General features: G+C 38.3%; 1 protein-coding gene, 1 long non-coding RNA gene and 1 pseudogene across 4 annotated transcripts; 2 read left to right on the top strand and 1 right to left on the bottom strand.

Moving 5' to 3' along the window:
• Window positions 1-1,980: 1,980 nt before the first annotated feature.
• Window positions 1,981-44,912, bottom strand: LOC309631324 (cyclin-Y-like protein 1). Its single transcript, XM_082397633.1, has 10 exons — window positions 44,473-44,912; window positions 35,304-35,378; window positions 33,383-33,417; window positions 27,231-27,331; window positions 23,643-23,678; window positions 21,387-21,438; window positions 20,295-20,414; window positions 16,304-16,470; window positions 12,866-13,028; window positions 1,981-11,311 (listed from the first exon to the last, which is right to left on the bottom strand). The coding sequence occupies exons 1-10, from the start codon at window positions 44,696-44,698 to the stop codon at window positions 11,195-11,197; spliced, it is 1,092 nt and encodes a 363-aa protein (XP_082253759.1). The 5' UTR covers window positions 44,699-44,912; the 3' UTR covers window positions 1,981-11,194.
• On the top strand, window positions 14,112-21,379 carry LOC309631326. Of its 2 annotated transcripts, XR_014246193.1 has the most exons (4): window positions 14,112-15,696; window positions 16,580-17,064; window positions 17,218-17,363; window positions 20,204-21,379. It is a non-coding gene; the product is annotated as an uncharacterized lncRNA (long non-coding RNA). The 2 variants fall into 2 exon arrangements; XR_014246194.1 differs by lacking the exon at window positions 14,112-15,696 and having other exon boundaries at window positions 16,506-17,064.
• Window positions 30,120-32,708, top strand: LOC309631320 (10 kDa heat shock protein, mitochondrial pseudogene; annotated as a pseudogene). Its single transcript has one exon. The product of its transcript is annotated as a 10 kDa heat shock protein, mitochondrial pseudogene (transcript).
• Window positions 44,913-60,948: the final 16,036 nt, after the last annotated feature.

The raw sequence follows: 60,948 nt of genomic DNA, 5'->3' as shown, positions 1-60,948 counted from the left end.
TTTTAAAACATGGATCAGTGTAGCAAAAGGAAGGCTGTTCCCCACCCCCCCCACCTCAATATATTTTTCTCTTCCTCCTCTTCTGAGAAAGCCTATATAGTGATGAGCACACACTTTACTGTTAGAGAATTCTGTTTGCTTTTCTAATCTGTTGAACCATTCCCTCATTTATATATGAAAGCCTATGTATTGATGAATACACACGTACACACACCACGCATACATACTTTACTGTTAAAAATTCCGTTTGCTTTCCTAATCTATTTAACCATTCATTCAAGAAGAGTGTGAGGCCATTACTGGGGAAGGGGGTGACAGTGCATTGGCCAGCAGAATACCAGTGACCAGGACTGAGTGGGGACTAAATTTAAGAAGCTAAAATGGCAAAAACAATTAAAATTTGAGGATGTCTCCCTAGAAAAACAGCAAGTGTAGGGATTTGCGCTTCATTTATACCAAAGTTGGAAAAGTCAGATTTAAGCCCAGGTCAGTTTTTACATTATGGATATTAAGTAAACAAGTGTATAGTTTCCATAGTGTATTTAAGCACTTTGCTGGTGGAAAGAAGCCTGGTGTTATAGTTTTCATGGACTTTCAGAAGCTATTCACGTTTATAAAAATGCACTGCTCTTACACACTCATCCTCTGAATCAAAATTTCAGTATATTCGACAAAACCTTGTACACAGAGCTACAGAACTTTTTGCACATCTAATTCCTCTACTTGTTCAGAAGCTTCTTAGAACCTTGAAATAGATCCCCTGCCTGAGGGCCAGTTCCTCTCTTGTTTTTCAAATGAGGAACTTTTCTGATCACCTTGACCTCTTCCCTCAGTTAACATGTCTTCCCAGAAAGTACATAGATTATTCTGCTGCCTTAGGTCATTGTGCCTAATTTGGGTTTTTCCTCTTCCTTTTTTTTTTTTTTTGTGGAGGAGTGTAAAGATGATGCAGAATGTATCTAAAAGTCGTGGGATGATGTGGTTGAAGTGATTTAATTCTTCGTGTTAAAACAACTATTTTTCATTTTGGCAACATACCAAACCTAAAAAGAACAACCAATTTACTTTAAAAAAAAAAAAAAAGACAGTTAAGACAAAGGATACTAAGCCAAGGAGAGGCAATACAGGTAATGCATTTGGAGGTCTAGGTCCAGGCCAACTCTCAGAGCTGCCTCTGTTTTCAGCCTCTGTTCTCACCGCTGCTCTCCCCCTCCCTTCCCTCAAAGATGAAGCCCACCTGCTTCCCTCAAGTCTTACCTCAGCCACCCCTCCCGCTACCCAGGGCAGAGAAGCCCATCTATTTATGGTCGCCCCCTATTTCCATCTCATATGCTGTTTTCTTCTGATTTTTATTTTTATTAGGCAAACAATCCACACTCATGAAAACAATTATAAAATGGAAGGTTGTGGGGTGGTTTAGCAGCTTCTTCACAGCCAGCTCTGTGATTTTAGTGAGGATTTAAGGCCCAGTTTAGTTTCACATGTACAGCTTTTGGGCTGTCCCTTTCATGGTTCAATTGTAAGCAACGTCTCCCATCACAGATTAGGGGGTAAAGATTTAGAAGGAACTAATATGTGACCTCTCAGTAAATCAGTTGATAAGACTTAGGAAGTCATTTTAATTTCTATTATTAACCTCACACTTTGAAGTTGTCTAAATTGGCTGAAAATAAGTATTCTTGGTGCCTTATTGGTTTATCCTTGCAAACCTTTGTCTTGTTTTCTCGTAGTCATTTCCAGTGATAAGCCTGTGTGTGTGTTGTGTGTAATTGTGAGCAATGTACAAGCTTAAGTAACGTGCTGACAGACACCACTGTTTCCAAGTTGGTATTCATTAGGCCGTTTCCTCCTGGGCTAGGGCTGCACTAATCCTGACACCGGCTGCCAGGAGAAAACCTCATGGATCCCACACCGCACCTTAATAACAGCATCCGTGACCTGCAGTCTCAAGTACAGAATGGGAACCCCAGAGCTAGGAAATGTAGTTGTATATTTTAATGAACTGCTACCCCTGCTAAAGAGGCTTCTTTCACTTTTGTGCTCTACAGAAAGACCAAGGGGGGTAGGAGGGACAAAGCTTTGAATAACTGCTTTCTAACACCGAATGTGGCCAACAGGACAGAGAACATCACAAATCTAGGCAGGTGTGAGGTACAGTGGCTGAGGATTTCCTGCTCCCCCTGCATGCCCTTTCTTGCCTCCAAAGTCCGATCAAGTGATCCTGGGAAAGAAATACGCCTGGGTTGAGGAGGGTGGTTTTGAAAGAAAAAGCTACCAAGACATTAAAGCAGGGTGAATGAAGGGTAGGCAGGATGAAAGTAACTAAGTAACCTGGCTCAGAACTCTCAAAAGCTTCTAGCAGCTTGATGACAATTACAGGATTTATTTCAGTCTGTGGTACATCATTTGAAGACAATATTACTTCATGTTGTTACAAACTGTATGTATAGTGTGTATGTGTTGTGGGTGTGTATATAAATAATATCTATTATCTATACGAGAGATTTAGTGACTTTTGATACGGGTTTGGTGCAGGTGAATTTATTACTGAGCCAAGTGAGGCACATCCTGAGTCAGTAGTGCGAGTCCAGGGCATTCAGTACTTTTTCTGATTTCCATGTGTGTATAGTGCCTGTCCCATGCGGTATTGTCAGTGTCATGTCAAATCCAGAACTCACAAAGCAGAGCCAGCGATATTTTCTTTGTAGACAATCAACTAGAATCTATAAAATTATTACTGGCAGATGATTATAATTCCAGATCCCTAACACTAGCAAAAGGAAACCCAGAGCACCTTGATAAGAAGTTTTCTGTTTTTGTTTTGTTCCTGGAAGTCAGTAGAATAGCAGTTATATGTGGTTATATTAGTGTCAAGATACTTAATTTGCTGACCTTATTATTTCAGAAAAAAAAAATTGTATGTATTATATTTGTGGGAAGTTAAAATAATGCTTTGAGATTTTTATCAAATATGGAGAGTAGTTATTTATGAAAAACAAAGAAATGTCTATTTTTGTTTCTTTGTTCCCAATTACTGTAGATAAATTTTAAAGTGCATTAAAGCAATGGTAAAGCAAATAAGATGCTGTACAAGTATTTTTCTCATGCTTTCATGGAGAGACACTGTTTTCTAAGAGTATCTGAAGGAGGTATGTGCATTCTAACTTCATGATCAGATTTCTCGGATGTACTTTGAATATAAGTGGCAACGTTTTTATTGATAATAAAATCAAAGAAATTCCAATCACCAGAAGGAGAACTAATGAAAACATGTTTTACCTGAATATACTTCCTAGGTTTCTCCTGCTGATCCTGTGATTGTTTCATGATTCACTTGAAGAAATGAAGGAAAATACACATAAGAACAGAGACATTACCTGAGATTGTGTTCTATTTTATCAACCCTCCATCTATACTCTGTACTGAAGCAATTTGGCTAGAAGTGCTGCTGTTGTTGTGTGTGTCTGGTTTGCAGTCAGAAACTCCCAAAACTTCATCATTCAGCAGTTAGATCCACAGCTTTGTATTAAGGTCTAAATACAAGTCAGGGAACCCAGATAAGATAAGAGGATATATGGTTCTCCCTCTGTATTTGTGGGTAATTGGTTCCAGTCGTCTCCCTTCCCCCCGTGCCACCCCATACCAAAATCCATGGATGCTCAAGTCCCTTATATAAAACGGTGCAGTATTTACATATAACCTACGCACAATCCTCCCATCTTCCCCCGCACCCTCCTTTATACTTTAAGTCATGTCTAGATTACTTATAACACCAAGTACAAATCCTAAGTAAGTAGTTGTAAATATAATGCAAATGGTTGGTGGTGTGCAGCAAATTCAAGTTTTGCTTTCTGTAACTTTCTGAAATTTTTTTCCCTAAATATTTTCAGTCCATGGTTGGTTGAATCCACTGATGCAGAACCTGTGGATACGGAGGGCCAACTGTAAATTGATTTAGAGTTGGCACTTCCCTGACAATCTGGACAGATGCTTAGTAAACCTGAGATAATTAATTTAGCATCAAAGTGAGTACTATGAGCATTATTAGATTGGTACATGTTAGGGCATTTGGGAGAACAGAAAATACAGCAGTTGAGCTGGATCCTGGTGCAAGAGCCACTGTGCCTTACCCGTACAGGTCTCTAGTTGGCACATCTTCCCAATGCTTTCTCATTGTTCATTCCCCCCAGTGGAAAAGGGGGGCACTGTTGGACTTAGGAAGTTGGAGAAATAGGTAATAATGCTTCTTTTAGTGATTTAGTTACAGAGCTCTTACGTGCAACAGAATGAGAGGAAGTAGAATGGTTCTGTGCATAGATTTGGGAGCTAGACTGATTAGGGATTCAACTCCCAGCTCCATCATTCATGGGCTGTTGATCCTGAACAAATTACTTAAGCTCTTAGTACTTCACTTGTGTACTGCATCTTAGTACTTCCTCATCTGTGAAAGGGGGATAATGATAGTACTTATATTTTAGGGTTGAGAGGATCTAAAAGATTCAATCAGGTTAAGGTAAGTAAAACAAGGAGGAAGCAGCCATTCAGGCATGGAATGGAAAGGGAATTGAAAGACTAGTTTTCAAATTTGTGTCTGCATAAGAATCATTTGGGGTTCCTATTAGAAATGTAGATTCCCAGGCTTCAGCTCCAGGAATTGAGATTAATTTGGGATCCAAGAATTAGGTCTTTTTGTTCTGTTTTAGTAAACTTTTAGAATTATTTTAGGTTTACAGAAAAGTTGCAAAGATATATCCATTTTGCCCTAATATTAACATATTATCATAGCACATTTGTTAAACTAAGAAGTCAACATTAACGCACTACTGTTAACTCCAGACTTCATTTGGATTTCACCAGATTTTCCACTGATGTTCTTTATCTGTTCTAGGATTCCACATTGCATTTAGAGAAGCTTCATTTCTTACAGGGACTTTCAGCCCATGAGAGGCAGGTGGTCTGGAGACCACATCTTGAGAAACACTAGGACATGTCAAGGGCTGAGGAAGGTCAAATTGCCCCATCCTCACCACCATCCTGGTGGTGGGGGTGTTGGATATAGAAATTTGATTTGAAGAGTTGGGATGGAATCCTCTCCCTTAGATGAGAGGGGTTACCTTAAGAAGTGAGGCATCTATTCCTAATGCCAGATGAAATGAGTTTTGGAGTTTGGAAGGTGGGGTTGCTGCCTAGCCTGAGGAGATACATCTAGGGTTGTGGGCAGATCAGGGGAGTGAGTGCAGCAAATTGGGAACAACTACTTTGTGGGAACACAGGAGGGCTCAAGTAGTTGATTAAAGGGGATTACAAGGGGCCAGTTAGCCCGTGAGCCATATAAATCCTGTATTTCCTGGAACCTGGTGATAGTGTTTTAGAAATGGCTCATAGTAGTAACCAACATCAAGCACTGCCACATTGGACACGAGCAGAGAGTCAAAGGGTGAAGCTGAGATGACCTTGTTGAGAGAGGGCAGTGGGAGGTGGACAAAACACTGATGCCCTGCGTTTGGAAGAGTCGGTTCCCACAGTGAGGAGATAAAGGGCCACCATCTGGGGAGCTAGAAGTAAAGGTCAGTAGAATTGAGAACGGTAAGATGAAGGAATAGATGTTGTAAGAAAAAGCTAGCAGAGTAATTTGAGGTCTTGAAGTAGAGATCGACATATTCTTGAGGACCTTAGGTCCTGAGGCTGTCACTGACTTTCTCTAATCACATTCAAATTATTTAGCTGCCCTCACAGCAGTTAAGTAATCACCTAACCTGTTCCTTTTTTTTTTTTTTTTTAAAGAACATTAACCTCTTCATTTGACTCTGGATTTCTCTTAATTTCTATACTACTTCACTTTCCTGGTTCTTTCTGCATGTTAGAGATCCTAAACCATAAACTGGTATTCATAACATTTCTTTCACATGAAGTACATGTTATCTCATCTGCCAAACCCATTTAAAATGGACTAGTGGAAATTGCCTCAGAAGCCAAACAGATTGCACCTGTGTACAAGGGACCAGGTGTCTCTGAAGGGCTCCTAGATCTTTTGTATTCTTGCTGGCACGGTGTCAGGCTGGCCAGGCTGGTGAGTGGCTAACAGTTAAGATTTTAGGTGATCTAATCCTTAACTTGATAGATGCTGGGTGTAATCTACAGATTCTGCATAGAAATTAGCACTTACCCCTGGGAGAGCCCCTACCAGCTGTCAAGTGCTTTACCAAATAGCTCTATACTCAAGAATGCGGCTTCTGGGTGAGGGAACAGTCGTAGTCATTTTACATGTGGTTAGAGAGAAGTCTTGGGTGATGAAAGATTTTAGCTAACCTACATGCTATAGGTAAACATTTCCAAAAACATTGCATAACCTGAATACAGAGTGAATTGTTTTCCAGTAAATACTGGCTTCAGCATTTTTCAAAAATCAAGGAATGGTATATTTTATAGAATGGGAAAACTAAGAAATGAAATTTGACCTGTTGTAAAACTAGGATTTAGTGCTGTTGAATTTCAATAATGGGCATACAGGGTACATTAGGAGTAAATGTGAAAGAATAGGGTCATGATGGAATCTGATACAGGGTGGAAAAAATTTCTCTTAACCAGAAACACTGGGCCCTAAGAAGTTGTCTTAGGGTCAACCACATGAATTTAACATACAAAAATGGCAATTTAATTTGGTTCAAACATACATTTCAAACTTTTGTCTTTTCCTTGTAAAGAATAAAGTTCAGTTCACGGTATACCAGAGTTAAAATTGCACAGATGTCAGTATTCCAATAGAGAAAAATAATTTTTTTTAAAAAGCGAAAAAGTAAAATTTGAGTTCAGGTAGTCAGATATTCTTTTATAGTCTTACTACTTTAGGGAACAAACCCTTCCTCGGTATAAAAATCTGGAAAAAAATGCCATAGTTGCCACCCTCTTAATAACTAGTTTCCATGCCCCATATTTGTTGGAGAACCTACTTTGTGATGTTTAAATTTTTACCTTAAGTTGCCTCAATTTCCCATTTATTAAAATGGCTGTATTGCCTCTAGAATTAAAGCTGAAGGGGAAAAGCAATTTTTAGCAATTCCCCTTATTCTACCAACTTGTTCTTGAAGCTACAGTCATGCCCGATGTTCCTACCCCCAATTTTTTTTTTTTAAACCTTCGACCACTCGAGATATGTCAGCATTTCTGCTTAGTAACTGGCATATTACTACGCGGTGCAAACTATTGATATAAACAGTGACTTGTGATAGATTTTTTTTCCCTTCTGTACTAAATCAGATCATTTCTCCTCATCAGCAACTTAACAAGAACAAAGTTAAAGATGTGACCTCAGGAAGGTAACTAAGGTGGATGAAATACTACGGCAATACTATCAGGACTGATGGAATATTGCTCAAGTGCAGTGGCTAGGGTCTAAAAGAAACTTTAGAGATCTGGTATATTTCCAACTGAATGTTAAGTGAAATAGCATGTTAAAGTCAAATTACGTGGCTTGTTTAAAAGTCACCCTCTTAACAGCAACCACAATTCTACTGCTTCCTGTTCTTCCATTTTCTTTCCTGTTCAATTGCTTGAAACCCTCAAACAACAAGTTCTGATTCTACAGTATTCCTGTAATTCCTTTCTCTGTGTATTTACCTACTTTTATCTTTCAATGTGCATTTCCATCTTGGCACCATAACAAACAATTCAAAAATGCCATCTAATGCATTATGCCACTGAGCACTGTAGCCAGTGATTTTAAGTGTACTAGATTATCTTCAGGTTGAAAAGAGCGTAAGCTGAAGAAATAAATGTCTACATCTTAACTAAAGGCAGGGGTCAAAACAACTTATGAATGGTTAGTTTGAAAATGCTTTAAGGCCCGACTATCAGAGCTGACTGAAAACATTTGAGTTAGGCAGAGTTGTAATGTTATGTGAATAGTGAGAAGTGTTACAAACACAGTAGCCATATATTTTAATTAAAACAGAGTTTATTAGCTTTTCTTTTAATATAAACATGAGGAAGAAAAACCACATAAGTTGTAGCATTCTTTTCAAAATAAAACTGCAATCAGTACTTGAATTTCCAAGCTCCAAACTCCATAAACAATATTTTTTGAGGTGGTAGATTGTAGTATTTTATATACCATAATTTATCATTTATGTCTCTGTCCCTTAAAAATGATGGAACCTGCAGCACTCAGTATAACGTGAAGCCTTGCTATAAAGAGAGAAAGTACTTCTGGCCCAGAAATGCTTTGTTTGCAGGCAAAATTCCTAGGATTACATTTGAGAAGGTAGGAGGAGAAAGATTTCACATAGTTGAGAACACTTTTTTTTTTTTTTTTTTTTAATATTTCAAGTTTAGGTGACATCGTTACCAATCTCCAAAAAGACTGATTACTGGACCTCCCTGCCTTTTAAAGCCTGAGGTAAGGGTTCCTAAGGTTTATATGTTTCCTCTTAAATAGAACTTGAAGTGAGACACCTACAGCCAGGTTAACACACAGGATAGAAAAGCTGTTTCGTATCACTTACTCTCCTGTCCCTACTATTAGGGTCCAGTTCCTTTCAATTTATTACATGTGAATTAACACTGTTGTTCATAATTCCTTTACCAAATCTAGAAAAAAGAAACTTAGGTGATCAAGCAGGTAAGCAGCCCAGCCTTGCAAAGGACTATTTTAAAAAGAGGAGGGGAGGTATCCCCTCAAGTCTTAGTGCAATTTTAAGCTTTGATACTTGTAGAAGTATAAATGCCACAAACTTACAAAACATCATTTGAAAGTTTAATCGAATTTCTTCTAAACTCATTTAGTTTTGTAAATTTTAAACGTTAAGCGTTTATTGTTTTATTTTTTATTTTTTAAAATTTATGTATTTATTTATTTATGGCTGTGTTGGGTCTTCGTTTCTGTGCGAGGGCTTTCTCTAGTTGTGGCAAGTGGGGGCCACTCTTCATCGCGGTGTGCGGGCCTCTCATTATCGCGGCCTCTCTTGTTGCGGAGCACAGGCTCCAGACGCGCAGGCTCAGTAATTGTGGCTCACGGGCCTTCCCAAGCCAGGGCTCGAACCTGTGTCCCCAACAAGAGAGCCTGCGACAGTGAGAGGCCCGCGCACCGCGATGAAGAGTGGCCCCCGCTTGCCACAACTAGAGAAAGCCCTCACACAGAAACGACCCAACACGCCATTAAATAAATTAATTAATTTAAAAAAATAAAAAATAAAAAAATAAAAGCTTAATGTTTAAAATGTACAAAAGTAAATGAGTTTAGAAGAAATTCGATTAAAGTTTCAAGTGATGTTTTGCCAGTCTAGCATTTATACTTCTGCGACAGTGTTCTGGAGTATCTAAGCACACTATATTAAAGCTTAAAATTGTTGTAAGACTTTTCGGACACCTTCTATTTCATCACCGGCTTGTTAATTACTGGACCACCATGTTGGCTGGAATTATGAAAATATCCTTTAATACAAGTATATAACAAAGAGGAAAATCATCACAAAATCAGAAGCACCATTATAGTTAACAAGAAATGCAGCACGGACCCAACAGAAGGAAATAACCTACTTTCTCTGTTTTTGATCGCAAACATGCTAATATGCTAATAAGTACTGCCTGCAAAGAATTTGGATGACATGTGTTATTCAGCAGCTTTTTGGTTTAAATTGATTGCCAATAATGACTAGCAGCTTCAATGATATAGTAGGGAGGAAGAACCCTGCAAAACCTAACGATGCTACGACAGTCTGTTCCGAAGTTTGGCTTTATGAGTTGTTAGGAGTCCCATGTTTTTTTTTTTGTTTTTTGTTTTTTTTTTCTTTCTCTGTTTATAATCGCAAACATGCTAATATGCTAATAAGTACTGCCTGCAAAGAATTTGGATGACATGTGCTATTCAGCAGCTTTTTGGTTTAAATTGATTGCCAATAATGACTAGCAGCTTCAATGATATAGTAGGGAGGAAGAACCCTGCAAAACCTAACGATGCTACGACAGTCTGTTCCGAAGTTTGGCTTTATGAGTTGTTAGGAGTCCCATGTTTTTTTTTTGTTTTTTTTTTTCTTTCTCTGTTTATGATCGCAAACATGTTAATATGCTAATAAGTACTGCCTGCAAAGAATTTGGATGACATGTGCTATTCAGCAGCTTTTTGGTTTAAATTGATTGCCAATAATGACTAGCAGCTTCAATGATATAGTAGGGAGGAAGAACCCTGCAAAACCTAACGATGCTACAACAGTCTGTTCCGAAGTTTGGCTTTATGAGTTGTTAGGAGTCCCATGTTTTTTTTTGTTTTTTTTTTCTTTCTCTGTTTATGATCGCAAACATGCTAATATGCTAATAAGTACTGCCTGCAAAGAATTTGGATGACATGTGTTATTCAGCAGCTTTTTGGTTTAAATTGATTGCCAATAATGACTAGCAGCTTCAATGATATAGTAGGGAGGAAGAACCCTGCAAAACCTAACGATGCTACGACAGTCTGTTCCGAAGTTTGGCTTTATGAGTTGTTAGGAGTCCCATGGTTTTTTTTTCTTTTTTTTTTGTTTTTTTTTCTTTTTTTTTTTTTTGTTTTTTTTTTGTTTTTTTGTTTTTTTTGTTTTTTTTTGTTTTTTTTGCTTTTTTTGTTTTTTTGTTTTTTTTGTTTTTTTGTTTTTTTTGTTTTTTTTTGTTTTTTTTGTTTTTTTTTGTTTTTTTTGTTTTTTTTTGTTTTTTTTTTGTTTTTTTTTGTTTTTTTTTTTTGTTTTTTTTTCTTTTTTTCTTTTTTTTTTTTGGAGTCCCATTTTTTGATGGTAATACTGCACTGATTCTAAAGGAATATGCAGCATTATGGGACAGTGAGGCAAGAAAAACTTAGAAGTTATATAGTTACTGTCTTTAAAGTCTAAAAATTTAAGCTATTAATTAAAAAACCTCACATAGTTCACAGCTATAAGATATCTGTGCGTGGATTGGGAGCAGATATCTGTGCATGGATTGGGAGCTTTTAGCTTTGGAGTGGTTTTTGTAACTCTGTTTACAATAAAAAGGACAGAAGAGCGTGTTACATTGACGAGGTCCCGTTCTTTCCTATGAGCATAATCTTCGCTTGTCCATGAGTCTCTTGAATTCAATGTCTTTCTTTAAGGTGAAAATACTAACTTTGCTGGTTTCTGAGCAGGAGAGGTGGTATTTCTCCAGTCCTTGTTTCGAGGGGTTTATGATGTTACAACCCCTCACTTCTCCCTTAAGAGAGGATGGCATTGGAGCGCCGAATACCAATGAAATGATCAGCGCTGAAAGACCTTCTCATAGCAGCTCTACACACGTCTTTGTATTCGTCGTCACACAATCTGGAAATGGCCTAGGAAAGTCAATCAGGTAGAACATAGGTATAATTAGGGGGAAAAAAAAAATGTTCGGACCTTAAAAAAACAAAAAAAGCATCATTGATAAGCCACACATCTACATTCGTTTAGATAGTTCATAGTTACTGCTACTTTGGATAGCTGATATCTACACTAACTGACAATTCCCTAAGGTAATAACCTTTAAGGGCTATGATTAGATTGCTGGGGCAAGGGGTAACTTGCCCTAATAACTTAGAGTTACTTAAAAATTGGGTTCCTAATGATAGGCTCCTAATAGCAATATCATCTGTTACCTACACACGTGATCCTTAAACGTAATGGACATACACTTGGGCAAAATCAGTGTTTACTCAGCTATTCAACTTCTATTCAGTTTTCATTAGTTATTACATACTCTAAGAAAATTTTAATCAGGTAGGTATGTGCTGAAGGTAGGAGAGGTCTAATGACAAGCGCTGAAAGGTGCTATTTCACTTGCACATAAATTATGGTAGAAAAACATCTTATTCTAAAGTACCACCAAGGTACCACAGAAAGTATCAATTTTAAATGTGTTCATTTCAGTTGTGAATTTTGCTGTATACCCACCAAAAATCATAAGCCATAAGTATTACTTTGTTCCATGTACGTTACCATTTATATTAAAAACTCATGTACTTTCTACAGCCAGTATCTGAATCCACATTATACCTTCCAAGTATAGGTCTCTCAGGTTAGCCACGGATGCTTTGTCTAATAAACTCATGGGACTGAACTGTGATACACATACACACACACACACACACACACACATACACACACACACACGAACTGCAAGCTGAGTAAAAAACAGTTAAGAGGGAATTCCCTGGTGGCGCAGTGGTTAAGAATCCGCCTGCCAATGCAGGGGACACGGGTTTGAGCCCTGGTCCGGGAAGATCCCACATGCCGAGGAGCAACTAAGCCCGTGCGCCACAACTACTGACCCTGCGCTCTAGAGCCCGTGCTCTGCAACAAGGGCAGCCACTGCAATGAGAAGCCTGCGCACCGCAATGAAGAGCAGCCCCCGCCCGCCGCAGCTAGAGAAAGCCCGCGTGCAGCAGCGAAGACCCAATGCAGCCATAAATAAATAAATACATTTATTTATTTATTAAAAATATCAAGACAGTAGAAATAGTCCAAAACATCAATTATTAAAAAAAAAAAAGACAGTTAAGAGTGGTAAGTAGATTATGTAGGTACATATGATTAGGGATACAATTTTAAGAAATTATTCATGTATGGTTATATGTAAGTGTAGAGGTTCAAATGGAAAACCATTAAGAACAGATTAAATATGATTTAAAGTATTCTGAATTATGGTTACAGAAGAGACAATTTTTTTTTTTATAATGTGGGATCCCTGTATAAACCATAAAAGACACAGGAAATATGATGCCAACGGGTCAATAAGCTCTTCAAACTGTTAACAGCTTTCCATTTTCCTAATCACTGCTTAATATAATTTAGCTACAGATGTGGCTTCGGTGGCTGACAGAAAACCCCAGTTAGTGATTTCACAGCCTTACCTGTAAGTTCTGTGCTCTTTCTTTGCTAAGAGGAGTGAATAGAACATTCAGGTTGTTGTCATCTGCTAAGGAGCGAAGGTCAAAGTAGTATTTGGCATACACACTGAAAGGAACATTAATATTAAACTGAAGTAGCTCCAGGAAGTGCCTTGCCATCTTATTCCTGGGGGAGGAGGAGAAGACAAAACCAACACAGGACAATTTTAGTCAATTGGGCTATCTTCAAAAATACCATTCTGAGCTACTAGGATGGCTCTAAATACTGTTTTGAAACAAATAATGGCTACCCAGCTGGATTATACCCTAATGTTCAAACAAGGTACAGCTATTTGTGGTCCTTTCTGCGTCCCAGCACTTTGAGTCTGGGACAAGGGGGAAGAGGTTATGGCCCTCTTATGCACTCATGCTGCTGACTCAGGGGCTCATTCTTCAGAGTTCCATTAGTGCAGCTGTACGATTCATGCTCCACACTCACTCACAAGGCCCCGCTATAGTGATCAGATGAAAGGAATGATGTATGCTGTTTATTAGCTCTGAAGAACTTGCAGACATTTTCACCGGGCTGATGACAGGAAGGGGCTTACTGAAGTAGAGCCGAGCCAACAAAAGGAGTGGGCACATCACCACGGCAACAAAATGGATCCATCGAGAGCCACTGCTATTATCTCTGAGGGGGGAAAACTCTTGAGGCAACAAGGATTCATCTCAAGTAAATAAATAAATAAGCTACATTCGATGGGAAAGGGAATCCCCCCACCCCCACCCCGTGCATGGGGCTGTGTCAAAGGGCATAATGCAAGTTTTTGTTCACCTTAAAACCTTACTAGGGTGAGTTGTCGTCACCATGACAGGACAGGATGCACTTTTTAAGCTTAGGAAGGCAGTAAGATTATGTCTCAGCTAGACTAAACCCACTTTACGATACAACCTCTGATAGAGCAGTTGTTTCCCCCGGTGTTAGGAGAGCAGCCCAGAATGTTCAGACCTACCGCCCCTTGCCAGGACAGACTGCACACGCCCACAGAGGGCGAATTCAATGAAGTGGGAAAGTAGAGTGCTGGGAGCAGGCTTCTGCTATACGACCACATCCAGCCATTTGCTTGCCAAATGTTTAAGTAAATAAATATAAAATTAGAGTAAATCTTACCACTTTCCACAGCAATCACTTTAGAGAGTTGATTATATAATAATGATAAATACCCAAACAAACATGCAAGTGGCTTATTTTACAATACATTTGGTTTCCTGGTTTTAAAGTGTTAACATTTTATCCATTGGATAAATCAACAAATGCTCCATGTTCTCCTGTATGGAGAGCAGAGTATGAGCAGAAATGAGGTTTCTCATTTGTTGAACTTTAAACCTAACTGAACCTACTTCCAAAATTCATTTCCTGTTCATACGGCCAGAAGTCTATAGAAATGTAAACCAGATAATGTTTTGATAATCAGCTAATCAGGACTTAATTTACTACAGGAATAAATGCACTTCACTATCCCTTTTATATTTTCTCCACTAATACATTTTAATTGTGTGGAAATACAGTACTTCATAGGATTAACATGTCTATTAATAGAGCTTTAATCACTGAAGAAAAGCATTATGCCTACAGAATATGCATCTTCTGTGTTTTTTGCTGTTTTTAAATGGCTAGGTGGCTGAAGAGCCTACCACTTACAGGCGCAGCAAACTGTCTGAACAGCAGCTGCTCAGTTTAACTTACTCTTTTGAAGGGAAATATATATTTAACAAGACACAGAGATGTTAGAAAGTTTTAAGGAAAAGCTGATAGACAGCAATTTTTCAATTCAGACTCAAAATGAGACCATTACAAATAGTAGTCAACAGCAGAGGGATGAAACAAATGTGTATTAAACACTTTGTTGTAATGCTTTCCAACTCCCAAAGATCCTAAACAAAAGCAGCCTATTATAAACATAACTCCTGGTGATTCTCCGTTCTACACAGAAAAGCGTTGTTTAGAATTAGTTTCTTCATAGCTGGACAGTGCCGCCGATGCTCCTGGGCTCAATGTCTATGAACACCCACACGTTTCCCTGCATGTTCTCGGATGTTGTACCTGGAACCAGAGCCCCAGTCAGCTCAGTTGCAGATTCTGAGAAAATTTCAGCTGCCATCATGGCAGGGATGGTGTTCACGATTACAAATTTTCCTTCCTTCAAGGGACCAGTTTAAAGACTGATGATAGTGTTGGTCAACGTCACTTTAGTTTCTGCAACTTCCAAAAGTACTTCTATTCATTTCAAATTCCTTATCTGCTGTTACACTGTTTGCTAAGATTGCTACCAGCAATATCACCATGACCACCTGGTTTACATGATCACCAAAGTGGGCATTTTCACCAAAAGCCACTTTGACAGCTACTGACAGTCACTGGTCCCTTCTCTTAGTCACAACTTTCCTCGCTTCAGCTGTAAATATGCACTTTGGTAGTTGTGAATTATCTAGAGTAAGGGGCAAAGGTAACAAAAACAAACTCTTGCCCCTGCCTGCCATCTTGATCGGCCTCTGCTGTCCAATATAATCAAGAGGTGTCCTTTCCCATTTTCCTGAATGCCACCCACAAAGACAGGTTCACTGTCAAGCGGGCACTTCGAGAGTCTGCTGGAATTACCTCTCTGGCTCATCCTGCTTCCCACCCTTGGGGCCCTTCACCAGAGCCAGACTGGAAGCCTGGCGTTTCATGCCAATGTGAGCGTGCCATCTGTGAGGAGAACCTGCCTAGTTAACTCAAGGCCCCACAAAGTGCCGCTGTGTTTGCTGAGTGCCCTGGGGGAGGCCCCAGGGATGCTTCCCGGACTACCTGAGAGGTAGGTGTTTCCTAACTCAGCAGACTTTAGGGGAGGAGACAGGAACACAGGGATCTGAAACCTTTATATGTGGCTACCTGTACATCATAGTTTCTGTAACAACAGAACCTCAGATAAAAAGGAGAAAAAGACCAGCAAAAGCAAATACACAATGTGTGACTCAGGTTGAAATTATAACCTGTCAGTAGTCTAGAGGCCCTAAGACCTTAACAGTGGCCACTTGCTTCAAAGACCAGGCATGTGCCCCTTAAAAATGGACTGGACCTGGTAGACAGCTTTAAGAAAGCTGTCAAGTTACTGACTGTACCATGTTGTTCTGGTAGTGAGCTTGTAAAATGTTTGGCAAAAACCACCAGAAAAATAATTTCAATTTATCAAGCAGAATATTACAACAATAACACATCAAGACCTACCAATTAATGAGGGGAAATACAAATTGTTATACTACAGCTAGATAGAAAGAAGTCTGTCATTTTATGTCTATTTCAGCTCTCTGCACAAGGTAACCTTTCTTAAAATGTAACATTTCTTAAAAATGTAAACTTTATGAGAGCAAATGAGGTATTGGAAAATGGTTAGAAAGTTCACGGTAACCTTACAAACTCACATGTCCTCAACTGTAACGTCCTTGAGGATCTGGCTGTAGTCCACATTCTGTACAGCGTCATCGCCCCAAAGCTCGGAGGCAAGAAGAATGGCTCCCAAAACAATTCTTTTCCAGTTAGTGGGGCAAATGTCGATCTCAGCATAAGTTAAAAGCTTTTCTAAGTAAACCTGCAAAAGTAGAGCACTGATCTTTGATTTTAGTTCAGTTTAAGTGCTGGGATAAGAATTGTTAGGAATGACAGATTTCATCTCTTTTTGACACCCCTTTTATTCCTAGGTTCTACAAAGACTTTGCTCAGCCAAGCCAAGGCCAGAGGCCAGGTCACAGTTGTAAGTCAGATATTTCTGTTAGTCTGATATTTCTACTCTGCCCGTGTGAATTTCCAACCCAATTTTGGTCACAGGAATGAAAGGACCTCTCAGCAAAGGGCATTCTAAAGACACGCATTGTATTATTACCTTCCCACTTGTCAAGGGCAGCACATACAGCCCAGTGTCGACTTCAACTGTTCAGTAAATGCTTGAGTGCCTATCACGTGCAATGTTAACTACAAGACTGGTGGTGGTTGCATGGCGATTTTACATAACGCTTGAGTGTGTAAAATTCTGGTAAGACTGAGCACATCTTTACCTTCTCTTCAGAGTCACCAGTCCTTTTGTGGCATGAACTTGAAGATAAAAACTGGTGGTCAAGAGAGCCTCCCAGTGGCTGCTGCGTGGCACAGCAGGACAGGCAGTACAAAGGGGCTTTACAGCTGTCAAGTATTCCCATATTTGAGTGCCTTTTTCAGGAACACACATGCATACAAAGGGTAGTCCTTTTCATATCCCCAATTTTTCACATCTCCATTATCATTTCATTATTCATTTCTGTCTTACATAATCTGCAGCTTAGTCAATTCTTTTGGTTTTAAGGTGGGAAGACCTGCCTGTGTCTGTATCCCTGGGGCTCCTCTAAACCTGCCGGTTTGTGAGATGATTTCATGGTTTCTTTTACATGTATCAAATGTCTACCCTACAAAGAACTGGATGGAGTTAACAGCTGAGCAAAGATTTGAGAGGTAAGCTGTGATTTGTTGTTACCTCTGTAGAAGAGTGTATATGCCATTTGACAAAAAGAAAAATGTCCAGTTTTAAAGAGTCTGTTTACTCTCTGAAGGGTTATCAGATTGACAGCTCAGATTCGCCCATGCCCTCCAAACTCTACTGTGTTTTCAAACACGGGTATTGAGATTATATGTTCTTAGTGAAATTCGGCTCCCATTCCCCAAAGAACTCAGCACTCTCTAGTACCCTAAGAACGACTCTCCCCGCAAGGTTCAACTCTCTACTTTATGGGACTAATCAGAGGCACTGAAACGACACTGGCAATCTCTCAACTTCCTCTCACCTTTGTACTGGCAAACTTGGTACACGTGCCGCTATTCATTTACCCCACTTGCCCTCCTGTCTCGGAGGAAGCGAGATCTCTTTCTTTTCACTGAAGCTCACTCTCCTGTGAATGAAGTTGATCCCACCTCACTTCTGCAGAGCACTGTGCCCACAGTTAGTCTCTTTTGGAACAACTTCTCCCTCTCTGTCAGAGGCTTCCTCCAGTGTGAATGCTTCCATGTCCCCAGCCTGTCCCCCACTGCCCCTCGACGGCGTCCTCAGGGCTGAGGCCAGCTCCTCATCTCCCATCCTCTCCTTAACCCACTTCAGTCAGCCTCCTGCTGCTACCACTCTACAGAGACTACTCTTGCCGTGGTCACCGGTGCCTTCACACAAACCACCCAGAGCTCTTCGTCCCAGAGCTCCACTCCCCAGGCCTTCCCTCATAAATGAAAGAGCACTGCCACACGCCCAGTCGCTGAGACCAAACACCTGCACTTGAGTGTATCCTGCTCCAATCTGTTAGAACTTCTTGTTATCTCTACCTTCACTGGTACCCTGACCGCTTTTCTGTCTGTCACTTCTGACTTGTATCGCTGCCACTGCCTAACTTCTCTGCCTCCCAACAGACTACAGTCTGTTCTCCCCAAAGCAGCCAGGAGAGCCTCTTAAATTAACAGTACTTTATGCGCCTGCTCCAGATCTGCCAGAGGTTTCCCGTCAAACAAATACCTTCTTCCCGTGGCCTGCAAGTTACGAGGCCCTGTGCGGTACGGCCTTGTCCTTCCGTGACCTCATCACCTATGCTCTTTCCCTCATTCCCCGCTCGGATCACAATGGCCACCTTGCTTTCCCTTGAACACACAGAACAAGTTCCTGTCTCAGAGCCTTGCACTTGTCCCCTCTGCCCGTAATGCCAGCGTACCTGATCTTCCTCAGTTCAGCCAGGTCCTGGGTTCAAACATTACCTCTTTAAAGAGGCTCTTCCTGAGCTTTCTAGTAAGCCCCTCTAATCACTTTATCCCTTTACCTTGCTTTCTCTTCATGGTTTTTACCACTACTTGAAATAGTCATCTTTTAAAAAACACTCATTAAAAAAAAACACTTATACTTTGCTATACACCTGAAACTAACACAACACTGTAAATCAACTGTACTCCGATAAAAAAAAAAAAAAAAAAAAAAAAATTTACGTCTTCCACACTTGCTCCATAAAGGCAAGAACTTTATTTATCCAACTTGTTCTCTCCTCCACCCCCCACATGTAGAAAAGTGACACAGAGTAGGTATTCAGTGACATGGTATTTATGACATGAGCAACTTCTTGGTAGCATTTAGCGTTTGGACCATACTCTCCTTCTTGAACCTCTCCTGGTGTCTCTTAGGGTTCTCTGCTGGGTTTCCTACCACTGTAGCCACTCCTCTGGGGGTCTGTCCCTTAAGTGCTGACAGTCCCTACAGATCTATCTTCTACCCACTTTTTATTTTACATACTTTCTCTGCATTTGAACAGCTACACTTAATTCCCTCCCTCTAGCTCAGATTCATGCTCCAATCCCATATATTCAAATGATTACTAGACACTGCCATTCTGCTGTCTCGCAGGTACATCAAGCTTAACTTGTCTACAAAGAAATGCCCCTCTTCCAACCCAAATACTCTCCTTCCTGCAGTTCCTAGCTCTCCGTATGCAAGCACCATTCCTGCCTCTCTCAAGCATGTGCTAAGCACTCCAAGTGGCCTGTAGCTCCAAGAAAAGGCCTGTGTCTGATCCAGTACCCACTGAGGGGTCTCTTTTCAAAAGGACAAGCCTCCTGTCCTCAATTCTGCCTTGACAGGCGCCGGCAGTGAGGGGCCTAAGTATTCCTTCCCTGCAGACCACGCAGCTGACTTTCCCCCCTACAGGTTTGCTATAGGGAGGAGTAAAACAATCCCAACTACCTCTCACTTGAATATGATTTATTATTATTCAAATGATAAAATCTTACCATAGGAATTAGGAATGGATGACAAAAAGGTCCTCACACAGCTGTAGCTTAGCAGGCTAACTAGAGGAAAGCCTTCTGAAGTCCTACTGGCACCCTAGTCCTGGGCAACTTCACATGCAGGCAATAAGAGGACAGCAGGGATGGTTAACACCATTATCCATTATCCAAGGAACAGAGAACTGAGGGCAGTAGTTCTCAATCAGGACACACATCAGAACTGCCTAGGCAGTACAGTCTGGGACTCAGCTTCAAACTACCCGGCACCTGTTTCTGCCTGTGGACCAGAGCGTTCAGTTATGGCCCCGCCCTACCACCACAACATGCGTCGTCTGTGTGTGCGTGTGTGCACTGTGCGTGCATGTGTCCCCTCAGGTGTGGAAGGAGAAACCAGAAATCTCTCCTGCTGCCTTTAATAGCAATTGTTTTGTGATGAGAAAAGCAATGGCAACATTTTAAATCATAATGATTATTAAAGCTCAAATGTGTATACTTTACTTTCTTTTGATAGGTTTCTCTTAATAAAGTTCTAATGATCATTTCAGGAACCTACTTTCATTTGGGAAAAACAGGACCATACCATGTGTACAAGACAGAAATTTCTACAGATGCTTTACGAAAGAAAAAATATCTTACCCAAGTTATTACTGCACTTTCAGCAGTTAGCTGTGCGGCACTACAAAGAGTATGAACAAATCTGTAAATGACTTTGTGTTCAGGATCATGCTCGAAGTATTCCTCTGGAAGCTTTTCTCGCTGAAAGGAGAAAAAATGCAATTTATGTATCCATGGAAGAAAAATACTTAAAAGTACCCTTAAGATAGCAGTCTTCACACTTGGGCCCACGTGCCCCTTAAAATAATTTTGGTTGGGTGACATGTCTTGTAGTCTTTTAAATATAAACAATGGGATCCTAAAATACCACAGTGATCCAGTACTCACCACCATTCATTAAAGAAAAATACAGGCACAACCGCAGAAAATTTATGTATTTCCACGTTCCTCCCCACAGAATTCTAACCAAATGTAAACTATTGGGTTGGCCAAAAAGTTCATTTGGTTTTAAGTAAAAATAAACGACACAGTTTTCATTTTCACCAAGCATTTTATTGAACAATATATTCACTAACCAAACAAACTTTTTGGCCAACCCAATATTTTTAGGCTCAAAAGTCTTGCTGATCACCATATGTCATACTTTTCTGTAATCAACTTTGAAAACACATTTCCAGTGTCCTGTAACCATAAGGCTCTAAGAATGTGCTGTCCTGTACAGCAGTCGCCAGCCACGTGTGGCTACAGAGCACCCGAAGAAGTGAATTTTAAAACTTTGTCATTTTAGTTCGTTTAAAATTTAAACAGTTTTCTAATTTTCTTCTTAGAGGCCTTATCATATTAGGTTTATTTACAAATATTTATATTGTTTGATGCTATGGAAAATCATCCTTTAAAAAGATACATTTTCTGTTACTTGGGTATGTTTACTTACCTGCTCACTATTCATACAAAGTGCAACTCGGTTCACATCCATCAACCCCTTATACAACACGCCTTCGGGAAAATGACTAGACACAACATGGCGTGGGGAAGAAGACTTAAAGGAAGATGAATTTGACTTCGAGCTGGAGGAAGTAATTTTCTTCTAGTAATTAATTTCAAAGCAAATCAGCATGAAATAAACACAACTGTATAAGAGAAAAATACCACTTCAATAAAACTGACACTCACTGTGAGTGGATGTAATCTCTCATCAAAAATATCCAAGGATCTATCTGCATCTCTATAAAATAAGAATGTGCATTTAAAAAATTAATTCAGGAGTTACTATCTTAGTAAAATATCTGCTAGGAGTAGAGAGAGGGGTAGAGGAAGCTTAACCTTCAACAAAGCAAACAGTTTTATAAATTCTTCTCCTGGATTCCACCCTTAGAAAGGTTTCCTGACCTCTTTTTACTCAGCACATCAAGTTCCGTGAAATCTTTTCTACAACAACCAGCCAGAGTTGCCTCTATAAGCACTGACCCTCCCTAACAGGCAATGCTAGTAAACCAATATATTTTCACTCCTCTAACCTCACACTGGAATATGCAAGAACATTTTATAAAGCAGTGGTGGTGGGCAATAAATTCTTCTAACTTCAATCAATGTGAATATGAGATTCATGGTTTTTTCCCGTTTTTTTCTCTTTAGTTCTTTATATTCTTATTGTGTATTTCTTCTTGTCTCTTTTAAATAGTTTGAGTTAAAAATGTAATTGTCTTTTTATTTTAAAAGAAACCAGGCTTTTTAATTTAAAATTTCACCACACTAATACACTGCGCTCATTTGAACAGCGGTTCTCTAAATGTGGTCTGCAGGCCTCTGGGATTCTCCCCTATCCCCTCCCCTTCAGGAGGCCCAAGAGGTCAAAACTGCTTTTATAAGAATACTAAGACACTACCTGCCCTTCACATTGTGTGACATTTGCTATGGATGTATAAAAGCAAAAGTGGGTAAAACTGCTGGTTTCTGAGCATGAATCAAGGCAGTGGTACCAAACTGAATTAGAAGTCATTCAATTACTCACTGCCACTTGCAGTTAAAAATCTGCTTTAAGAACATCCTTGATAAAAGAGTAAAAATTAATAGTGTTCTTAAACCTTGGTCCTTCTTTTTAATATTCTGAATAAGTGGAAAGTATGCATTAAGCACTTTTACATACTGAAATATGGCTGTGTTAAGGAAAAGCACTTGTGACTTGGCGGTAAGTCATTTTTTTCATAGAACACCATCTTTATTTGAAACACTTTTTTCATCGAACACCATCGTTATTTGAATGTACAACTGACACAGTCATTCTTTCACAAATGAACAAAGTGAGCCTGTCACTTCAAGGAAAATAACTCTAAAGTTATTTGTTGCCAATGACAAAATTCAAGCCATCAAGCTAAAAATATCAGGATTTTTGGAAAACTTCTACCTTCTATTGTGAACTTGACAACTTCTCAACACTTAAAAGACTTTTCTGGTAAGACTGGTGGTGATACTAACAAAAGTGAGTTTTTGACACTGTCTAAAGAAATGTGAACCAATACTTTCCAAATGACCAATGTATAATATTATAAAGTCAGGTACAGGTAAAAACATCTACTCAGTATGCATGACAGATCAATGGGTATTAATTTAACATAGTATTTATTACAAGTTCATTGATATGACTTAGAATTCCATTTTAACTAATTTAAGAAACTAGCACATGCAGACTTTTGGTAGAGTATCAAAGAATATACCAAATTATCTGAAGGCTTTAAAAATACATCTTTTTCCAACTATATATCTGCAAGCAGCTGGATCTTCTTCATATTGTTTCTTCAAAACAAATGACTGAAGACAGAATAGATATGAGAATCAGCTGTCTTCTATTAAGGAGATACTTTTCTCTCAATATTTTTTGTTGTGGAAAATAGTTATTTTTCATTAAAAAAAAAATGACTTATGTTAAACACTGGGGTTCCCAATCAGGGGTGATTTCGTCCCCCAGGGGACTTCTGGCCATGGCTGGAGACAGTTTTGGTTGTCGTAATGTGGAGGGAAGAAGGTGCTACTGGCATCTAGTGAGTAGAGGCCAAGGGTGCTGCTATATATCCTATAACACACAGGACGACACCCCACAACAAAGCATTATCTAGCTCAAAATTTCAATAGTGCTAAGGCAAACCCTGTTTGAACATACAATGGATTTAATTTTTTAAATTCTCAATTTCAATTTCTAATACAGTAAATTATCAATATAACCCATATAAACAAATACTCTTTGGGATGCTCAGTAACCTAAGAATTAAGGGTCCTAAGATAAAAATAAATGATTCACTTCTATATTGTAATAAAAGCACTCGAATAATAAAAGCTTATGCCAGTAACACCTATAGTTATTACCTAACACTAAACTTGATACCTTGTAAATTAATTAGCTGGAATAACAAGATAGGTTTTACAAGAGCTCACCTGTTCTTTATGTGGTAATATATTGCTAAGGTCATACTGTGGAGGAAAAAAAAATACATTGTAATAACTGATTTTTATCATATCAGGCCTGAAGACATTTTTAAAAAGGGGTTAGCAAGGAGGGAAGACCTTCCAGAGGCCCAGTGGCCCCGAAATCCTCGAATTCAGAACAGTACCACATGGGTGCTTTCCCCCTTGTTTTAGGTTCTTCAGCTTTTAGCAAAATTAGGAGACCCAAAATGCTAGATATGCTGTTAGAAGGCATGTTTTGGTTGATTATTATAATATATAAATTATTACATATTTCCCCTGTCATTTGTCCTTCTACCCACAAAACCTTCTGTCCTGTACAAGTTCTATCTATCTATACACATGCTTAAATTTAAGCCATATAGTAGTTTGTGTGTGTGGGTGTGTGTGTGTGTGTGGTTTTTCTGTTAGTCCCTGAATTTCAGTTGATTTAGTTCGCTATCCACCTACCCATCCGTTTTCCATTATTTCCCTAAAAGTAAATAATAAAAGTGCTCTATACCAAAATGATTTAAAATCACTTTTACATAATTATTAGAAAATTTAATAGCAAAATTTTATAGCCACAAAACTGATGATAGGTCTAGCTATCCTGAAATAAGCAGTGCTAATAATACACCATAATACTACACAGTATACTATTAATGACAGGTATTTCCAAATTATTTCAAATAAAGTATTAACGAACAGATAGATACAAGTCCTTAGGTAGTCTTTTTTAAGTTACTATATTCCTAAGTTATTCACAGCTGTTGTATATTAGGCAACAAAGGGGTTCTCTGGTTAAGCTATATGCTCCCCTTTGTTCTCAGTGTCTAAAATGAAACTCAAAATAATTGAGGGAAGGCAAATCTGAATTTTATAATAGGTCTATAGAATCTTAGCACTTGTATAAAGGCCTGTAACACCGTTAGCATCAAAGATGGACACTTCTATAGTGCTTCAAAGTTTCATCTTCAAATTGATTTTAAAATCACAGCATTAGAAGTTTTATGATGGAAAGGACCACTGAACCGTAGATGACATTTAATTAAACAACCCATTTTACAGATAAGGGAACCAAGGCTTAAAACTGACTTACCTAAGGTCCCACTAATTATCAGAAGCAGTTCTCTTTCTCCTGCCCTCTAACCAAATAGTGGCTCCCAAGCTCAGCTGCACACTGGGATCATCTGAGAAGCTTTAAAAACTGCCTGGCTTCTGCTTCAAGATGTTCTGATTTAACCGGCACTGGGTATGACTTGGGCATCAGGACTGTTTTTAAAGATCCCCAGATGACTGCAGCGCGCAGCAAAGTTTAGGGATGAATGAGTTAGGGTTAAGATCGGAGAATCACTCGGGATGCTTTTGTCCATATAATCATGCTTCACATCATTCCCCATCTTGTCAAAAGGTGTGTGTGCGTGGGTGAGAGAGAGACAGACAGACAGACACACAGACACTGTGTCTTGGAGGCGGGGGCAGGCGGGTGGACTTTGTGCATCCAGAAACATATATCTTGAAAAGTTGCATAAGAGATTCTAATAAGGCTCACCTACCCCACTGAGAACAACTACCCCACTGAAAACTAACCCCATGATAAACATTTTCAAAATCATTCCTAAAAGCCAATTGGCCCTATTAATTTTCTCAGTAAACCTTTATTTCACCAATAATGAATGTGATGAATGATCATTTTTAAAACTTCATGAGAGCAAATTAAAATTTACTGTACTTCCAAAAATTAGACTAGGTCGGGAAAAAAAAAGGATGACACCTACTTGTCTGAGCAAGGTTAATCTTTTTTTTTTTTTTTTAATTTTATTTAATTTTACTTATTTTTGGCTGCATGGGGTCTTTGTTACTGCGCGCGGGCTTTCTCTAGTTGCCAAGAGCGGGGGCTGCTCTTTGTCGTGGTGCGCGGCCTTCTCACTGTGGTGGCTTCTCTTGTTGCACAGCACGGGCTCTAGGTGCGTGGGCTTCAGTAGTTGTGGCACACGGGCTCAGGAGCTGTGGCTCGCGGGCTCTACGGCACAGGCTCAGTAGTTGTGGCGCACGGGTTTAATTGCTCTGCGGCATGTGGGATCTTCCCAGACCAGGGCTCGAACCTGTGTCCCCTGCGTTGGCAGGCAGATTCTTAACCACTACACCACCAGGGAAGTCCCTGAGCAAGGTTAACCTTCAAAGGTACTTTTGAATTATATACTGGACATCAGACTCTTTTGAATTCAAAAGAAGCTGCGACTCTAGCCAAAGTAGAGTGGTTTTTGTACCCACAGATTCAGTGTCTTGGCTGAATAAAAACATTCAGTGATGATGTGATAAGTGCCCAAACTCAGGACTTTAGAGATGGGGCTCAGTTTTTGCTGAAACATGATTTGACTGCAACTATTATTGTAAGCAAGAGAGGAAAGTTACATTATTATGACTGTGAACTTGCTGTCTTTAATTAAAGTAGAAGTTACTGATAATTTAAAGAGCTAAAAAAAAAGCTGGCACATTAAAAACCAATTAAAAATATAATTAGCTTATAAAATTAAGACAACAAATAAAATTAAGGATAAGGACATTAATATTTTCAAATAGCATTTCCCAAACTGTGTTCTGGAAAATCAACATTCATATCCTAAGGAGATGTTAATGTTTCGTGGACAACCGCGAGGGAGGAGGCAAGAAGCTCTGCATCCCGTTTGGTTTTTCTCTCTTAAATAAGCTTGAAAGGTTCATCATTAGGGTGTTTTGAAAGTGCATCTCCAATTGTGGACTATGAGGTGCTCCCAGAAATTAAAGAATAGTTTCCATCATCATGACACTGTTCGTGTCTCCTTAAGTATAAGCCTGACCACAGCCATGTTTCCGAAACCTCACCTCTTTTATTGTTCTCTGCTGTGATTGATACAGTGTGTTGGAGATATATTTATATATATAAACAAAAATTAAATGTGTCTATTAAGTTAAAACCTCAGTTGAACAAATTTCGTCTACAAAGAAATTAAGCTTGAGTGTGTATTTCTTAAGACTGGTTTGATATATTCTCCCCCTCTTTGGGGGACAGGAAGGAGAAGTAAAATTTCATACAGAAATAGTGCAGGAAAAAAAAAAATGCACAGTGGGATAAATCTGACAAAATCCAATTAAATTTAAATGCAGATTCGCTTTGGTGCCAGTAGGGGACAAGCTGTTCCTTCTTCTAAGAGTAGCTTCCAAAGTAGTATACATTGTTTGAGGACTACAACTCATAAAGAAATAATTTTTTCTAGAAATAGCCAATAAAAAGTACCTCTCTTTCTCATTATGTTCAACAATGGCTTAACAACAGAAATGCGTCAAATAAAGATTTATACTTTTTCTGGGATTTCTTATTTGCTAACTGGCTTTCCCTTCTATCATGCGCTCTAAGATTAAAATGGAAACTGAAAATTCATATTTAGGTCCTTGAAATCAATGTATAGTTGACACCAGTTTTTTAACCTGATCACTGAAAAGGACAATTCAAATGAATGAAATTATGTATGGCTAGGATGCTTTTAGCGATAAGGGGGTCTGTCACTCAGCCCTTGGCAACCTACTTGTACTCACCATTTTACTGTGGTTCTAAGATTAGGACGGCTGACTGTGCTGTCATCTAGAAATATCGTTGAGCATGAGCTATACTTTTTAGTAAGCTGCCCTGGAGATACCTGAAGGGGAAGGGAAATAGAAGAAAATGTCACAGTAAGTTAAACCTATAAAGTGTGTTTTTTTCCTTGGTTAAAATGTCAAACGATAAAGCATTAAGATTTTTCTTACACTCCATGAACTGCCTGAGTGTGATATCATGTGCAGCTCTATGGGAAACCTCTATACTCTGACTTCCACAGACGAGCTTTGAGAAATGGGTTATAAAATGCTGCCTTGATATAGTACCTATAATCAAACCTGGCAAGCGCCTATTATAAATTACCTTTATAATAATGTAAAAAGTTTAGAATAAGATTTCAGGGTTTTTTCCTTAAGCAATGAAATGCAGCTGAGATTTCCTATTTCTATTCATTTACTACAATAACAGGTAATGCTTTCTGTAATACCGATGTCGGAGCATTTCACTGCAGTCAATGCACACCAATAACAAATGTACTCGTTCAGGAGACAGTGAGACGAGACAAACGTTTTCGAATCAGAGGCTGGGCATGCCAGGGCTGCTCTATCACTAACAAGCTGGGGGCCATAAGTCTCTCTGGGCCTCAACTTCCTTATCTGGAGGACAAAAAGGTACTGCTTAAAGATTCTCTCGCATCCAAAAAAAACGGATAAAACAACTCTGAGAATTTAACTTCTCACTTCATGTTTAAGTAAGACTGCCATTACATTACTCAAGTGAGAACCTCAGAGAATACTTGCCATTCACTTCAAAATTGTACTACTTCTGTTCTACGTGTTATTTGACACTCCTGCCTCACCCATGCTGCTCTCTGCCTGCAGTGCCTTTTTCTTCCTCCTGTCCCAGCAAGCTTGACCCCATCTTCCTCTAGGATCCCTTTGCCAGCAGGCACACCACAAAACTTCTCACTTTCTGCACACTCACACATCTAATTTACCAACTGTTCCATGGTCTCAGCTGCTTGCATAGTACCACCCTCTTAAGTAAACAAGCTTCTCCAGGTTAGGAAGATTCTTCTCCTACCTCCAGCTACTGAGCACAGAATCTGGGACAAATTAGGATTCAACAAGTGTTTGAGAAATTATTTAAGATCAGTTACAACTGGAGGTAAATCTTACTAAAGATACAAATTCGTGAGAATTTATCTACAGTGGTGTTGGATAGGTGACAAAGAACTTTTTGAGACCCTCTAGAGAATGAACTATCTTTAAAACACTTTAGAAGTATCCATTTATTTGTGAAGAGCCCATGAACATGGCAATAGTCAAATACTAAAATGGCCTAAACTATGTTAGGACAACTCTCTTCCTTAAAGTAAGGCCAATAACCAAATCCCAATCACTGAAAGCCACTGGAAGGAAGAGTAGCATTCTTTAATACCACAGAATACAAACAATTTTAAAGCTGGGTTTTGTTTTTGGTTTTTGTTTGCTTACTAATTCAGATGAGCCTTCCTTCCTCCTATTAATATAAAATAGTTTTCACCATGCTGTCACACTCTCCCATCAATGTCCTCCACAAATACATGAAAGGTGAGGCAGGGAGAAAATCTAGTTGATGCTTTTTAAAATACAGAGCATTTAAATAAAAATTGCCAGTATCCAATAATCAGAAATATCCAAATGGCATATATAAAACACCATTTTGCTTGTTTCAGATGCTTTATGCAAAGCCACTTATTCCTTATTAACAAAAAGTTCTAGATGTAACATATTTGAAAAGTATCACTGTTTGGAAGACTAATTTCTCCTTCGAGCTAGAAATGTTTTAAACTAAAACTCTGATATGGTCCTTAAGCTATTTGGTTAATGTGTAATTTTAGAATCTCAAAAAACAGATACAGCATGAAAAATGAAAATTCACTCATTCAAATACTTTGATTCTAAACGAAGCAGGTTATCTTTTAAGGTCACTACTATTAGGGTATAATATGACATACACTACACGTAATAAAAGTCAATTCTGACCAAAAATCTATATATATGAGGGGAATAAAAATAGTAAGGAAATGTACCAAAATAGAGACTAGTTGGTAGAGCTTTGGGTGCTATTTATCCTGTTTTCCTCTATTAAAAACTTTTTTTTCTATTATGAATGTATATTGATTTGTCTTTGGAAATATTACTGCTAAAACATTTAAAATTTTTAATTAGATGTGGTCTATAGTCCTATGGGGGCTCATTTAATGTATCAGCAACTTACAGTCTACTGGCTCGATCCTACAAAAGAAACACTTCCACAGGCCTACTCCTGAAACTATTCAAACTTTCCAGCATCTAGGGTTCACTAAAGGATGGCAGAATTGAAGCCTCTGAGCAAAGCCTAGATATGTTAGCTGCCAGCAGATTACTTTCCTCTCATCTTGCTCGAAAATTTAAGATAACTGTCCTTTATGATTAAAGCCTTACCATTGCTGGCTCACAACCTCAATAAACTGCACTGACACACATAAGGGTATAAAATGCAAATACAAAAAAAAAAAAAACAAGTAGCAAAAAACACTACTGACAGTTTAATGTTCATAGGTATTATTTCAATTGGTCACTGAAGAAGAGTATTTATCTTCATTCAGCACTAAGGACAAAATACATGGACTTTTACAATCTTTATAAGGGGAAAGGTTGCTTAGTAGACTTCAGGTTTAATGGTGAAGACTAGAAAATAATCATACCTAGGAGGCTAGTAAGTAACAATCCTCAAAGCTTATCATTAAAGGTCAAGTACCTGTTGAAATCCTGCCCCCACCCAATGACTCTTCCCATTGTGCCTACTGCCTCTGATTTTAACCCATTAAAAGAATAAAGCTGGGGAGAGCGAGAGTACGAAGGGCGGCAACCCGAGTCATGGCAGGACAGGCATTTAGAAAGTTTCTTCCCCTCTTTGACCGAGTATTAGTTGAAAGAAGTGCACCCAAAGTTGTAACCAAAGGAGGCATTATGCTTCCAGAAAAATCGCAAGGAAAAGTATTGCAAGCAATGGTAGTAGCTGTTGGATCAGGCTCTAAAGGAAAGGGTGGAGAGATTCAACCAGTTAGTGTGAAAGTTGGAGATAAAGTTCTTCTCCCAGAATATGGAGGCACCAAAGTAGTTCTAGATGACAAGGATTATTTCTTATTTAGAGATGGTGACATTCTTGGAAAATATGTCGACTAAAATAAGTCACTATTGAAATGGCATCACGTGAAGCTGCCCGTTCCCCCAATGGCATCACGTGAAGCTGCCACTGAAGTTCTGAAATCTTTCATCCTGTAAATAATTTCCATGTTTCTTTTATAATAAAGTAATGATATCCAAACTAATGATATTCAGTGTCTCTGAAATTTAGTTTTCTCTGTATTGATTTAAACATTCCCAAATAAAAGTATATAAATGAAAAAAAAAAAAAAAGAGAATAAAGCTGAAGTTCACTTTTTTCTTCCCCCTTTTCACAAGTTTTGGATACGTTTATTAAGAATCAATGACTTTAACTGAAAAGTCTGTAATACTCCATCTATGTTGCACATTAATGGACAATATGGTAGGGTGAGTGGTTTGAATAGAATTCATACTCCAGGCCTTAGTAGAAAAGTATAATATTCTAATTATAGGTATAATCAAAAATATTGTCTGAATTAATATCGTTAAATATATTGAATTAAACTTCAAACTCAGAACCTATATTCAAAGAATAAATCTAAGTTTGAGTAGACTGACCACAAACCTATTTCCTCTCCCCCTTCTTTCAGATATCATCTCATTAGAATTAAAGGCATTTTTTAAAAAAGCTATACATAAGACAGGATAAACAGCAGATGATTTTTAATGTTTGAAAGGTGAAAAGACTAGATAAAGGAGTGGTAACTGACATGGCAGAACAGAGGAAGCACAACCTTGGTACCTACAGAGAGTGACTAGGACAGGAACAAGAAAACCAGTTTGTCTTACAGAACCCAAGGCAGGCTCAGAGTTCAGAGGCGTGGTCCCCAAATCCTTGCAGTGAGGCCCATCAGTTAACGAGTTGTCCAAGTGATGCTTCCAATTAGATCTTAACAGACAGCCAAGGACCATCACACGTTTGAGGGAAGCCCCCAACAAGTAAGAGATCAAAACAGGAAGAAGGAATGGGACTTCCCTGGTGGCGCAGTGGTTAAGAATCCGCCTGCCAATGCAGGGGACACGGGTTCGAGCCCTGGCCCAGAAAGATCCCACATACCACAGAGCAACTGAGCCCATGCGCCACAACTACTGAGCCTGCGCTCTAGAGCCCATGAGCCACAACTACTGAAGCCCACACGCCCTAGAGCCTGTGCTCCGCAACAAGAGAAGCCACTGCAATGAGAAGCCCACGCACCCAACAAAGAGTAGGCCCAGCTCACCGCAACCAGAGAAAGCCCACGTGCAGAAACCAAGACCCAATGCAGCCAAAGAATAAATAAATAAAATAAAATATAAGGATGCTTTAAAAAAAAACAAAACCAAACAGGAAGAAGGAATTGATGGGAGTGATAAAAACTCAGGAGCAAATGAAAACTTGAAATTGCATCAGTGAAAAAAAGAATGACAGGATATAAGAGAACTCTATAAATTGAAAATAAGGTAGACAAAACAATATATTCAATAGAAGGATTAGAGCACAGTCAAGGAAACCTCCAGGAAGCAGGACAAAACGACAAAATGCAAAGCAGGAGGGGAAAAAAGTTAGCCATCTGGTAAGTCTAAGACTTCCAACATCCGAATAATAGGAACCTGGAAGAAAAAAACAGAATATCAAAGAAACACACAAAAAAGGTCTATACCAAACCAAATTATGAAATTTCAAAATCCCAGGGAGAGGGAAGGTACTAAAAGGTTCCCGAGAAGGAAGGGGTGGGGGGAAATGACTAAAATCGGTAATGTACAATGTACCATACAATGTCAACAGGTTTAAGAGCAACAGTGTAAATGAGAAGATGAGAGGGAAGTGTCTTTAGAACGGCAAAAATTAGTTTCAACTGAGAATTCTATACTTTATCAAATAGAAGGAGTTTCAGAGAGGCTAGATCTCTATAAACTTTCTGCCCATGTGCCCTTTTCCCAGGAAAATGTGCTCCAGTAAAACAAGGAAGTATAACAAGACAAGAGGGAAACAGAATCTAGGACATAGGGGATCCAACATAAGAGAGCAGAGTTATGTGAGATCCCAGATGACTTCACACAGATATCCCAGGAAAAGAGGCATAGAGCAGGCCTAGGGGAACACTAGTCTATATGGGAGTAGGAAGACAAAAGATTGGGGAAAAGTGTCTCCAAGAAAAAAATGGAACAGATGTGGCTTAGTAGACGGAAAATATTTTTGATAGGCATGTGACAAATGTTAAAACATTTGGGGAAAAAAATAGCTGTTAGAAAACAGGCAAGTGAATATAGTCAGGAAATTAATTCCACAGAAAAAATGAAGAATGTGAAAGCAGGGAGACCGGGCAGGGAGCTACTTATTTACTGCATTTGGCTGTGTGAGATCACGTTGGCTAGGAAAAGGGGGGTTGGGTTATCCTAGAGAAGTGCAGAAGTGCTCCAATTTCATTAATATTTAAGAAAAAGAATGAAGGGTGTACAAGGAGGAGGCACAGTCAGAGAACTATATGGCTCAGCAATGCACAATATTTGCAGAGTCGTAGTAATGTAAACATTGATTCTGATTTAATAAAAACTGATACATGTTGAGGGAACACAGGGAGGGAAATAACGTCATGGTGGACCGAAGAAGCTAAGCTGTCACCTGCTATGACAAGAAGTCAATGGACAGTGCTAAAAATTAACTTACCTGTTATACTTTTATTACTTTGGTTAAAAAATAAGATCAAAAAAATAAGGCAAAAGAATTTAAGGCAGATCTTTATACTACAACCATATTAGTGAAATTTAACTTAAATGTCAAAACCCTTAAAAAATGGGCACTACTAAGTCAAAGACTTTCCTGAATACATTTGATAATTAGGAAAACAGAGATTTAGAAAATCTACCAAAAAGAGGTCCATGCTAACAGTATTGGATCCATCATATTTTTAGGAATCATGGCAGACATATTTTTAATTCAAACTATTAATTTCTTAACTTTTCAACTGTTTACTTACATGGTTTAAATGGTTGCTCTTCCTCTCTTCCCGCACTAAGAATAAAAAAAATTAACTGATGAATTCTGATACAAATGCCATAGAAAAATAAAAGTAGTCACTAATTATTTGATGGATTACCAATAACACAATGAGATAAAATTCCATTCTATTTTTTAAAATAATTTCCAACAAAATATATAATTTAAATCACCCAGCAAGATGAGTCCTAGAAATAAAATCTAAAAACTTAGTTTCACTTTTTTGACCTAATAGATATTCTGGATTAGGTACAAATGAAAGACTCCCCATTTACAAAAGAAAAGGACAAAGCAAATTAGGCCAGGTGAGAAACTTAGCTAATAAAAAAATTTACCTGCTGCATAGCTGAACTACTAGCCAGGAGTATTTTCTAATTCTTCATTTACACACAGCTTACTTTAATTACCACAATCTACAGATGACAACTCTAAGAACCAGTTTCTGGCCAGGCACTCATCTCCGAACGCACCAGTATCTCTGGAAGCATCCTGAACCACTTAATGGTAACCTACTCAAATACCTTACTGAAAAAATACACAACTGGAAAGTAACCTACGTTAAACGTAAATTTTAAAATGAGTGTGCTGACCTAAATGAACATATCTACAGCACACAAAACTGTTTTGCTCCAACAAAGGCCAGAAGAATAAAAGCCTGAAGAGGGTCTTAGGCCACACTCTTGCTCACATTGCCTCCTTTAACTCCAGACAGGCATCACAGGCACGGATTCCTTAAGGCTGAAGAGAGAGACAGGCATGGGACAGCTTTTCTTTTACTGTCTCCAGAGCCCCTCTACATGTGAGCAGCTCATGGCTCTGGAAGAAACTGAGAAATAGAGCAATCCTAACCAGAAATGAGTGGCTCAAGTACACACACTAGAAAAATGCAAGTTAGAAACCCCAGGAGCTTCCAGGTTGGTGAACACGTAGTACCCTTGCAGAGGGCATCAAAGCTCTGTGCCCTGTCCCCATGCCTGGCCCTATGCATCTCTTCCATCTGGCTGTTCCTGAGTTATATCCTTTTATAAAAACCAGTGATCTAACGGAAAAAAACAAAAAGCAAAACAACAACAACAAAAAACCAAACCTCCGTTTTTTATTGTGCTGCTTCACTTTAAATATTATGGAATGTTCACTTCTTGTATTCCTGCTCTCGTAATCAACTGAAAAACTTGGTCACGTATGGCTTTTTAGCAAATAAACTAGGATTTAACATAACATTAAGGAAGACAAGCAGGCAAGCAGGAGTGCAAAAAATTCTACGGTTCTGATTCTCCTCTTAAAACAAGGAGGACACAGGAAATTTATATGAGTTTCACATGCTGAGGATAATCTTCTGGAAAACCCCATATGGCATGTTGCTCTTATTACCCTGGCACAGCACTACATTAGGATGAGAAAGTTTTGAATAGCTTAAAAGTTCTGAGTAGCATAAATCTGGATGTGAGATAGGCTCGTCTGGTTGAACACTGTGTAAAACAGGGCCAAAATCACAAGGCTCAATTCCCATATATAACAACTGATTTTTCTGATTTGATCAAATGAAAACCTAACTGTGACCTAAACCCTATCATTTGTCTTTAACATATGTGCTCTTCGGAGCAAGGGGAAAAGGACAAAGTAGCATGGAGAAATAGACCACATCTAAATCATGTGGCCAGTTGACTATGTTGATAAAGAGGTGGCAAAATGTATAAACAGATAGTCTAAGTGTTCTCCTCCCTAAAACACTGACAACTAAAGGAAACTGTATCATCAACATATTAAAATAAGACAAGTGAATACATAAAAAAAGTGAAACATTTAAACCACTGTAAGAGTTTTTCTAAATACCTCCTATAATACACAAAACAAAAACAGTTTTCACTCTTTTTCTCAGGGAAAAAAAAGCATTGCCTTACCATCTGTTTGAGGTTTGCTCAGAAAAACTGTGCTTGCCCTTGGGTGGTCAGAAGGGTTTGGTTCCAAAGCTAAGTCTGTATAGGAAGAAGAGAAAAAGGTGTGGTGATTTAGTTGAGTAGAAAAATACATGATTTTAAAGATAGCTACACATTGATTGAAACCACTTTTAATAGTCTTGAGAAGAGCTTTTAGTAATGACAAAAAGGCAATTTTAGTAAAGGCACAATATAAAAATTCTATTGGGAAACAGCAAAATTGTAGAAACTCTCCATACATGTGGAATAAAACCATGGCTATGTCTTAGACTTCTTTAACTTGCACCTAAATAATCTATGCCATTTTTAGATGAATCATATATGTGACTCCCCTCCTATTTACCAATTAAAAATTCAGTCACCCTCTTTTAAAGCTGATATTACTAGCACATTCCAGGAACAGTCTCAAGAAGCAAGTTATGCTGTGGCCAACTACTGTCAGATACCAGCTCAATATATCAAATATGCCAAAACGAAGTGAGTTGCTTTTGGCAAATGTTCTTCAGACAATCAAATGGCTAATTCTAACTCCATTCAACAAATGAACTCATTTAATTGGCTGTGGTTTATCTGGGGGCTATTCATCATGGCAGATTTAAGAGGACTACATAAAAGTTCAATGTTCTAATCTAGAGGAACACTTCCATGATAGTGATTTTTAACTTTGCCCTCTATTTCCAAAGCTAAACTCACTTCTTCTTCATTCCACGCTGCATGATTAATTTGGGGCTTCAATAAGAGTACTTTCTGGAGCAGATCATAGGGCTACTAGAAAAAAATTTTGGCCATACCTACACGAAAAGGTGGGTCTGCCTGTAGCCCACCTTGCACCAAGGTGGGATAGCGTCTTCTATTTAGGCAGAAATACAAAACAAGCACAAGCTACCACACAGGATACTAAGGTTGTTGTTTAAAACAAACAAACAAACATAAAAGCCCTATGACACTTCCTCAGCAAAGTCCATCTCAAACCATTTAACCAATCTTTTAAGAAACTGGACCAAGATTCAGATAAAGAGTAATGGTTAAGGCAATTATTTCCCAAACCACATAATAACTGATCTGTTTTTGAAAGATGGCTTTGATGGTCAAAGTGAAATACAAATATATCCCTGCCTCTTAGAGAATCCAAAGAATACACACATTGATATATTAAAAACGAATTAGTCTAGTAGTGAATTCTGTCTAACCCAGCATTCCACAAATGTTTCTACCTAGAATCCCCTTTTCCCACCCAGAAAGAATTTTGCACGAACAGTAATTTGGGACTTCCCGTTTTAACAGGAATCTGAGCCATCCATTTTAATGTCATTGCCAGCACTAGTAATTTACAGAGCTAAACCAACTGCTTTGTTCTTCATGAAAATTCCTTCACTGAATTTGAAGTTTATCAAGCTGCTTTTGGAGAAAATATTCTATTCAACATTTTTATGTAAAAGACCCATATAATTATTTTAAAGTTTTTTTCTCCTACATATTTGAAAAACTAAGACAATGGGAAAATAAATTATTTCAGCTGTACACAAAATGGCAGGCAGAGACTTTCACAGCTTCCTCTAACCTATAGCTTCCGAAAGAATTCATGACTACTTACCTATACCAAAAAGAAAGTAAATAGACTACATTTGAATCTAAAAAATAAGCAGAAATGTTTGCAAAGTAGCTGTATTATTTATCAGTGTCTATGGCATGGTAAAACTTAACAATTTTCAATGGAAGTCCAGGAAAATTAAGTGCCAGAATCAAAGAGAAGCAAGCTTTAACACACACACACACACACACACACCCGCCAAACCAAGATGTGCTACTACAGATCTAAATACAAAAATCAAGAAGGCTGGGATTAAAGAAATGACAACATGCAAAAAAAAAAAAAGTAAACTTAGCCCAAGTGACCAGAAAAAAGCTGGCACTCTCCCTACTCTATCCTAGGGGGTTCAAAGGTAGGCACAGGACCCAGGACCGGCCAATCAATCACAGCTGTCCTGGGACTTCCCAAGAAAAGAGAAAGGCAGAACTGTACTCTAGGATCCTTAGCTAGTCTTGAGCTGCTGGACACTCCCCTTGCTATCATGAGGGGAAAGGCTTTTCAGGAGACATCAACAGAGGAGAGCAGAACTGAGGAGATCATTTAACTCCTGGGTCAAGTAGTGCTTAACTCTGTGATGTTCTTTTAACTTGCAACTGAAGGAGACCTGGTTAATCAGCAGTACTGATGATCACACTAAAGGTGGGGAAAGGTAAAAGTCACTTGCTCATTCCTTTAACAAATATCATGAACAAAAATCTGCATGAGACAAAACGATGCTCTGTTTAAAAATTACACACAACCATTCACAATCATTAACACACAATGATTCACAACCGTTACTTTTAGTTGCTTTTCTTATACGTTAAAAAAAGCTCTAATTAGTGTACAATTTATGTCTTCTTGTTACTAACAAGCGCTCTCCACCCCACTGTTGCATATTTATTGTCTAATGAATACACACTGGCCCATCAAGTGTTATTCCTATACTGGACTTAGCCAATCCCCTATTGCTGGGGATTGGTGCTTACAAAGTTCTATTCTTAAAATATTATGAGGAAAATCTTCATGTACATAGTTTTTTAAAATAATGGTCTTATCTCCTTAGCAAAGATCTTCGGAAGTGGAATGACTAAGCCAAAAGGTTAGATCACTTTCACGGCTCCATGTACAATGCTAAATTGCTTCCTAAAGAAGGTGGGGGGCACATTAGGGTATAATGCTACCAATCATGACATTTTGAGTTCCTACCCTTGCTTTGGATACTTGAAAAAAAAAAAAAAATTCCTACTGATATGAATGAGGAACCTCACTGTAGATCTAATTTGTATTTCTTTTGATTACACAGTTTGACCATTTTCCCACAGTTATCAGTGTTATTTCCACTTTGGTGAGTTGGCCTATCATTTGAATGTACTGTAAACACCAGGGCCCTACTGCTGTCAGTTTGCATGAGGTTTTCAGAAAATATTAATCTTTTGTTTATAGCCTATATAACTAACAATTTTCTATATAACTTGCACTTTTTGCTAATGAAAAATACCACATCACTATCTTATAGAATGGACATGTGAGCCATTAGACAGTAAACTCATACATACACACAATATTTCTGCACTTCCCATTAACTATCTTCCCAAGAGCCTAAGGAGACTATGATAAAACCTACCACACTCTTCACTATCACAAAGGTAAGACTGCCAACTATTAAGCAAAGCTTTACCACCCACCATCCCTCTCATCCCTCTCCCCACCACATGCACACACAGTAATTTAGAGACTTCAGGAAATTACTGTGCATTCAGGAAATTACATGGATTCTTCCGAAAGTTATTTCTTTAGAAACCTCTAAGAATGTTTTACCCAGGAGAAATATTCTTGAGCTCATGATTAGGGGTTATGATTAAAACTGTATTTTAAGACCCATCATTTTTGTATTATCAATTTAAATTGCAACTTATTTGACAGCACGATAGGTCGATGTAGGAAAAGTATGATTAAAAAAAAAATTCAACTCGGTCTTAATGTAAACATTCCTCAGAGGAAACCTGTAAAACACCACCGACACTGAATACTGTTTTTCCTCCAATCTAAGATTCTACCAGTTGTTAAGATCCATCTCAATTGCAGTTGTTAAAAGTGTGAAAACATAGGCAACTTAGAACAAATGAAATGCATTACTGAAGGCTAAAAGTGTTAAAACTATGCTATCAAACTGTCGATAAATGATTTTTCCTTGTTAAAATATTAGAGGGAGAGGGAAGTGACCAAGAAAGCATCTGACAGAAGCAGCATATTTCAGAAAGCGATTAATATCAACATATTGATTTCAATATATTCCAAATAAACAGGAGATGTCAGCAGTTTCTGGGCCAACTGCTGAGCACCAGTTCACTTAACGGTAACCACTGCATTTACTGAACTGCCCTAGCATCCCTGTACTGTACAGTGTATTAGTTTTATGGCTCATAAGACAAACATTACAGTCCTTACAATTACCATGGAAACTGATGACTTCATCTCTCTGAGTCCACACTTGCCACCGCAGTCAGGGAGTTCCCGCCAGCCGGCCCTGAGCTGGGCTGCCTCACCAGCGGGGACACAGCAGGCTCCTGCACCTGCCAGGCTACGGCTCACCCACGCCTTGACCCTGCTTCCCTAGCTTCTGACCATCCTGGCTTCCCAACTTCCCAGCTCTGGTTTCCAACTGCTTCTGTACCTGCCTCTACCCTGGTTCTCAGTTTTGCCTTATTTTAATCCTCAATCAGTGTTACAGTGATCATGACTGAGAGGTGACACATAGGTAAGTACACCTGGCTTTATATATTTCTAAAGAGTACTTTACTCAGTTTCTTGGACTTTTAAGAACCTTTGTGGGTTGCAAGTTACCTTCATTTCATTTCACATTACGCAGTGTTACTGTTTTAACTCTTAAGTTTTATTACTTTAATACACTAAACCAACAACAACAAAAAAGGGTGAGAAAAAAGGTAGTATTCCAAAGAAGCTCACATAATGTCAACAATAAATTCTGTTCCTATATGCCATGCATTTGGAATTTACAGTCCTACTCTCTATCAATACTCATTTTTAAAACCTTGGACAGCTCAATTTATACCTAAGAGAAGAATTCCTACACTACCTAACTCAGAACATGGTGAGAATCAAATGAAATGCAAGAGCAATCTATATACTACAGCCTATTTTAGACCCTTATTAATATCGCTTTTTTGTTCAAGCCACTGTTGGCTCTCACCTGAGCTACCGCACCAGCCTCCTAACTGGTCTCCCTCTCTGCTTCCTTCCACCCTTACAGTCTATTCTCACACAGTAGCTGGTCTGATCTCCCTCCACCCTCTCTACCCCCTTTCCCTTTTTCTAAGAATTAACATCATTCCCCTGCATATAATCCTTCAATGGTTTCCCATTACAATTAGGCTAAAATTCATATTTTTTTGTCAAGGCCCACTAGGCATACAAGGTCTTAATCCCCCATATTCCTCCTGGCATTCATTCACTCGGCTGCAGCCACCCATCTTTCTGTCCTTGGCACGCATCAAGCATATTCCCTTCTTAGGAACTGCACAGAAGCCTCTTCTCCCACAGCCTCACGTGGCTCTCTTAGGACTGCTCATGGGTCGCTAAAGGAGAGAAGCTGTCTTTAACCACCCCTTGTAAAACTGTCCTCCTCCCCAGCCCATTACCTTCATTTTCTTTCTTAGTGTTCTCACTACCTGATGTTATTCTTGTGTCGTCAGCCCCCAGGCACCTCTAGAAAGTAAGGACCTGAGTTAGGCTACGGGTTTTGTCTTGTCTAACCACTGTTTGTCCTGCCTCTGGAATGGTGCCTAATAATCATGTTTCAGTGTACCCAAAACCAGTTAAGTTTCTCCCAATTTTCCCACATCATCTAAGATTTCTTCTAATGCTGTCTTTTGATGTGTCTGTCACCTAAGACCAGAGTTAATTTCAGATCTCTTAGAGTAGTAGTTTAGTTACTCAGAATCAAAGACACAAGACAGGTTACCAAGAACCACGAAAACCTAAAAGAGGAAATCTAATGTTCAGTGAAAAATCAATGGTAACTTTAATTTGGGAAAAGAACATTTAATGTTAAAATACCTTTACTACAAAATGACTCACCCTATGAATTTAATGAAGTCATAAGACAAAGTGTACAATCAGAATGCTATAGGGAAGTATCAATACAATGCATCAGTTTTTACCTGTGTCCCCTGAATAAAGCATTATAATGGGATTATAAAAGATGCTCAACCATAAAGGCTGGGTAAATGAATTATGCTCCAACCATTCGATGGCACAGTAAACAGCTGGTAAAAGGCAGGCTGTAGAGCCATGCGCAGTTGCATGGAATACGTCACCCTGGAGCACTCTCTAGGTGCCAGCACGGTTCCCGGAGCTGCATGCCGTTACTTTTCTTTATAACAAAAAGTGACAAAGTGGCACATAAAGAACAGTCCCATCTTTGTAAAATAAACACAATGTTATGTTTATATGCATACAAAAGGTTCAGGAAGAATCAACACCAAAATATTCATAAAAATTCTGGATATTCTGAGTGTGAGTGCAGGACTTTTCTGTGTTTTCTAAATCTTTTACATCAAATGTTTATTAATACTGTCACCAAAAAAAGGAAAGATCTGTTGCTCAGAGGTTTTTCCACATCATATTGCCAATTCCTTCCCTACCCACTCTTCAGGGGGATGGGAGGTAGGGGTCACTTGAGAGAGCACCTTTCACCAGAAAATTAGCAAAGCTCCTAAGGTCAGAACATAAAGGCTGTAGGAAAAGTTGATGAATAAAAATAAAATCAGATAATAGGACCGTAGCATCTTATTTTCTATTATGACACTACCATCAGTTATATTAGATATACTGTTAAAGACAAAGTAGTAAAAAATTCTTTTGAGTCTATCTGAAATCTATACTACGTTCTTAGGAGTTACTTTTTTGAGATGGCTTGAAGAAATCATGTTCTTCTCCAATGTTTCTGAAGAACAAGACAGAGCATCATTTATGTACGATTTTCTCTAAGTAACCAAATAATTCTTCACTGTAGAAAAGCCCAAATGTTTTATATCTGAGTAGGAATTTCTCAGTTTCCAGGGAAACTGATACAAAATTGTCTGAAATAAAGACATAAAGAGCAAACTTCCAATGTGCCTGTGCTTTATATTTGGTGTTCTGACCTTGTTTCTATGGAAACTTCATTAATAGGCAAATGCTGAAATTGAGGTTTCTCTTATCACTTTATTGAATGCCCCCCCAAAAAAGACAAATTGAAATGAAATTTTAACAATCATGTTAAACATAAAAAGGTAAATTCTGTACTCATGAACTCTATTTTTCCAGTTCCTGATTGAGCACTCCTTCCTTAGCATACATAGTCGTATGCTAAATGCTTAGTACCTCACCTGCCCGCTTACCAGCTTCCCCTAGTGTCCCTCTGTGCAGGGCATTCTCGGCTTCAATTGGATTTCACCAGAACAAACTCTTTAAATTATATCAACGTGTTTACCTGACTGATAAATTTAGGCTATTTCATGACTTCTACTTTTATTCATATCCATTGCAATGTATGTACAGACAGAGAATGGAGAGGTAAATGTTGCTTCTGAGTTGTGTACAATCAACTGGAATGGCAATAATCAAAACTGGAGTATGCTGAGATAGGCCTAACTTATGGATAAATTATAAAATATAAGGTGCACTCTAAACAGTTTCTTAAGCATCCCAAGAACTGAATTTGGCATATCTACCACCTCCCAAGTCTGTCTCTTTTGTTCAGTAGCTGTGTTACACAGTCATTTCAGATCTCTAAGTCTTGGCTTCTTCATCGGCAACAGAGGGAGAACATATACGGGCCTTATTTGTAGATGGAAGGGCCAAGTGAAATACACAAGAAAATGCATTGTAAATCTTAAAAGAATTCTATAAAGGTCCAATTTTCGTCTCTCATCCTACACTAGCCAACTACTAACTGTTTTTAAAAATCATTTAGAGGCTTACCTTATAGCAACAAGCAGAGCAGTTTTCACAAGTACTTACATGCTTTGTGTTTAAAGCTACAATTAATTCACATAATTTGTTCATTCTTTCACAATATCTAACTATTCTGAAAAGGGAGTACTTTCCACTTACAAAGCCACGTCCATCATAAGGGTGAATCCACAGGCTTAATTATTCTAACTTTTAAAGAAATTAAATAAACCCAACTAAAATTTAAATAGAAGAGCTGTAAGACATTTCGTCTATGAAATAATGAAATAATCTCTGGCATTTCAATGAAACAAATGGGCCAGTGGGGCTTTAACATCTTTATGATACAATGTTTTATACTTCAAAGAACAGTCTTTATTAAAGTGCCACTATGCTACCCAGAAATTTTTTTTTTTAACCTAGAGCCATCCCTTTCCAAAATTCTAGAGGCAAAAATCAAACATTTCCTCTCTTCTCTCTCTCCTCTCCTCCCCGACAACACCCACCCCCAGCCACTTAGTCTTCAGAACTTTTACCTGAACATTCTTAAAGTTAAATAGTATTCTACTGGGGGGGGGGGGCGGAGGAGGGAGCCATGGAGACATTTTTCTGCAGGATGGATGTGGTATGTTAACTCCCAAACCTTTATATTACAAATTACAATCTGAATTTGTTTTTTCTCCTTTGAAACTTCTGTCCAGCAGTCTCAGGAACCACCTCACCCCTGCCTTAGAACAGGCAACGTGCAAAAGAAGTCGGTTAAGGCCGTGCAGCTGAAGACATACTTGTGTCAAAGTGGGAATTTAAAAGTAATCAGAACTCCATGGGGTCTCCTTTGGTAAAGAAAAAAAACCCAACAACTATTCTCTGCAGCCGTGGCAGTAACGTTTCACACCGTTCACAGTTATTTTAAGCCCCTCTCCCACCATTTTCTTTCCTATCGTGTTCAAATTATAGTTAGAAGGGATAAAGTAGCTTTTATCAGGGCGACTGAAAACATTAAAATCCAAAGAATTTTAGTTAAGAACACCACACTGACTCTGTCCATCTCTATTTTGAATTTAAATGACAAATCCTCTAATGTTTGTCTTAATTGTCTCGAGTATCAACTACCTTAACGAATAGAAGTCTATCATCAGGCCCTTACCTAGTTCCTTCGCTTAGGTACCATCTGGATAGGGAGACGGGATGGATACGCCGAAGTTAGAGTATTTAAGTTTTCATTAAGAAAAGAGAGAATACACCAGAAAGTCTCTGCTAAGTCCCACGAGATGTTAAATAGAACCACGAACAGGAAGGGCCGCGGATTGTAGGGTCTCAGGCCGGGCTGGGAAATGGGAACGGGGGAAAGAATTGGGCATTCGGGTAGGGAAGAGGGAAGGAGACTGGCCGGACGCGACTGGTAAAGAATAAGGGGTGGGGACGCCAAGCAGAGCCAGCCTTCGTCCCCGGTGCCCCGCCCTGGGAGAGCCAACTCCGGGCAAGAAGGAGCCCTAGGCGGCGTCTCCCTCCCGGGGGACCCTGGGGGCGGCGGAGGCCAGAGGTAAGCCCGAGAGCAGACGGCGCCGACCCCGCGAGGGGCGAGGCGCGCCCGCCGCTTCTTACCTTCGGGCATCTCCCGGTCGCTGATGTGCTGCAGGTGGTGGCCTTCGCCACCTGCGAAATCCAACTCGGCGGGTTCCACGGTAGCCGCCGCCGGAGCTACTGCCACCGCGTTCCCGGCCGCCGCCTTGTAGACCTCAGACTCGCAGTCCGGCTCCGCTGACCCCCTGCGCCGGCCCAACTTGGGGCAGGCATTGCGGGACAGGCAACAAGACAGCGAGTTCCCCATGGGGCGCCTTCACTCCTCGCCGCCGCCGCCGCCGCCGCCGAGCTCAGAAGCCGCCCCCTCCCCCAACAATGGCGCGGCGGGCACTGGCAGCCCCGGGCTATGCCGGGGCTGTGCCGCACATGCAGACGCGACTTCGCCCGCCGCTCTCCTGTCCGCCCAGCCGCCGGGCCCCGGGCAGGGGCCCGGCCCCGGCCGCACCCCAGCCGCCGCCGCCGCCGCCGCCTCCCCGGAACCAACTAGTCTGTGAGGGCGGTGACCAGACCGGCTTAGTTAAAAGGGGTGGGAACCAGAGAAGCGCTGAGACGCGCAGCCACTGCAGGGAGAGAGCGCAGCCGGACCTCCTCCTCCTTCCGCCGCCGCCTCCTGACTGAAAGTAGCTAGCCCGGCCGGCCCTTGCCTACCGGAACGTGTCCTTCGGTAACCTGGTTACGACGGACCAATCACGACCAGAGTTCCCTCCACGCGCCCTCCTCAGAGCGCAGGCATGTAACTCACAATGCCCCGCCCCCGCCCGCGGCTGCCCCGCCCCCCGAGCGGCGCGCCCCGGACTCTGGTTTCCATTCATCTCTCGCGCTCCGAGCTTTCCGGTCCTGCGGGAAGCGCCGCGGGAGTTTGTTAATGGAAGCCGTCCTGAGTCAGTGGGCTCTGTAGAAAGCCCCTGTTCGTAAAATGCCAGTTCAGTTAGCAACTCGGTTTCACCGGGTCGACAGTTGACTCATTTGATGTATTGCTCAACGAACTTAGTTTCACCCCAAGTTTTGACCGTTTTTTATAACTGAATGCTCCTCCTGTCTTGCCTTCCAAAGAGTGTTAGTTTCCGCCTACAGTTTAACCATAGCAACCCCCGGGGCCCTGGTCCTACTCTCAATAAAGAGCTGTGGCTGTGTCTTGAATGAGACTCGAGGACACGTCACCCCTCCACTTCCTCATCAGTAAATTAGGTACCGAACTCCTCCCTCCCACCTCTGAGGCGCTGGGATTCAGCAACTCGCTTTTCTCGCCTGTTTCTCTCTTCCACGGCAGGAGTTTCCAGGTTTCCCTACTTTAGCCAACAACAACGCATAAAGTACGATTTTCTCATACAAACTTGAGAGTCACAAAGTGAAGTACCACGGTCTTGATTTGATGAAGATGATAACGATAGTTAACATTTGGCAAACACTATGCGCCCGCCCCCGTTCCAAGTGAGGTACTCATTTAACCCTCGGGAACAAAATCCTCAGAAACCTTCATTTTACAGATTTTACAGAAGCTAAGTAACGTTCCCAAGGTCACATGATTGCTCAGGGGTGTGGCCAGGATTTGATCCCTGATTGTGTGGATCCCCAAAGGCACCTTATTGTGATCATCAGAAAATAAAGGTAGAAGTCAAATTTGGTTGGAAGTGGCATAGTGTATCAGGATTTTCTTTTTTTAAGGAGGAACAATTTTTTGATGTGGATTTTAAAATACTTGCCCTTCATTCAACATTGATTAGTCCCTCCTACATGCCAGGCACCCGTGTGTGAAAAACAGTCCTGCCCTCAGTGACCTCAGGCACGGTGAGAAAACAAAGGCTTAGAGAGCCCAATAGTCTGAGGTCACACTGCTGCAAAGTACTGAAACCTGAAATTCAAACCTAGATCTATTAACCCCAAGTAGATGCTGGGGTAAAGAGCTTGGTTTTCTTCCCAGAAACATGAGAGCCATTGAATGTTGTGAAGTTAAGGAGTCACTATCAGGTGGTTTGTAGTGAGGTCACGCTTGAGAATAAGTAGGACTGATGGAAGCAACAAAACCCATTAAGAGACTTTATATTCATCTAAGCGAGGAGTGAGGGTTCAAACTAAAGGCAGTGGCAGAGATTGGAGTGGAGGGAAAGGATCTGAGGTCATTTGGGAGGTAGAATAGAAGTGCTCAGTGACTAGATATGGAGCGGGAAGGGGAAAAGAGAAGCAAAAATGGCTGCTAGGGTTCTGGCTTAGGGAACTATGTAGAGTGTGGTTACTTTTTCTTAGATAGTGCAGGAAAAGGAAGAGGTTTGGGAAGGAAGATCATTTTGGGTTCTGTTAAGCGGAACATGGAAATGGAGCTCTCTGGTTGAAAGTAAGCCTCTGCAGGCTAAGTCCATTTTGTGATATCCCAACTTATGTTTTCAAAAATAACACATTAACTCAATTTAAAAATGTGATTGGGGAAATTCCCTAATGTTGACAGCTAAGAATATCACATTTTTCATGGAGCAACTTGGAATCTATGGTTTTAGTAAATGAGGCATCCTATGTAAAATAAAACTGGTAAATGAGAGCTCTACCCACCACCAGAGCCTCCCATCAAGCCTCTTAGATAGCCTCAACCACCAGAGGGCAGACAGCAGAAGCAAGAAAAACTACAATCCTGCAGCCTGTGGACCAAAAACCACAGTTACAGAAAGATAGACAAGATGAAAAGGCAGAGGGCTATGTACCAGATGAAGGAACAAGAAAAAACCCCAGAAAAACAACTAAATGAAGTGGAGATAGGCAACCTTCCAGAGAAAGAATTCAGAATAATGAGAGTGAAGATGATCCAGGGCCTCGGAATAAGAATGGAGGCAAAGATGGAGAAGATGCAAGAAATGATTAACAAAGACCTAGAAGAATTAAAGAACAAACAAACAGAGATGACCAATACAATAACTGAAATGAAAACTACACTAGAAGGAATCAATAGCAGAATAACTGAGGCAGAAGAACGGATAAGTGACCTGGAAGACAGAATGGTGGAATTCACTGCTGCGGAACAGACTAAAGAAAAAAGAATGAAAAGAAATGAAGACAGCCTAAGAGACCTCTGGGACAACATTAAACGCAACAACATTCACATTATAGGGGTCCCAGAAGGAGAAGAGAGAGAGAAAGGACCAGAGAAAATATTTGAAGAGATTATAGTCGAAAACTTCCCTAACATGGGAAAGGAAATAGCCACCCAAGTCCAGGAAGCGCAGAGAGTCCCATACAGGATAAACCCAAGGAGAAACACGCCAAGACACATAGTAATCAAAGTGGCAAAAATTAAAGACAAAGAAAAATTATTGAAAGCAGCGAGGGAAAAACGACACATAACATACAAGGGAACTCCCATAAGGTTAACAGCTGATTTCTCAGCAGAAACTCTGCAAGCCAGAAGGGAGTGGCATGATATACTTAAAGTGATGAAAGGGAAGAACCTACAACCAAGATTACTCTACCCGGCAAGGATCTCATTTAGATTTGATGGAGAAATCAAAAGCTTTAGAGACAAGCAAAAGCTAAGAGAATTCAGCACCACCAAACCAGCTCTACAACAAATGCTAAAGGAACTTCTCTAAGTGGGAAACACAAGAGAAGAAAAGGACCTACAAAAACAAACCCAAAACAATTAAGAAAATGGTCATAGGAACATCCATATCGATAATTACCTTAAACGTGAATGGATTAAATGCCCCAACCAAAAGACATAGACTGGCTGAATGGATACAAAAACAAGACCCATATATATGCTGTCTACAAGAGACCCACTTTAGACCTAGGGACACATACAGACTGAAAGTGAGGGGATGGAAAAAGATATTCCATGCAAATGGAAATCAAAAGAAAGCTGGAGTAGCTATACTCATATCAGATAAAATGGACTTTAAAATAAAGAATGTTACAAGAGACAAGGAAGGACACTACATAATGATAAAGGGATCAATCCAAGAAGAAGATATAACAATTATAAATATATATGCACCCAACACAGGAGCACCTCAATACATAAGGCAACTGCTAACAGCTATAAAAGAGGAAATTGACAGTAACACAATCATAGTGGGGGACTTTAACACCTCACTTACGCCAATGGACAAATCATCCAAAATGAAAATAAATAAGGAAACAGAAGCTTTAAATGACACAATAGACCAGATAGATTTAATTGATACATATAGGACATTCCATCCAAAAACAGCAGATTACACGTTCTTCTCAAGTGCGCACGGAACATTCTCCAGGATAGATCACAATTTGGGTCACAAATCAAGCCTCAGTAAATTTAAGAAAATTGAAATCATATCAAGCATCTTTTCTGACCACATCGCTATGAGATTAGAAATGAATTACAGGGAAAAAAACGTAAAAAAGACAAACACATGGAGGCTAAACAATACGTTACTAAATAACCAAGAGATCACTGAAGAAATCAAAGAGGAAATAAAAAAATACCTAGAGACAAATGACAATAAAAACACGACGACCCAAAGCCTATGGGATGCAGCGAAAGCAGTTCTAAGAGGGAAGTTTATAGCTATGCAAGCCTACCTAAAGAAACAAGAAAAATCTCAAGTAAACAATCTAACCTTACACCTAAAGAAACTAGAGAAAGAAGAACAAACAAAACCCAAAGTTAGCAGAAGGAAAGAAATCATAAAGATCAGAGCAGAAATAAATGAAATAGAAACAAAGAAAACAATAGCAAAGATCAATAAAACTAAAAGCTGGTTCTTTGAGAAGATAAACAAAATTGATAAGCCATTAGCCAGACTCATCAAGAAAAAGAGGGAGAGGACTTAAATCAATAAAATCAGAAATGAAAAAGGAGAAGTTACAACAGACACCGCAGAAATACAAAGCATCCTAAGAGACTACTACAAGCAACTTTATGCCAATAAAATGGACAACTTGGAAGAAATGGACAAATTTTTAGAAAGGTATAACCTTCCAAGACTGAACCAGGAAGAAACAGAAAATATGAACAGACCAATCACAAGTAATGAAATTGAAACTGCGATTAAAAATCGTCCAACAAACAAAAGTCCAGGACCAGATGGCTTCACAGGTGAATTCTATCAAACATTTAGAGAAGAGCTAACACCTATCCTTCTCAAACTCTTCCAAAAAATTGCAGAGGAAGGAACACCCCCAAACTCGTTCTATGAGGCCACCATCACCCTGATACCAAAACCAGACAAAGACACTACAAAAAAAGAAAATTACAGACCAATATCACTGATGAATATAGATGCAAAAATCCTCAACAAAATACTAGCAAACAGAATCCAACAACACATTAAAAGGATCATACACCACGATCAAGTCGGATTTATCCCAGGGATGCAAGGATTCTTCAATATACACAAATCAATCAGTGTGATACACCATATTAACAAATTGAAGAATAAAAACTATATGATCATCTCAATAGATGCAGAAAAAGCTTTTGACAAAATTCAACACCCATTTATGATAAAAACTCTCCAGAAAGTAGGCATAGAGGGAACCTACCTCAACATAATAAAGGCCATATATGACAAACCCACAGCAAACATCATTCTCAGTGGTGAAAAACTGAAAGCATTTCCTCTAAGATCAGGAACGAGACAAGGATGTCCACTCTCACCACTATTATTCAACATAGTTCTGGAAGTCCTAGCCATGGCAATCAGAGAAGAAAAAGAAATAAAAGGAATACAAATTGGAAAAGAAGAAGTAAAACTGCCAATGTTTGCGGATGACATGATACTATACATAGAGAATCCTAAAACTGCCACCAGAAAACTGCTAGAGCTAATTAATGAATATGGTAAAGTTGCAGGATACAAAATTAATGCACAGAAATCTCTTGCATTCCTATACACTAATGATGAAAAATCTGAAAGAGAAATTATGGAAACACTCCCATTTACCATTGCAACAAAAAGAATAAAATACCTAGGTATAAACCTACCTAGGGAGACAAAAGACCTGTATGCAGAAAACTATAAGACACTGATGAAAGAAATTAAAGATGATACCAACAGATGGAGAGATATACCATGTTCTTGGATTGGAAGAATCAACATTGTGAAAATGAGTATACTACCCAAAGCAATCTACAGATTCAATGCAATCCCTTTCAAATTACCAGTGGCATTTTTTATGGAGCTAGAACAAATCATCTTAAAATTTGTATGGAGACACAAAAGACCCCGAATAGCCAAAGCAGTCTTGAGGGAAAAAAATGGAGGTGGAAGAATCAGACTCCCTGACTTCAGACTATACTACAAAGCTACAGTAATCAAGACAATATGGTACTGGCACAAAAACAGAAACATAGATCAATGGAACAAGATAGAAAGCCCAGAGATAAACCCATGCACCTATGGTCAACTAATCTATGACAAAGGAGGCAAAGATATACAATGGAGAAAAGACAGTCTCTTCAATAAGTGGTGCTGGGAAAACTGGACAGCTACATGTAAAAGAATGAAATTAGAATACTCCCTAACACCATACACAAAAATAAACTCAAAATGGATTAGAGAACTAAATATAAGACTGGACACTATAAAACTCTTAGAGAAAAACATAGGAAGAACACTCTTTGACATAAATCACAGCAAGATCTTTTTTGATCCACCTCCTAGAGTAATGGAAATAAAAACAAAAATAAACAAATGGGACCTAATGAAACTTCAAAGCTTTTGCACAGCAAAGGAAACCATAAACAAGACGAAAAGACAACCCTCAGAATGGGAGAAAATATTTGCAAACGAGTCAACGGACAAAGGATTAATCTCCAAAATATATAAACAGCTCATGCAGCTCAATATTAAAGAAACCAACACCCCAATCCAAAAATGGGCAGAAGACCTAAATAGACATTTCTCCAAAGAAGACATACAGACAGCCACGAAGCACATGAAAATCTTCTCAACATCACTAATTATTAGAGAAATGCAAATCAAAACTACAATGAGGTATCACCTCACTCCTGTTAGAATGGGCATCATCAGAAAATCTACAAACAACAAATGCTGGAGAAGGTGTGGAGAAAAGGGAACCCTCTTGCACTGTTGGTGGGAATGTAAATTGATACAGCCACTATGGAGAACAATATGGAGGTTCCTTAAAAAACTAAAAATAGAATTACCATATGACCCAGCAATCCCACTACTGGGCCTATACCCAGAGAAAACCGTAATTCAAAAAGACACATGCACCCGAATGTTCATTGCAGCACTATTTACAATAGCCAGGTCATGGAAGCAACCTAAATGCCCATCAACAGACGAATGGATAAAGAAGATGTGGTACATATATACAATGGAATATTACTCAGCCATAAAAAGGAACGAAATTGAGTCATTTGTTGAGAAGTGGATGGATCTAGAGACTGTCATACGGAGTGAAGTAAGTCAGAAAGAGAAAAACAAATATCGTATATTAATGTATGTATGTGGAACCTAGAAAAATGGTACAGATGAGCTGGTTTGCAGGGCAGAAGTTGAGACACAGATGTAGAGAATGAACATATGGACCCCAAGGGGGGAAAACTGCGGTGGGGTGGGGATGGTGGTGTGCTGAATTGGGCGATTGGGATTGACATGTATACACTGATGTGTATAAAATTGATGCCTAATAAGAACCTGCAGTATAAAAAAACAAACAAACAAAACAACTAATACTAAACTTTCATTGGGTTATTTGTATGGAAATATGTTAATATAAATGTTTCAGACATTACATGAAATTTCTAAAAATCTTATATGTTCTGGTATAATGTTATAAGTAATAATCTTAGTTATTACTTTAAAATGTATATCTCAGAAATAACTAATTTTCTTGTCAACTGCATTATTATGAACTTTCATCAAATCTTTAAAAAAAAAATCCACAAAACGTGGGGGGAGTAAAAACATGTAAATCTTTTAGAATATGCCTGAAGTTAAATGACTACCAGTTTAAAACAAATATAGTTTTATGTCAAAATATATAAACCCCATGTTAACCACATCAAAAACTTAAAATAGATATACAAAAACTAGAGAGAAAGGAACAGAAGCATACCGCTAAAGAAAATAATCAAACCACAAGGGAAGAAACTAAAAGAAGAAGGAAAGAACAGAGAAGAATTAAAAAAACAAGAGAATGAATAACAAAATGGCAGTAAGTATAAAGCTATCAGTAATTACTTTAAATGTCAATGGACTAAATGCTCCAATCAAAAGACATAGGGTGGCTGATTAGATAAAAAAACAAGACCCTATATGCTGCTTACAAGAGATTCACTTCAGAGAGAAAGACACACGAAAGTGAGAGGATGGAAAAATATTTTATGCAAATGAAAACAACAAGAAAGCAGGGATAGCAATATTCATATTAGACAAAACATACTTTAAAACAAAGGCTATAAAAAAAGACAAAGAAGGGTACTCTATAATGATAAAGCGATCAAAACAAGAAAAGGATATAACGCTAGTTAACATATATGCACCTAATATAGGAGCACTTAAATATATAAAGCAAATATTAACAGACATAAAGGTAGAAACTGACAATAATATAATATAGGAAACTTTAACATCCCACTGACGTCAATGGACAGATCATCCAGCCAGAAAATCAACAAGGAAACAGTAATCTTTTTTTTAAAATTTAATTTTATTTTTTTATACAGCAGGTTCTTATTAGTTATCTATTTTATACTTATTAGTGTATATATGTCAATCCCAATCTCCCAATTCATCCCACCACATCTCCCCCCCACTTTCCCCCCTTAGTGTCCATATGTTTGTTCTCTACATTTGTCTGTCTACTTCTGCCTTGCAAACCAGTTCATCTGTACCATTTTTCGATTCCACATACATGCATTAATATATGATATTCATTTTTCTCTTTCTGACTTACTTCACTCTGTATGACAGTCTCTAGGTCTATCCATATCTCTACAAATGACCCAGTTTTGTTCCTTTTTATGGCTGAGTAATATTCCATTGTATATATGTACCACATCTTCTTTATCCATTCGTCTGTTGATGGGCATTTAGGTTGCTTCCATGACCTGGCTATTGTAAATAGTGCTGCAATGAACATTGGGGTGCATGTGTCTTTTTGAATTATGGTTTTCTCTGGATATATGCCCAGTAGTGGGATTGCTGGGTCATATGGTAATTCTATTTTTAGTTTTTTAAGGAACCTCCATACTGTTCTCCATAGTGGCTGCATCAATTTACATTCAAGGAAACAGTAGTCTTAAATGACACATTAAACCAGTTGGACTTAAAGATATCTACATGACATTCCACCCCAAAACAACAAAATACACACTCTTTTCAAGTGCACATGGAATATTCTGCAGGATAGATCACATGCTAGGCCACAAAAGAAGTCTCAATAAATTTAAGAGGATAGAAATTATATCAAGCGTTTTTTTTCACCCACAATGGTGTGAAACTAGAAATCAATTACAGAAAAAAAAATGGGAAAAACACAAACATGTTGAGACTAAACAATATGCCACTAAAAAACTGATGGGTTAATAAAGAAATCAAAAAATAACTTGAGACAATGAAAATAAAAACACAACTTTCCAAAATCTATGGTATGTGAAAAAAATCAGTTCTAAGAGGGAAGTTTACAATGATACAGGCCTTTCTCAAGAAACAAGAAAAATGTCAAATAAACAACCTAACATATAATCTAAAGGAATTAGAAAAAGAATAAACAAAGCCCAAAGTCAGCAGAAGGAAGGAAATAATAAAGATTAAAGAGGAAATGAACGAAATAGAGACGTCCCTCCCCCCAAAAAAACCAATAGAAAAGATCAATGAAACCAAGAGCTAATTTTTGAAAAGATAAACAAAATTGATAAGCCTTTAACCAGGATCATCAAGAAGAAAAGAGAGGCCTAAAATAAACAAAATAAGAAATGAAAGAGGAGAAATAACAACTTATATCACAGAGATACAAAAAATCATAAGAGAATAAAACAAACAGTTATATGCCAACAAACTGGACAGACTAGAAGACATGGACAAATTTCTAGAATATACAACCTTTCAAGAATGAATCAGGAAGAAACAGATAATCTGAACAGACCAATCACTAGTAGTGAAATTGAATTAGTAATAAAAAATTTCCCAGTAAACAAAAGGCCTGGACTGGATGGATTCACAGGGGAATTCTACAGAACATATAAAGAAGAGCTTATACTTACACTTCTCATACTATTCTAAAAAATTGAAGAGGAGGGAAGACTCCCAAATTCATTCTATGAGGCCACAATTACCCTGTTACCTAAACTAGGCAAAGACACTACAGAAAAAGAATTATAGGCCAATATGTCTGATGAATTTAGATGCAAAAAATCCTCAACAAAATATTAGTAAGCCTAATTCAACAATATATAAAAAGGATCATACACTATATTCAAGTGGGATTTAACTCAGGGATGCAAGGATAGTTCAGTATACCTAAATCAATCAACGTGATACACTGCATTAACAAAAGGAATGATGAAGATCACTTGATCCCTTCAATAGGTGAAGAAAAAGCATTTGACAAAATTCAACATCTATTCATGATAAAAACTCTCATCAAAGTGGGTATAGAGGGAACATATCTCAACATGATAAAGGCCATGTATGTTAAACTCACAGGTAACATCATACTCAGTGGTAAAAAGATGAAAGCTTTTCCTCTTAAATCAGGAAAAAGCAAGGATGCCCACTCTCACCACTTCTATTTAACATAGTATCGGAAGTCCTAGTCACAGCAATCAGACAAGAAAAAGAAATAAAAGGCATCTAAATTGGAAGGGAAGAAGTAAAATTGTCACTATTTGCAGATGACATGATACTATATATAGAAAACTCTAAAGTCTCCACCCCAAAACTATTAGAATTAATAAATGAACTCAGTAAAGTTTCAGGATACAAAATTAATATACAGAAATGTGTTGCTTTTCTATACACTAATAATGAAATATCAGAAAGAGAAAACAAGAAAACAATCCTGTTTAAAATTGCATCAAAAAGAATAAAATATCTGGTAATAAACTTAATCAAGGAAGTGAAGAGCTTATACTCTGAAAACTATAAAACACTGGTGAAGGAAATTGAAGATGATACAAAGAAATGAAAAGATATCCTGTGTTTATGGATTTGAAGAATTAATATTGCTAAAATGTCCATATTACCCAAAGCAATCTATAGATGTAATGCAATCTCTATCAAAATACCCAAGACATTTTTAACAGAACTAGAACAAACAATTCTAAAATTTATATGAAACCACAAAATACCCCAAATTGCCAAAGCAATCTTGAGAAAAAAGAACAAAGCTGGAGGTATCATGCTCCCTGACTTCAGACTATACTACAAAGCTACAGTAATCAAATCAGCATGGTACTGGCATAAAAACAGACACATAGATCAGTGGAACAGAAAAGACATCTCAGAAATAACTCCAGGTACTTATGGCCAATTAATCTATGAAAAAGGAGTCAATAATATACAATGGAGCAAAGATAGTCTCTTCAACAAGTGGTGCTGGGAAAACTGGAAAGTTGCATATAAAATAATGAAGTTAGAATATTTGCTCAATCATATACAAAAATAAACTCAAAATGGATTAAAGGCCTAAACATAAGATCGGAAACCATAAAACTCCTAGAAGAAAACATAGGCAGAACACTCTTTGACATAAATTGCGGCAATTTTTTTTTGGACCTGTATCCTAAGGCAAAGGAAACAAAAGCAAAAATAAACAAATGGGACCTAATCAAACTTAAAAGCTTTTGCACAGCAAAGGGAACCATAAACAAAAAAACAACCTACAGAATGGGAGAAAATATTTGCAAACAGTGCAACTAACAAGGGATTGATCTCCAAAATATACAAACAGGTCATACAGCTCAATATATAAAAAAAAAAAAACCCAGTCAAAAAATGGGGAGAAGATCTAAAAAAGACATTTCTCCAAAGAAGACATACAGATGGCCAAAAGGCACATGAAAATATGCTCATCGTCATTAATTATTAGAGAAATGCAAATCAAAACTATAATGAGGGGCTTCCCTGGTGGCGCAGTGGATAGGAATCTACCTGCCAAGGCAGGGAACATGGGTTTGATCCCTGGTCCGGAAAGATCCCACATGTCGCGGAGCAACTAGGCCTGTGCACCGCAACTACTGAGCCTGTGCTCTAGAGCCTGCAAGCTACAACTACTGAAGCCTGCATGCCTAGAGCCCATGCTCTGCAACAAGAGAAGCCACTGCAATGAGAAGCCTGCAAACCGCAATGAAGAGTAGCCCTTGCTCGCCGCAAGTAGAGAAAGCCTGCGTGCAGCAATGAAGACCCAACACAGACAAAAATAAATAAAAATTAAAACAAAACAAAACAAAAAACTATAATGAGGTATCACCTTACACCAGTCAGGATGGCCGTCATCAAAATGTCTACAAACAGTAAGTGCTGGAGAGGGTGCAGAGAAAAAGGAACCCTCCTACACTGTTGGTGGGAATGTACATTGGTGCAGCCACTATCAGGACCGTATGGATGTTCCTTAAAAAAGTCAAAATAGAGCTACCATATGATCCAGCAATCCCACTCCTGGGCATATATCAGGAGGAAACCATAATTTGAAGAGATACATGAACCCCAATGTTCATAGCAACACTATTTACAATAGCCAAGACACAGAAGCAACATAAGTGTTCATCAACAGATGAATGGATAAAGAAGATGTGGTATATATATACAATGGAATATTACTCAGCCATAAAAAAGAATGAAATAATGCCATTTGCAGCAACACAGAGGGACCTAGAGATTATCATACTAAGTGAAGTAAGCCAGACAGAGAAAGACAAATATATGATATCACTTATATGTGGAATCTAAGAAAAGGATACAAATGAACTTATTTACAAAACAGAAATAGACTCACAGACATAGAAACAAACTGTGGTTGCCAAAGGGGAGGTAGAAAGTGTTAAATTAGGAGTTTGGGATTAAAATATACACACAAAACAAAAAGGGCAGTGAAAACCCTGGAGAGTAGCACATGCTAAAACATGAACAATGAATATTTGGAAATATTAAGATGTCAAACAGGAGTGGAATAAAGGCTGATTGAGAAAATGAGTGATGGGAATGTAGGCAGAACAAGTAGTTTAAGGTCAGATTATAAAATGACAGATTATAAATCATATAGTTGTGAAGAACTCACAGACATAGAAAACTTATGGTTACCAAAATGGGGTGTTAAATTAGGAGTTTGGGATTAAAATATACACACTATCTATAAAATAGATAATCAACAAAGGACCTACTGTATAGCACAGGGAACTATACTCAATATCTTGTAACAAACTATAATGAAAGAGAATGTAAAAAAGTATATATTTATATATATTTGTATAACTGGATCACTTTACTGTACACTTGAAACTAACACAACATTGTAAATCAACTATATTTCAATAAAAATTTTGAAAAAAGCTTGAATGGCAAAGGGAACCATTGACAAAATGAAAAGACAACCTACTGAATGGGAGAAAAGATTTGCAAATGATATAACTAATATAGTGTTAATATCCTTGATATATAAACAACTCACACAACTCAATATCAAAAAAAACAAACAATCAAAAAATGGGCAGAAGACCTGACTAGACATTTTTCCAAAGAAGACATATAGATGGCTAAAAGGCACATGAAAAGATGCTCAACACCGTTAATCATCAGAGAAATGCAAATCAAACCACAATGAGATATCACTTCACACTTATCAGAATGGCTATCATCAAGAGGAACACAAATAATGAATGTTGGTGAGGATGTGGAGAAAAGGGAACCCTAGTACACTGTTGGTGGGAATATAAATTGGTACAGCCAGTGTGGAAAACATTATGGAGATTCCTCAGAAACCTAAAAATAGGACTACAGTATGATCCAGAAATTTCACTCCTGGATATATACCTGAATAAAATGAAAACACTAATTTGAAAAGATACATACATCTCAATGTTCATAGCAGCATTATTTACGATAGCCAAACTAAGATATGGAAACAACCTCAGTGTCCAACAGATGAATGGATAAAGATACACATACCACATGACACATACACATGTACACAATGGAATACAACTCAGCCATAAAAAAGAATGAAATTTTGCCATTTGCAAAAATGTGGTCATCCACATAATACCTGGAGGGTATTACGCTTAGTGAAATATGTCAGACAGAGAAAGACAAAAAAAATACTGTATGTTATCACTTATGTGTGGAATCTAAAAAACAAACCAAATGAATGAATATAACAAAACAGAAACAAACTCACAGATATAGAGAATAAACTAGCACTTACCAGTGGGGAGAGGAAAGCAGGGGACAGGCATGATAAGGGCAGAGGATTAAGAAGTACAAATTACTATGTATAAAATAAATAAGCTACAAGGATATATTGTATAGCACAGGGAACATAGCCAATATTTTATAATAACTTTAAAAGGTTTATAATCTATAAAAATATTGAATCATTTTGTTGTACATCTGAAACTGATATAATATTGTAAATCAATTGACTATATTTCAAAAAAATAATACATTTTAAAACTCCCTATTGCCAAAATAATCAATGGAAGGTTAAAAATATTACATTTGAGAATTATCATGATCATATTCTTGTTTTTTTTTTGTTTTTTTAAACACATGATCCCATAGCAGTCTACAGTGTATAGTAAAATCAGGAACTGGGTTTTTTTAAATTATATTTTTTTGAAAGTTTTCTTATAAACAAAAGTATACAAATTAGTGCTGTTTCCATATTTTATTTTCAAAATCTGTGTCACATTTATAATGGTTTTATTATTTTACTTTAAAGTAATTATGTAATTAGTACTACAAATTGAAATAATCAGCATCTAGTCATTTTAATAATTTTCTTTTGTTCAAAATAACTGATATTTGAAATTTTGCATTTGAAAACTTTGACTATTAGATTCTTATTCTATTTTTCTTCTGTAATGAACATTTAGAATTTTAGCATTTTAAAGTTACTATTCATAATGAGAAAAAATTAATAAGCAAATCATTTCTGTTTTAATTAACCAGTGACAGGCATGTAAATTTTTGGAAAATTGACTATTATAGTCTAGTATTTTTATAAGGTGTAAAAGGAACATATGTTATTATTTCTAGCTTGAACATGTTTCTCCTAAATTTATAACTCATATGGTAGTATTTTTTTGGAGAGAGGAATTTTTGTTAGTATACTTTGTTTTACTCAGATATTACTGAAATATCATTGAAACATACCTCTAGTCCATGGTTGGCATTTTTCAAATAAAAGCAACTACTTAAAAAAATTTACATTTTCTTTCTTATCTTGCTCCTTTATACTATAAGAATAATAGACTAGTACATAACTACTAAATTAAAGTTGTATCTGAAGCACAATTTGATCCTTAGTATTACATCTTCTAGCCCTTATTCTCAGGATTTTAATGTTTGAACAAGCATACATTTTGGAAATGTATTTTAATTATGAAACAGATGGCCACAAAACAGTACAATTTATTTAGAAACTGAAATCCAACTTTTAAACACGAGAGCCTTTTCAGTGATTTAAACCTCTGTGGTATGTCAAATTGTCTTTTAGATGAAACAGTGTTTTCTATTCAAATTTGAAAATGCTTCCTCTACTCCAGGGAGATCAGTCACTCACCCAATAATAATGACATTTTAACTTAAAAGAAATTGGTCATTTTCTTTAAAGAGCACATTAAAAGTAGAACTTGTTTCACAGTAGTCATCACTTAGAAAAAAGCATTTCCATCAGTTTTGAATACTCTAATTGCTTTTTTAAATGTTCCTGCAATCATGTCACTGAATATTTCATTATAATGGCTTATTTGAATAAAATACTTATTACCATATGTACAAGCATATATATATATATATATGTATGTAGTTACTAATCATGATAATACTCATGAAGGTATTTATTCACTATAATACTGACTCTATAAAAGTTAAATATACCCCACTGTTAAGAGCAAAATTTTGCCTTTACAAACTCCAGAAAACATTCTCTAGCCATAATAAGAAAGATTAGTTTAAGATGGGATAATACAACACTCCCTCAATTTAAAGCTGAGAGAGATTGAAAGAGGGAGAAGGAAAAAGTTGAGAGAGAGAGAAAACGTCAAACTAGGAGCAAGGAAATGTGGATTTTCTGGGTATAGTTTTGGCTCCTTATCTTGGGTAAAATATTAAAGCCCTTTAAACTTCATTTTCCTCATAAAGAAAACAGGGTTTCCCAAAATTCTTTCAGCTCTTAAACTTTGTGACTCTGGCGAAAGGCTAAGGGAAATAAGGAGACCACAGAAAAGGGTTTGAGCCAGCCGCTGGCCTCCAGTCTCCTTTCACCCAAGTCTCCTACTGTGATCCCCTCTTGGACCTTTTTACTGTTGCTCAGCCCCGCTGACCACCAGCCTCCTGTTCA

This window comes from Balaenoptera borealis (assembly GCF_965194805.1).
Source record: "Balaenoptera borealis genome assembly, chromosome: 6".
Lineage (NCBI taxonomy): Eukaryota > Metazoa > Chordata > Mammalia > Artiodactyla > Balaenopteridae > Balaenoptera > Balaenoptera borealis.
Note: the sequence above shows the minus strand (reverse complement) of the source record. Positions and strands in the feature narration are given on the sequence as shown.

Excerpts from the sequence above, each read along its gene's own strand:
- LOC309631324 (XM_082397633.1), bottom strand. The coding sequence starts at position 44,698 with ATGGGGAACTCGCTGTCTTGTTGCCTGTCCCGCAATGCCTGCCCCAAG. Across the intron at positions 27,332-33,382 it reads AGAGCAACCATTTAAACCAT|GTATCTCCAGGGCAGCTTAC; the intron begins GTAAGTAAACAG and ends CTTCCCCTTCAG. Across the intron at positions 20,415-21,386 it reads AGAGATTACATCCACTCACA|CGAGAAAAGCTTCCAGAGGA; the intron begins GTGAGTGTCAGT and ends TTCTCCTTTCAG.